General features: G+C 50.1%; 4 protein-coding genes across 4 annotated transcripts; all 4 read left to right on the plus strand.

Annotated features, from left to right (window-relative positions):
- LOC102176685 (keratin, type II cytoskeletal 75) lies at nucleotides 2671-12915 on the plus strand. Its single transcript, XM_018047720.1, has 9 exons — nucleotides 2671-3249; nucleotides 3784-3998; nucleotides 4947-5007; nucleotides 5355-5450; nucleotides 6248-6412; nucleotides 8358-8483; nucleotides 8624-8844; nucleotides 10386-10420; nucleotides 12255-12915. Exons 1-9 carry the CDS (start codon nucleotides 2764-2766, stop codon nucleotides 12476-12478), a joined length of 1629 nt encoding a protein of 542 aa, XP_017903209.1. The 5' UTR covers nucleotides 2671-2763; the 3' UTR covers nucleotides 12479-12915.
- LOC102182669 (keratin, type II cytoskeletal 5-like) lies at nucleotides 14393-26961 on the plus strand. The gene is made up of 9 exons (XM_018047724.1): nucleotides 14393-15068; nucleotides 16807-17015; nucleotides 19634-19694; nucleotides 20524-20619; nucleotides 22827-22991; nucleotides 23769-23894; nucleotides 24365-24585; nucleotides 25187-25221; nucleotides 26375-26961. Exons 1-9 carry the CDS (start codon nucleotides 14589-14591, stop codon nucleotides 26575-26577), a joined length of 1596 nt encoding a protein of 531 aa, XP_017903213.1. The 5' UTR covers nucleotides 14393-14588; the 3' UTR covers nucleotides 26578-26961.
- Nucleotides 30679-45384, plus strand: KRT82 (keratin 82). The gene is made up of 9 exons (XM_005679935.3): nucleotides 30679-31126; nucleotides 32820-33028; nucleotides 35572-35632; nucleotides 36177-36272; nucleotides 36642-36806; nucleotides 39307-39432; nucleotides 41203-41423; nucleotides 41630-41661; nucleotides 42612-45384. Exons 1-9 carry the CDS (start codon nucleotides 30722-30724, stop codon nucleotides 42839-42841), a joined length of 1545 nt encoding a protein of 514 aa, XP_005679992.2. The 5' UTR covers nucleotides 30679-30721; the 3' UTR covers nucleotides 42842-45384.
- On the plus strand, nucleotides 51341-59559 carry KRT84 (keratin 84). Its single transcript, XM_018047725.1, has 9 exons — nucleotides 51341-51920; nucleotides 53142-53350; nucleotides 53956-54016; nucleotides 54474-54569; nucleotides 55491-55655; nucleotides 55773-55898; nucleotides 56401-56621; nucleotides 57045-57076; nucleotides 58416-59559. Exons 1-9 carry the CDS (start codon nucleotides 51399-51401, stop codon nucleotides 58763-58765), a joined length of 1782 nt encoding a protein of 593 aa, XP_017903214.1. The 5' UTR covers nucleotides 51341-51398; the 3' UTR covers nucleotides 58766-59559.

Genomic DNA, 69202 nt, shown 5'->3' on the forward strand with positions numbered 1-69202 from the left:
AGGCTGGTGAGAATCTGCCAACCCACTGGCTGCACCTCTGAAAGGACCCCTGCATGGAGAGACCACAGAATGTGACTCTGCTTCTCTCTAGCTAGACAATGCTCATCTCTTTCATTTACCACATGGGGACTTGGCTTCTCATGCACAAAACGCAAACAGAATACATTTCAGCTCCTCTCTCCCTCTCCCATCCTTTAAAGCCACTGCAAGAGGCAAGAAGTCAGCAAGACAAAAGAAGATCTAATGATTTCTGTCTGACTCCACCTCCACCCTCCATGGGGAGATGAGATGCAGAAGAAAGAGAACCAGGAGCTTTCTTATCAATTGAGATTTATGGAGGTTGGAGACACAGTCAACAAGACCAGCAGGGATGCTATCAACTGCCCCCTTATAACTGCTTTTGCAGTTATAAAACTGAATCACTTTGCTATACATCTGAAACACTGTAAATCAACTCTACTCCAATTTTTAAAGCATGAAAAAAAACTACTTATACTGCATCCCATAGGGTTTGAGTCAGCTTATTTTCATTTTCATTCAACTCTAGGAATTTTTTGATTTCCTCTTTAATTTTTTCCATGATCCATTGATCGCTTTTTGTTTAGTGACATATTGCTTAGCCTCCACATGTTTATGCTCATAGCACTATTTCCAAGTGCCAAGATATGAAAGCAATCTAAGTGTACATCAACAGATTAATGAATAAAGATGTGGAAGATAAAGAATATATATATACACACACAATGGAATACTACTCATCCATAAAGAAGAACAAAATTCTACCATTTGCAGCAATATTTATGGACTTGGAGGACATTATGCTAAAGTAAAATAAGTCAGACAGAGAAAGACAAATACCATATGATACCACTTATATGTGGAATATTAAAAACTCAACAAACCAGTGGCTATTAAAACAAAAAAAAAGAAACAGATTCACACATACAGAAGACAAACCAGTGATTACCAGTGGGAAGGGGCAATATAGCTGTTGGGAAGTGGGAGGTACAAACTATTGAGTGTAAGATAGGCTACAAGGATGTGTTGTACAACATGAGGAATACAGCCAATATTTTGTCATAACTGCAAATGCAAAGTAACATTTTAAAATTGTATAAAAGTTTTCAATTTAAAAAAAAATGTTAAGACTAACGGGGGAATATAAACAAGTCCTCTATTCAGTGTAGCCATGGGACTTTCTGATGAAGGATTAAAGGGTCAGGATCCTTGGCCAACAACAGGAGGAGTGGCTGGTCAAGGAGACTTCTGGGATGCTGCTGCTGCTGCTGCTGCTGCTGCTGCTGCTAAGTCGCTTCAGTTCTGTCCAACTCTGTGCGACCCCATAGACAGCAGCCCACCAGGCTCCCCCATCCCTGGGATTCTCCAGGCAAGAACACTGGAGTGGGTTGCCATTTCCTTCTCCAATGCATGAAAGGGAAAACTGAAAATGAAGTCGCTCAGTCATGTCTGACTCTTCGTGACCCCATAGACTGCAGCCTGCCAGGCTCTTTCATCCATGGGATTTTCCAGGCAAGAGAGTACTGGAGTGGGGTTGCCATTGCCTTCTCCACTTCTGGGATGAGACGGCTTCAAACAGAGACAAGAGGCAGTGTTTTACGGAGCATCACCGTTTCATAAGTTCCTCAGTGTGTCTTAATTTAGTCTTCCCAACAGAACCATAAGCCTGTTAATAAAGAAAAAAGAATGTGCATTGTGCTGCTTTCAAATACTGAGTACTTGTCTCAGGATGGGCACCTTGCTGGCACTTCCTCCACAAACGTGATTATATCAGGAGGGAAGACTCTGTTGAGTTGGCTCAGCATCTGCATGTCCTTGGCATTGCAAAATCCGTTTTCCCATGAATAGTCATCACAAACCCCACTTTACAGACACGCAAATTGAGGCCCAGAGATGTTTCATGACTGGCCCCATGTCTCACCTTTAGTAAGTGGCAGGGCTGGGATTCAAACCCATCTTCCCATTCTCGCAGCTTCTCTCCATGTAGGCAGAGGACCTGACCTTAATGGTCACGTTACACTGGAGTGGACAGGACATACGTGCTCACACGAACACACTCACTCACACCCCAGAACGTTGGTGTGACCCGCACAATACTGATGGCAGCTTCAGAGTTAAGCAAAGGGACCATCAAAATGGGATGGATTCCTGAGAAAGATGGGTGGAGAGCAGGATTTTCAAGATCTGGACGGACAGCTTGGGCCAGGGTTGGGGTTGGGAGTGGGGGCTCTGAGAGTTAATAGCTGAGAAAGAGTTCAGGAGTAAGACGCACACCTAAGGGGTAGGAAGGAACAGGCAACAGTGAACCATGGTCACTGGGGCTGACACAAGATGTTTGCACAGGAGGGAGTTGGTCCCAGGCCTAAGAGAGCGGTTTGGAAATGAGGCAGTGTTTTCTGAGTCCATTTTAAAATGCATGATTAGGACATGACTGAAGGCAATTAACGTGCTTCTCATTCATCTGCTGATCAAGTTGCAACTGGAAAGGAGTTTCCATGTGGGGGAGGGATGCCAGGGAACAAGCGCGTGGCTTTTACGCCTTTTTCGGAGGGGAGCCGAGTGTGGGCTCAGGGTTGGTGGATGCCGAGAAAATGCCATCAGAGGCCTGCAGGAGCGTGCTCCGCCCCCCCTCCCAGAGCCCATAAAAGCCCAGGGGGCCAGGGCACCCCAGACGCCCTGTCTTCTCCATCCCCCTCCACACGTACCCACAGCAGGAGCGCTCCTCATCAGCCTCTCCCAGACACCATGTCCAGACAGTCCACTATCACCTTCCAGACCGGCAGCCGCAGGGGTTTCAGCACAGCCTCAGCCACCAGCCCAGCCACCGGCCGCTCTCGCTTCAGCTCCGTGTCCGTGACCCACTCCCCGGGGGGCAGTGGAGGACTGGGAAGGATCAGCGGCTTCGGCAGCCGCAGCCTCTACAACCTGGGGGGAACCAAGTGGGTCTCCATCAGTGGGTGTGGCAGCAACTTCCGAAGTGGCTTTGGTGGCAGGGCAAGCAGCGGGTTTGGGGTCAGCAGTGGATTCGGCTATGGGGGTGGAATTGGAGTGGGCCACGCGGGCTGGGGCTTCTCCGTCTGTCCCCCTGGAGGCATCCAAGAGGTCACCGTCAACCAGAGTCTCCTGACTCCCCTCAACCTGCAAATCGACCCCAACATCCAACGGGTGCGGAAAGAGGAGCGGGAGCAGATCAAGACCCTCAATAACAAGTTCGCCTCCTTCATTGACAAGGTGAGTTGGGAGCTGCATCTGGTCCACAGGGTTGGGTGCCAGGAACTCTTGGGGAGGCCAAGTTCAGACAGCAGCCATGGCCCAACAGCTTCCCTGCAGGAAAGCACATTCACTCAGCAAGCATCCCTCAGGGGCAGACGTATTTGCAGGTGGGGCCAGCTTGCCCCACAGGACTTGTGGGTATTTCCCTTTATCCTCCTTGGGAGCCATGCTGGCTGGTTCAGTCAACACAGAGGGAAATGTGAAGTTCTCAAGTTCCCTGAGAAAGCCAACCTAACCCAGAGCAGGGCTGGTAGAGACACTCTAAGAATGGCGGCTCCGCATCAAGACGCCACTGCCCTAGTTCTCTGGAGCCCCAGAGAATGTCGGGGTAGCTTGATGGGCTTTTCCTTTTCGACAGGGGTTGTCACTTATATCATTGGCAGAAGGGTATCAGGTGAAAAGTACTTTTCCTCTCTTCTATATCCGTTGGGGTGGTGTCTGGCTCTGCCTCCCCAGTTTCTCCAGAATTTCTTCTCTTCTTCTCCCATCCAGGTGCGGTTCTTGGAGCAGCAGAACAAGGTCCTGGAGACCAAATGGAGCCTCCTGCAGGAGCAGGGTACCAAGACTGTGAGGCAGAGCCTGGAGCCCTTCTTCGAAGCCTACATCACCGACCTCCGGCGGCAGTTGGACAGCATCACCACCGAGCGAGGCAGGCTGGATGCTGAACTGAGAACCATGCAGGATGTCGTGGAGGATTTCAAAGTCAGGTGAGAGTGAGAGACCCTTCTGATCACATGCAGTCATCCCCAAACTCCTCTTGATGAGGGCCAGAGGAGAGCAAAGGAGCAGATGCCCATGTCAGAGAGGTTTGGACCTGTAGTCATCATCTCATGAGAAGAAGAGAGCAAGGTATGGAGTAACAAAGGGACTCTCATCTCATGCGTCACTACCAACAAGAAGCTGACTCTTCAATGTGTCCATGACTGCAAAGGGACATCTGTGTCATCTAACAAAACATTCTAGCTCTGAAAGCGATATACTACTTTACAGTCAGTTTATTATTTAACTACACTGAACATGGGCTCTATTATTGAGATGCCTGCATTGCCAAGGTGTACCCTAGAGTATGAACCAGGCAATCTGATCCTCCTGAGGGAGTCAATTTTGACTTGCCATCACCCAGGCTGCAACAGGTGAGGTATCCAACAGAAAGATGGTCCTCCCCAACCCCTTAGGTGGCTCACCCTTGGTTTCTATTTTAAAGCAACACCTACTTACTAAAAAAAAAAACAAAAAAAAAAAAAAAACAAAAAAAACACTATTTAAATGGCTGCCCTGAGGTTCAGTGAAAATATACCAAAAATTGACTGAAGCAGTGTCCTGAACAAAGTTTATCTCACAGTTCCAGCAGGCACTTAAGACAGCAAAAAGTTTTTCAAGATTGAAATTGTGCATCTTTACGAGGATGGAGTTGCATAAATATGTTTTACTATTCCTGTCAGCTCCATGCCCACCTTCCAGTCTTACAAAAGCAAAAAAGGAAAAAGAAACTGGCAGAAGAAATTATTCTCCTTTTACAGGGGGAGAAACAGAGGTTAAGTGAATCACCTGAAGTCACACAAAGGTCTCTTGCTACACAAGTAGTCCACCTCAGCCTGAGAAGAGTTCAATCAAACCCTCACTCACCGCTCGCCCCCTCTCCTCTGTGCTTACAGGTATGAGGATGAAATTAACAAGCGCACAGCTGCTGAGAATGAGTTTGTGGCTCTAAAGAAGGTGGGTGGAAAAGTCTCTCAAAGGAGAAGATTCAAAACTGAATCTGAGAGTATGGGGTGACAGACCCTTGGGCCACCCAAGAAAAGTGATTTCAGCCCTTAGGATATCTAGAGAGCTCAAACCGGCCAAGACCCTCCCTCCATGTTTATAGCCCCAGTGACCTTGTTTTCTGTTAGCCCAGGAGACTCAAGCCACAATTCCCATCAATTACCCAGCCCCAGCCCCAAACCCCAGATACAGAGTTTGCTAAAATCCAAACTAGAAGGGCCAGGGAGTCCACCCAGCTTCTTTTGGGCTTGTTGCCTGGGGCCAGGGTCTCAGAGGAGCATCTTGGGCTGTCTTTTCAGGATGTGGATGCTGCCTACTTGAACAAGGTGGACCTGGAAGCCAAGGCCAACTCGCTGACCGATGAGATCAACTTCCTCCAGATGCTCTTTGAGGCAGTAAGATCCTGCATGTGTATTTGTTCCTCCTATGTCCAAAGCCTGGCAAGAAAAGGATGTGGCAGAATGTTATCCATATAGTGTCTCCCTGGGATAGAGGGTTGGAGAGGTCATGGAGATTGGGAAGAATTGCTTAAAGTCCTGCCACATTTAACCCCACCCCAGCTCTGAGTCTTCTCCCTGCAATCCCATGGCCGAGCAAGGAGCAAATGTCGATTCCTAAACTCCCATGTCACTGGGTAACATTCCCAAGGAATCAAGACCCATCTCTCTCTTTCCTGTCTCAGAGAAGTTCAGAAGGCAAGCTGCCCCTCAGCCCGTTGGTCAGGGTGCTTCCTGGCCCCTGAAGATGCCTCTTTCTGGGCATCTCCACTCTGATGGCAGACACCTGGGCCTGTGGAAGGGGACAGAGGGGTAGAGAGCAATGAAGTCACACTGTGTGTGGGGGGAGGGGTCCTAAAAATCACCCCATCCTGAAGAAACCTTTCATGCTGGCATATGAGTCACATATGTCATATTCAACGTGATCTAATTTGGATTCAGAGAACACTTGCTCATCCTTCATATTCAGAGAAAAAGCACAGAGGGGAGCCTTGAGAATGGATACTGGGGACACACTCCCATTCCACTGATCTATGACCCAGAAATTCCTCAAGGGTCGGCTGGCATAGCAAGAGCTGGGCACTCCCTGCTGGGGATGCCAAAGAAGGATTCCTGACTTAGATGGGTGGTCAATTGCGTAATTTCAAGACTCCTTCTTTTATTGCGCGGTGACGCTGAGTTAACTGGCTCTGCAGGAATTGTGTCAGATGCAGACGCGGGTCAGCGACACGTCCGTGGTCCTGTCCATGGACAACAACCGCAGCCTGGACCTGGACAGCATCATTGCTGAGGTCAAAGCTCAGTACGAGGAGATCGCCAACCGCAGCCGGGCGGAGGCTGAGTCCTGGTACCAGACCAAGGTGAGCACGGGCACCTCCGTGATAGGCTGCAGATCTAGTGTTCTCTGAAGCCTCAAATCATTGTTTAACTACTAGCCATAAGCCTCAGGAGTCATGCAAGCATTCCCGTTTCTTTCAACTTGGCAGAAGTGTCTAGGTGGCTATGAAAACTCAGCTTGAAATGGATGTGGAAATCCCAATACACACATATGCTGATAAGCGGTCGGGCAATGCTGGATGCTCAGAAGGACAGCCACAGTCCCCCCACCACTTACCAACTGACAGGGGGCTGGATGAGACTCAAACAACCAAGAAATGCTCATAAAGCTGTTTCCAACAGGCTTGTTTATTTACAGAACTCCTACTGTATGCCAAGCAGAATTATAAAGTTGTAAATGAACAAAATACAAAAGGAGTCCAAGGTCTGGGAGGCCATGAGATGAATGAACAGTCATAGAAGGGGAAAAGCATTAATAAAACACTTCCAAGAAGTGGTGGGCTTTAGTCTGTTTTGGAAGTGGCGGGGAACAAAAGATTGCCAAGGAGCAGGGAGGGCCTGAAAGGCTGAGCAAGCAGTCCTGTGGGGCTAGGGGGCAGAAATGAACACTTTGCCAAACAAGAGAGCTTGCCCTGGGAAGAGGGAGGTTGGCATGACCACAGAGAACTATTGTCCGAAGGTGCAGATGGCCAGAAGGTTTGGGTTTGGAGGGGTGTAGCAGCCTGAATGTTCCAACCCATGAGACCAGTTATCGGCCAAATGCAGATGATTTTCCAGGGCAGCTGCTCACCTACAACCTGGCTCTCATCCCTTGCCTTGGTCTTTGCACTGCCTTAGTCACTGCCACTGGAAGTGGTAGAAAAGAAGCAGGTGTCAGGTGCCAGGGCTACAAGAGTGGATGTGGCTCCTTGGCAGTGAGTGGAGGTGGGATGCACTTAACTCCAAGTGGGGTGGTTGCAATGTGCATTGTTGGCGAAGACTGTTGTTGCTTTTAACCATGTGTGTCCAGAAACGAAGAAGCTGAACCATTCAGCACTTTTGAAATCGGACAGATCTTCGCTCAGGCAGGGGCTCTTCTTCCACTGGGCAAGGTGTGAGTTTCCTCCAGTCTGCTGGAGGACACAGGGTGCATTTATTTCTCCTAAATGATGATGTCCTAGACCCACACCATTAGACAGAGAGCAATCTAAGATGGAGGATTCTGTTACGAAGTCTTCAGAACGGGGTCCTCTATAGCCTGAGCTCCTTCCAATGGTGTTTGCAGTGCCTCTGTTTCCCCAGCACTGGCATCAGGAGGGCCGCCAAACTTCATGGTCGCAGTTGGTCTTTGACGTCTGCCCCATGACCAAGAACTCCCCAAGGACAGTGTCAAATCATCCCTCACTCCTCGCGCTCTGCATGCTCTGGGGGCTTCACGTACAGGCTGTTTCCCTTGTCTGGAATATTCTACCCTGAGCTGGTCAAGCCTTCCCAGCCTTCAGTGCCTGGTGTGAATATCTCCATCTCTAGAGGGACGTCCCTGTCCATTCCCTACCCCATCCCTCACTTCCATATCTAAGTCAGATTCCTTTATCACAGCCCCATAGGACTTAGTTTACTTCCTAAGGGACAGTCAGCTCAATTTGAAGCTATAAATTCAATAATATGCAGGCTGGTAAGGAAAGGAATAAACCAGGAGCCTTACTGATAACTGCTGGTATCAAATGCCAGCCTGGTTCAATTATTTGCCATCTCAAAAAAAAAAAAAAAAAAGAAACTGTAGGCAGGAGTCTGATTATTCTCTTCATGATATTCCCAGAGCCCAGGACATGCCTGGTGAGAAGATGTGGTCAAGAAACAAGCAAGGGGATGGGTGAATGATGAGTGCATGGATGGGCTTGCTCAGAGCACTGAGGGCCAGGCTGGGCATGCAGGTAGTGCTCAGGCCAGGGTTTGAAGGAGTGACTGACTCTGCTCTGGTTCTGTCAGTATGAGGAGCTGCAGGTCACAGCCGGCCGGCACGGCGATGATCTCCGCAACACCAAACAAGAGATCTCCGAGACAAATCGGATGATCCAGAGGCTGAGAGCCGAGATCGACAACATCAAGAAGCAGGTACATTCTGGCAGGACCCAGAGCTCCCCGCACACTTATGTCTTCCGCGTCATTCTGCCTCACTTACAGGGCTCTTCCCAAGAAGCACCAGATTTCCAGGGGTTATCAGTAAGGTTCATGGCTTCCTCCTTTCCTTACAGTGTGCCAGCCTGCAAACAGCCATTGCCGATGCAGAACAGCGCGGGGAGCTGGCCCTCAAGGATGCACGGGCCAAACTGGTGGACCTGGAGGAGGCCCTGCAAAAGTCCAAGCAGGACATGGCCCGGCTGCTGCGCGAGTACCAAGAGCTCATGAACATCAAACTGGCCCTGGATGTGGAGATTGCCACCTACAGGAAGCTGCTGGAGGGCGAGGAGTGCAGGTGAGGGCAGATCACCCATCCCAGCAGCCTGGGCATTCCTAGGGGCTCAGGTTGGACATGACTGAAGGGGACTTTGCATGCATGCATGCGCGCAGGTTGATACAGGCCCTTCCTTGCCTGGAAAGGGGAGCAAAATGCTGGTAGAACTGGACTCTGACAAAGAGTTCAGGTGCAGTTTCTTTCCAGGGAAATCATAATCAGCAATTCCTAATTTGAGGTGCAACTGCTTTTAGCACCCAATAGAAATCTAGAAGCTGATTGGATCTAGGTAAAATCAACTCAAAGGAGAAATTTGGTCACACAGTGCATCTGGATATGTAGTATGAAAGACTCTGAATTGAGAATAAATTGTCCTAGGATTTGGGCCAACAGGTCTACCACTAACTAGCTACATGCTGCTGCTGCTGGTAAGTTGCTTCAGTCATGTCCAGCTCTGTGTGACCCCCTAGACAGCAGCCCAACAGGCTCCCCCATCCCTGGGATTCTCCAGGCAAGAGTACTGGAGTGGCTTGCCATTGCCTTCTCAGAACTAGCTACATAAGCTTAGGAAATTCAGCATCCTCCTCCCACCAATGCTCCCCACCCCCGCTTTCTATGTCTTTAATGATGGAATAAAGAGGCCAGGTCACATGATCCCCAAAGCCCACTGGGGGCTTTGGACTCTGCCAGTACCAGTTGTATGACCAGCTGTGTGATTTCTCCAGTCCTCATCTGTAAAATGGGACAACCAGAGTTTCCATCTTCTATGTTATTAAGAGGGCTAAAGTGAGGGACTACCAGCGAAGCTCTCAGAACAATGGATGGGACACGGCAAATGGTCAGCTCCCTCTCATTTCAGTGGCCAAAGATGCGGGCTTTGGAGTCAAATTAATTTGACCTCATTTGTGATCATGATCGAGTTAGTTAACCTCTCTGATCTTCAATTTCCCCATCGGTAAAACCGAGATTGTAATACCTACTTAGAGGTTGTTGAGAGAATTAAGTGGCATAATGTGGGTAATAGGTAGGTAGCCCTTTCAAGGGCTAGGTCTGCATTTATAATGAATGCCACTTCTGTCCTCAAGATGCTAAAGCAAAACTACTCTAGTTGCTACAACAAGGCTAGACCGATGATTGCTATTGTTACACTTATGACTCAGACTCCTCTCCACACCTGTAATAACCTTGGTACCTGACAATAGGCCCTTGTTGACAGAGCAATCTTCTTGTTCTATGACAGCCCTGCCTTTCCAGCTGACGCTAACATATGATTCGCTTTAATTTTAATTTTCTTAAGGTGTTTATCTCGTTTACACCAAAAATTCTGAGATTACAGATTTGACTCTATGAACCCCAACTCTGCATTAGTTCATTCATTAGATTATTATTATTATTATTTTTAATACTAATGGTATTTAAATAATTTCAACCTCCATTACTCCTGCAATAAAAATAATTGAAGGCTTTCTCAGTGAATTTAAAACAATTGCACAAATGTCATTTCAAAAGACCACAAGCTGCTGGACACCACAGTAACCTTCCTTCTCCCTCCTCCCCATCAGGCTGAGTGGAGAGGGCGTTTCTCCAGTTAATGTCTGTGAGTATGACATCCTCTCGTGTCATCTGGAGTGTATGTGGCTGGGGACTGGGGAGAGGGTGGGCATGTCAGAGGGTGCCAGGGATGTATGGGGCATTGGAGGGGAGCCCACCAATGGGAGGTTCATTTTGAGAAGCTTTGAGATTCTATGTTTCTATTAGGAGAGACCTTCGAGAGGACACCACAAGGGGAGTAATGGGAAGTTTGCTCTCATCCTTCTACATGGGTTGCAGGATCCTCAGGCCACACCTTCCCTTGCCCAGACTGGATCACGCTAGAGAGATACTGACTGCTCTCAAGCATTAGAGACAGCCTTCATGCTGGGCACTAGGGCATTGCCGGTTGGGCAGCCTCTTCCAGAACAGTCTGGGAGAAGCCCCACTGCTCGGCTTAACTCTGTGGAGTATAACACAGAAAGATACCAAGGATTTCAAGGCAGTGAGAGTTCTAGGAGGCCTGGCAGTTGGTGCCGCTCCCCAGAAGCAGGAGAGGCATTCATTAACAAGCTTGCACAGCCTGCACTGGTAAGCACAGAAGTCACCATTTACAGAGCTCAGTGCTGGCATCGTGAGGCCAAGAGACAATTCTTACACCTTACACTCTGCAAGTGAGTTCAGTTTTCTTGACATGAGAGTCACCTTAGCAATTGATAATATTAAGCAATGACTCTGAACCACCCAGAGGTCCTCCTTCCCTAAGGTCCTTGTCCAGTGGCCCCAGAGACCCTCAAAGCTAATTTGGGGACTGGCTGGCATGACCTCTAAAGTTTCCTTTCTTGAAAGCACCTAAAGTCTGTGCTTATTTACTAAGGTTGCCATAACATAGTACCACAAACTGGGTGGTGAGAAACAACAGAAATACGCTGTCTCATGGTTCTGGAGGCTAGAGATTACAAACGGAGGTGTCAGCAGGGCCATGTGTCCCTAAAACCTGTAGGGAGGACCCTCCTTGCCTCTTCCTGGCTTCTGGTGGTAGCTTTCCAGCCTTGGTGTTCCTTGCCTCACTCCAGCCTCTGTCTCTATGAGACACACAGGCCATTTCCCTGTGTGTCTGTCTTCAACTGAACATCTTCCCTCTTCTTAAAAGGATGCTAGTCATAATGGACCAGGGCCCACCTTAATGATTTTATCTTAACCTGATTACATCTACAAGGTCCTATGTCCAAGTAAAGACACTTTACAGTTATTCTACACATTTTGGGGAGCATACAATTCATCCAATAACAGAGTCTATATTTTATTTCAGCTTTCCTTCAGAAGGGCCCAAAGTAAGGTACTAGATGTTTAAGATGATGGGTGGTTTGAAAGTTAGGGAGGGAGCAGTTCGGGAGGAGAAAAGGGACAGAGTTAGCCAGCCAGTGGGTCATCTGTCACTTGGTCTATCGAGAATATTCCAGCCCTGCCTTGAAATTCAGAGAGTGTGGACTGGAGGACACAAAGGGAAACGTATCCACAACCAGCTGTGAGCTTCCAGAAGGAAGGGAGACACCAGGGCCAGGGGGAGGTGGGGATAGAACAGCAGGGGAATCAAAGGGAAGGCAGGTGGGTACAAGAGCTCCCCAGAGGACGGGCATCCCAGTGAGTTCTGGAAGGAGAAGAGAGGCACCAAGTAGCAGAGGAGAGGCAGGAAGCCATTCAGACTGGGAGGACATCTGGCGCTGTGGGGCAGGTGGGACTAGACTGAGACACGGGACAGCAAGCTCACAAAGTGGGCAGAAAACTGGAAAGAGGCAAACCACCCATCCCCACCCCATGGATTTCGGGGAGCTGTCCACGATGCCCCAGGTGCTTCTCTCCTGCCCTTGGTTCTGACTGCGTCTCCTCTCTTCCGGCAGCTGTGGTCACCTCCACCATCTCCAGTGGCTACGGAGGTGGCAGCAGTATTGGCAGTGGAAGCCTGGGCCTCGGCGGGGGCAGCGGTCACTCCTCTACCAGTGGTGGGCACAGCTTGGGCGGCTCCAGCTTCAGCAACAGCAGCAGCCGGGGCCTCGGGGGCAGCGGCTCCAGCATCAAGTTTGTCTCCACCATGTCCTCCAGCCGGAAGAGCTACAAGCACTAAGCGCAGTCACCCTGCTCCCTCACCCCTGCGCTGAAGCCAGCTCCGCCCACTCGCCTGGCGTGTCTGCACTCGTCCCTGCTCACCTAGGTGCTCTTCCTCGTCTCCCCTCCTCGAGGTCCACCTGTGCTGCCAGGAAGCCTGGCATCCTGTCTGAATCCCATTCCCCAGCCTAAGCCTCCCCCAGCCCCCAGACTGCTCCTAGTACCACTCTGTGCCAAACCCGCTCTCTTTCCAATTTCACTGTCAGATTGTCTTTCACAGACTCCCCATCAGCTCTGCCTCCCTCCTCCCTTCCTCCAGATGCAGTCTGTATCTCCCAGGCCATCTCAGTGTCAGCCCACCTGTCTCACGATGCTTACGAGCTGCCTGCTGGACAAGAGTGAAGCCTCTCTCTCTTTCCTCCCAGGATCATGTCTATTAAATGCATGTATAATGTGTCTGGTGTCCAGCCCTCTATTTGGAATGGTGATGGAGCACAGAGTGATCCTTCTCCCCGTCCAAACCTCCTCTCAGTGTGGGGTCCTGGCGCAGGGAGGGCTCAGCGCATCTGACCTCCCTCCTTTTCCCTCAGAGCTAAGAAGACTGAGCTGAGAAGATGGGAGGGGCAGGAGGGCCAAGCACTGGCCAGATTCCCTCCCTCCCTCCTTCTGCCCACCTCCCCCCTCCTCCCGTCAGGATGCCTTCTTTGAGAAGCCCAAGACCCTGGGCGGAAGCTCTGCTCAGACTCCCCACTCTGTATGTCAGGCAGGGCAATGCCATCCACTCCCAAACCAGACTGAGTTCTGAGGACACTGACGTACTGTGGGCAGCCCAGCCCTCTGCCAGCAAAGGGCTGATTGTTTCCTGACAACTTCCAACTTGCAGATGTGAGCAGGAAAATAACAGGTCAGGAGAAGAGTTAAAAGTCAGCCCTGGGGGCAATGCTTTCAGCCAACAGAAGGGCCACTTAGGCCATAATTGCAGGAAGCTCCCACATCCCTGAGTTTACAGGCTCTGGACACCTCCCATCAGACCTCAGCCCCTGGCATCACCCAGAGTTGGGGCAGCCCGAGTGGGCTTGGAGGGATTGGGTCAGTGCTCAGGACCACACCAATGGGCTCTGGGAACCAGGGATCTCAAACACAGCTGTCCAGGGTGAAAGAGCAAGAAGTTAAATGGAAGGGAAGGAAGGGGCCATGAACTAGGATGAGAAAAGATGAGTGTAAAACCAGGGGCTAACATTTGGAAGGTTTGGAGGGAGAGGATGGAAGGAAGGAGAGAAATGACACTGAGAATATGTCCCTGGCCCTCAGGGTGACCACAGGATGAGCCGCTGGGGTGAGGGGTAGAGGGCACAGGAATGTGGAGTGAAATCCTGAATTTGCTCCTTCCCTCAAACAAGCCACCTCGCCATCTGCTAGTGAAGCAGAGCCGGTGACCTGCAGTTGGACTGCTGGGTCCTAAGTCTCTGAACTACTCTACACCTCAACTGTTTCATGTGCAAAACAAGAATAATAAGAGCTGCCCCTTCCTGCTCTGTGAAGTTTGAATGAGAAACATGTGTAAAGCACTACTTATAATTGCTGCTCCATAAATATTGGCAATTATTATTCTTGTTGTCCAACCTCACAATGAGAATCAAATAACTTAATGCTTATAACTGACCCGCATATGGTCTGGCACAGATGAAATCCTCAATAAAAAAAATTTTCCCTCATAAGTGACCATGATGGGAAGACTGTAATCAAGTGTATGGTTTCAGAGTCCAAGACTCAAGAAAAGGGGAGGAGAAGGAAAGCCATGGGAATATCTGCAGCATGTGGCTGAGAACATGGGATGATTTGCGGGGAGGGGGGGGGGCTTGGGACCAGGCCTGCCCCAGGTCCCAGTTCCCAGGCCTGGTCCTGCCCTGGGTGGGGTGCTCCCTGTGATGATGAGCGGTGCAGAAAGATGGGTCGTGTCCAGACATACCATTAAGATGAACTCAACAGAGTGGTCTTTGATCTTCTCTGGCCAAGCCCAGTTCTCGAAAGGGATAAAAGTCAAGGAGAGTTGTGGAGAGCTAGACTTGGAAGGCTGCTCATCCCTGTGACAGTTTCACTCCTCCGACCCGCTGACACCAGCTCCCACCATGACCCAACGATCCTCTATCACCATCAAGTCAGGGGGCTCTCGGAACTTCAGCGCTTCCTCAGCCAACCTCCTCTCAGGCTGCAGGCCTAGCTTCAGTTCCATCTCCATGGTCCAGAGTGGGAAGAGCTTTGGGGGTGGCTTTGGAGGAGGCTTTGGAACCAGGAGCCTCCACAGCCTTGGGGGTAACAAGAGAATCTCCATCAGCAGTGGCTACCGCTCCAACCGGACCAGCTTTGGGGGTGCTGGCTATGGGTTGGGTCTGGGGGGCATAGGGTACAGAGTGGGAGGAGTTGGCAGTGGCTATGGATTTGGAGGTGGGATGATGTCTGGCGCTGGAGGTATCCATGAGGTCACCGTCAACCAGAGCCTCCTGACCCCCCTTCACCTGGAGATCGATCCATCCCTCCAGCGGGTACGGAAGGAGGAGAAGGAGCAGATCAAGACCCTCAACAACAAGTTCGCCTCCTTCATTGACAAGGTGAGAGGGTCATGGGGTTCCCGCCAGGAGAGCAGGTGGCACCCAGGAGTATCTCAGCTTTCTGTTCTTCTCTGAGGTCCTGGGGGCCAGGGGTGTGGAGGAAGTGGTTTTCCATGAGATTAGAAAAATGTTCATCTTTGGGCACCAGACCTGTCTGACCCACTGCGAGAATATTGTTCTCTTGATGGATAGCCATGAACTTGGCTTAAAATTAGACAGCAAAAGGAATTGGTTCAGAGGCAGAGGATCAAGAAATGGAAGGTTACAAGTTCACCTCACAGGCTGAGGTCATTTTTCCCTGCCAGTCAACTGGGGCAAGTCCTTGGCAGCCTCACTATTGATTTGATTGGCAAGGGAGGCACTCAGGGCTTCAGACTTTCCTTTTGGTGAGAGGACAGTCGTGACATCAGCCCTGAGTCTCCCCTGCTGTTGGCCTGGAACCCTAAGGGTTTCCCCAGTTCCAGTGTGCAGTACTACCAGATCACATTGGAGCTAACTGCTTCCATCTGGGAAAAACCAGCTCAAAAATCTAGATCTTTCAGGCTCCGATCCTGGAGTCTGAAAGAAAGAGGGCTAAACTGAGGGGCAACCAGCTCCTATCATCAGCTCTCCTGCTGGGAGAATCCCCAACTTCTCAGGCCTCAGTTGGGTTGAACAGATGGACTCCAAAGTCCTCTTGCAGGTCTAACAGGCTATGAAATGCCTCATCATGTGGACTCAGACCTTTGAATGTATAAACGTAACCACAGGGACCGCTGAAGCCTTTATCACCCATGTCCTCCGCTTGATGTCATGTTTGTACCAACAGATGTGAGATTTCCAGGAGCCCGGTTTTGAGGGGAAAGATGTGGGCCCTGCATTTCCACAGTTCATCTGGCGGGGTCTTGGGGAATGAGGGCATGTGGCTGGGGAGGACTTGGAGCCAGGACAACGGAAGAGAAAGCGGGAGTGGGATGCATTTGTTAAAGACCCTCCGTAGGCACACTGCCAATTCCAAAGTCTTGGAGGCTCTGTTCCTTCATTCTCTGAGGCTGTGTGTCACTCCAGCTGCTCCCAACAGAAGGACTAGTTTAGAGAAAAAGGTTTTACATGTTCCCAAGGCTGTCTCCCAGCCTGAGGAGCAGTTGAGTGCAATTCAGGAAAACCAGATTAGTAGCACAAGATCACAGGAACCTGAGGTCTGAGAGAATAGAGACAAGAAGAGGCTTGTCCAAGGCCACACAGCTCATGAGGGACATGGCTGAAATTGTATCCAGATCCCCCTAAGGTGACTCCAGAGTGATCTACTCCAGCATTTCTGGATTGTGGTGGCAACTGAGTCCAGATTCTAGATCTAGAGAAATCATGTTGAAAGCAAATGGGTGAACTTTCTGCCAAGAACCTCTTGCCCATTTACTGGGAACCAAAGTAACGTGGTGGAGTGTTCTTTTCTTCAGCTACCACACATCAGCATGGTTTGATGTATTCAGATGGTTTCCTGGCACTCTGGCCCTCCTGCCTATTCTCACCACCAAAACCAGCCACTAGCCAGTCTCCCAGCCCCATCGCACCAACATGGGCTTGGCTATTTACATCCCAGGTTCCTGCCAGCTTGAGAACAAGGAGCCCAGCCTGCCACCTGGACTCTGAGATCTTGCAGGGCTCCCCCCTGCACTGTCGGGGGGCCCGAATCCCAGAGCCCTCTGGAGGCAACAGCTGTAAAGACATGCTCATGGGTTCTCACCTCTGGCGGCTGCAGGTGCGGTTCCTGGAGCAGCAGAACAAGGTCCTGGAGACAAAATGGAGCCTCCTGCAGGAGCATAAAGCGACCCGGGCCAACCTCGAGCCCATGTTTGAAGGCTACATCAACAACCTGAGGCGGCAGCTGGACAGCCTGGGGGGAGAGCGCTCGAGGCTGGAGGTGGAGCTGAAGAGCATGCAGGAAGTGGTGGAGGACTTCAAGAACAAGTGAGTGGTAGCTCGGCCCTGAGGCTCCGGGGGAGGCGCTCGGCTCTCCTGAAGTGCCCGAGCCAGTGGGGAATAGGGCACACACTCAGGACACAGAGGTGGACCCAGGAAAAGAACTGGGGCTCTTAGGGACTTCCCTAGGGGTCCAGTGGTTAAGCCTACATGCTCTCAATGCAGAGGGCAGGGGTTCGACCCCTGACTGGGAAACTAAGATCTTGCATGCCACACGTGCGCTGTGCAGCCAAAAAAAAAAAAAAGAATGTTGAGGTTTGGGGGAGGGGCTGGGCTTAGAAATGATAACTCATATGGGCACACAGAGCATGATACATACAACCCTGAAAACTCTGGAGATGAGGAAAGTGAGGCTCTGAGATAGCAAATGACCCATTCAGGGTTATAAAAGTAGCAACGCATTAGTGATGAACCGAACCCATAGAATCTCATGCTCACGTTTGTTCACCTCAATCTGATTGCTGATTTAAACAACGTTCACATATCCACCCCAACCCTGGCCAAGGCTGTTGTATGAAGAACAAGGAGGTGTAACTACTGCCTTTTCCCTGGAACCACACACACACCCTGCTAAACATAATGGTGTGCTCATATCTAAAGATACAAATAATTTCCTATTTCTACGGTTTTAATTTAGTTTTAATGTTTGTTCTTGGGCCAAACCAGTTTTTGTTACCATTTGTATAAGGTCCTGAGAGCCCAGATTTTAGAGTTGCTCTAACATGTTAACCACAAGCCACATGGGAAAATTTAAATTAAAATTAAAATCAATTTAAAATTCAGGCCCTCAAGGACACTAGCCACATTTCAAATGCTCAGTCACCGTATATGATTAATGGGTCCCATAATACAGGCAGGTATAGAGCATTTCTATCAATGGGAAAGTTCTGCTGAACAGTGCTAGAGAACCTAGTCAGATTGACAATCATTTTTCTTTAAGATTAAAAAAATATTTATTTATTTATTTGGCTACATCAGGTCTTAGTTGAGGCATGTGGGATCTAGTTCCCCAGCCAGGGACTGAACCTGGATCCCTCCACACTGGGAGTGTAGAATCTTAGCCACTAGACACTAGCGAAATCCTCAGATTTACAATCTTGGCTTAATCATTTACTGACTCAATATCTAAAGAACGCAAAACTCTCTAAGTCCTAGTTCTTTAGTCTGTTAAAGGGGATATTAATAGTACCCACTTCATAGGGAGACTGAGAATATTAAAGCACCACTTGCTTGTAAAATACTCAATAGGGTATCTAGTGCCTGGTACATAGTTAGCTGTTAACACGTGTTAGCTATTTTCATTATATTGATGATTAAGTATAATGCATGTAGTGATGCGAACATAGACAAGAGAAACAAGTGCTGACAGATAATTTATAATATCATGCAAATATGGGATAACAGTATTTCAATCCAAGAAGGCTTCCAGGAGGAAGAGACAGAAAACTCAAGGGTGCGAAGAAAAAATGCACATTGGAGGTATATGGGGGATCTGTTGGAGAGTGTGCTGCTGGTTAGAGGACAGCAGTGTTCCTGTGGTAGGTGTCTAAGAGGCCTGTGCAGGGCCACTTGAGGCTTTCCCTCTGGCCAGAGGGACTGTGAGCTGGGAAACAGAGAAAGACAATTACATGGAGTTGGGTGAAGCAAAGATGACCATGTTTAATGAAAAGACAGTTTTGGGAAAGAATAAGAAAAATCAGATTCGTTTTCCCAAAGAACTTGGAAGAAGGCACAGTACTGAAGATTCTGTAGACAAAAGGTGCAATAGAAAAGTGAGGGAGATTCTAGTGGTATCCATCCTGCGGGTTCGTATATAGCCAACAACAAGCTGACTCGTGGATGGGAAAGAGCCTCTGAGAGGTTAGGGGACCTGCCCTGGGTTATTCAGCCAACAGGGAAAAGGGATGAAGCCCCCTCCACAGCTCAGCCATCCCAAGCCTCTGAGAAGGTGGGATTGGCTGATGCTTAAGAGGTGGGGTGGGGAATGTTACCTAGAGCAGACTTGAGGCTTCCTTCCCAGAGATCAGTGGGGTGGGGGGCGCTAGGGAGAGTGGGGTTGCTGCTCAGGGGCAAATTGAAGATGAGAAAACTTGGTGGAGGGGAGAAAAGGGAGGTATCTTATTAGCCTAAAGACTCTGCTTCCCAGGCAGCGGGTCAGCAGCTGAGAACAGAACAGTGAGGCAATATGAGGGTGCCATTGGGTGCAGGCGCCGGCCTGGCCCAGACTGCCCCCCTCTACTGATCTCTGTCCCTCCTCTTGGCTTAGGCGAGGCCGTGGGGTAAAAGGAAGCATCGCACCCCTTCACGGGACCTCTGAGAATACAGCTGTGAGGAAGACCTCAGAAAGAATGAGGGGCAGTTCTGTTTTGTGTTGTTTCAAGTCTGGGTTTTGTTTGGACAGGGGTGGTTGTGTGATGGATTTGGGGTTGGGTAACATGAGGTACCTGGGTGACTGAACTAAACTGAACTGAACATGTATAATAGGAGAGCAACACTTCAGCAGCGTGTTTTCCAAGTCTGCTCTGGATTCCCACCTACACCCCTACACTGGACCTCACTCCTAGAAGCCCCGCTCTGAACATCCACCCACTTCCTTCTCCCCGCAGGTACGAAGAGGAAATCAACAGGCGCACAGCAGCTGAGAACGAGTTTGTGGTGCTCAAGAAGGTGAGGAGACAGGGGTGCCCTGATCTGACTCCGGGCCCAGGGAGCCCCTCCCAGGAGTGACAGCTGCCACGTCAGTCTGCGGCCCTGTATACGAGGCTTTATTTAATTTGCATAACCAATCTTGGAAGCACGTTTTACTTTAGAAGTGAGAAAACTCAGGTGCGTGGAGGTTAAATAAGTTGCCCCAGGTTACCCAGATAACCAGAAGTGAGTCAGGATCCAGGACACCCAAGTCCGAGCTATAAATCTTAACACCAGTCCCCTCCCCAACGTGGATCTTATGCAGGGAAAGGAGAAGCAAAATGAGCCCTGTGCTGAGCTGAGTCTGTGAGACCTCAAGTCAGGCTCAGGAATGGGCATAGGACGGCGCCCAGTTCCAGAAACTGTGAACCTTTCTGCTCAGTGTGGATGGGCAGAAGGAGGGGAGATCCAGCCCTGAAGCTAATCTGGAGAGGGAGGAAGAGCGGGAGCAGCAATGTGGGAAGGGGAGGAAGGGACAGAGTGCAAGGAAGGGGATGCCTCAGGGAGAAGGTGAGGCCACAGGCAGTGGAGGCCCAAGGGCCCAGGATGATTCAGGCTGTCCTCACTGCATGGAGGTGACATGCAAGGTTTCTCCACGTAGCACCAGCTGATGAGCAGATGGGCGATCCCCAAGAACCTGGTCCACACGGAGTTTGGATCCCCCTGTAAGTTCTACTCTATCTGTAGCCTGGGAGAGAGAAATGCTCTTGTCCCTGGGAACTGAAGTCCTCCAGCTTAACTCACAGACAGAGGGGCCGGCTAACCCAGGAAGGGTGGGACTCGGAGTGACTGCATGTTCTGTGCCCAGGATGTGGATGCTGCCTACATGAACAAAGTGGAACTGGAGGCCAAGGTGGAAGCCTTAATGGACGAGATCAACTTCCTGAGGTCTTTCTACGAAGCGGTAAGCAGGGCCGGGGGCTCCCCCAGAAGGGCTGGAGGCTGGGGGCCGCGGCTGAGCACAGAGGCTGCTGGCCCCTTCCCTGGTCACCCCTCTGCTCCTCACCCCATGCCTGAGTTGGAATTGATGCAGTAGATGTTGCTTCCCCTACCAAGGGAGAATGTGAGTTTTCCCAGGGCAGCTGGTGGATCAGATAATGTGAGAAATTCAAGAATGTTCTGTTGGTCAGACAAAAGAGCTGCCTGTGAGCGAATTACTTGTGATTTCCATAGAATGATCTGAGCAACCCAGCTCACCCAGCCCAGTTCAGATTTACCTGTTACTTTTCCCATGGCAACTGCAGGATGATGTAATTATGCAGATCAAGTGGCAACTAGTGAGCCCTCAGGTGCTTCTAGAAGCACACAAAATATTGAACTGGCTCCCCTGAAGAGGCGTTTTGCTATGTGCCTCTATAAGCCCAACGCAGAGCTCAAGGCTGCAAGACACAGCGCTGGGCAAACACAATCAAGGCCCTAAGTTCTTGGAGCTTCCCGGAGATGGGTAGCATGGAGAGAATCAAATAACTACCCTATTTGAGGGGGGATGGAGAAATAGACAACAGGGAGCAGTGGCAGGCAGATGGTGGGTGATAACTTGAAGGAACTGAGGATCCAGAAATGCCAGAAGGAGGCCCATGTGAGTGGTGTAGAATGAGTGAGTGCGGAGCAGCCGAGATGAGGTTAGTGATGTGGAGGTGGGGATGCAGGGGGCTGTGTGCGTCGCAGGTAGGCCTGGTAACAACAGGTAATCCGCTCATGGGGTTGCATGTGTGTGATGCCCAACACAATCTGGTCATGTTTCAGGAGCAGGAACATGGACTCTGGGTCTTCAAGTGGCTTCAATGACCACCCACTTGGGGGCAAAAAAAAACCCCATCATTTTCTTTGCTTATTCACTTCAATGCTGAGAACCAGAGTGATGTTGGCTCCCAATGCTGAGCAGCAATCCTGCGGGCTGAAACTCCCCTAGCTAGGTCAGCTATCAGGAAAAACAATTTTGGAAACGTAAATTACAACCTAACAGCAACAAAAGAATAACTACTTGAATCAGGAAATATGTGAACCAATTGTTAATAAAGAAAGGAATTAACAATTAATTAACAATTGATATTGTTGCTTAGATTTGGGCTTTGGATCAGTGATGCTTAAATTGTACAGCTCATTAGAATCTCGTAAAGATCTTGTGAGAGCACCAATTGTGATTCAGTATGGTGATACTGCTAGTCTGAGGATCACATTTTGGGAAACACTGTTTTAGATGATTCTGTAAAGTCATCATTAACAAATTACTTATGGATTTTCTGCTTCAAAACACATCTTATACAAGTGTTAGTTGTTCTGTCATGTCTGACTCTTTGCAACTCTGTAGCCATAGCCCACCAGGCTCCTCTGTCCATGGAATTCTCCAGGCAAGAATACTGGAGTGGATAGCCATTCCCTTCTCCAGAGGATGTTCCCAACCCAGGGATCGAACCCAGGTCTCCTGCCTTTCAGGAGGATTCTTTACCATCTGAGTCACCAGGGAAGCCCCGTATAAACGTGAATGTATTTAACGCTCACAGAAATCATGGGAGGCAGCAGTAGGACTAGACCTTCTGAGGCTCAGAGATGCCATCTAACCTGCTTGGCAGATCCTAGGCTTGAATTTTTCAGGTCTTTCTACTGTTTCCAGGGGGTTTCCGTTTCCCTTCCCCGGGGAGCAGGGAGGAGCAAGTTTAGGAAATGGGGCTGGAACAGCACAGCTTTCCAGCTCTTTCTGACTCAGCTTTCTTTCCCAAGATAATTGCTTTATTTGGAATGAAAGGTTGCATTTTCTCAGAATATGAGACATTGCAGAACTGACAGGTCATAACAAGGTGTGTGCCCTTGACAGTGGGAGTGACTTCTGGAGAACCTTGGCTACAGCTCCCTGAGCTGCTGCTCCTTCTGTGCAGAGAGAGAGCAGGTGTTAACCTGGTGACCCGCCTACTGTCCCCCCAGCCCTTTATGTTCAGCCCTGTGGTGCAAGGGAGGCCCTCAGTGCCAGGGTCTGTTCTGGGGTGCTGGGCACAGTCTCCCAACACACATGCATGCGTGCACACATGCACACACAATACACATGCAGGTACACGCACACGTAAGCACACAAACACACCCAACTTCAGCTTTCCCATGTGGACCTCCTCGCAGGAGCTGGCTCAGCTTCATGCCCAGATCTCTGAGACTTCCGTGGTCTTGTCCATGGACAACAACCGCAAGCTAGACCTGGACAGCATCATCTCTGAGGTCAAGGCCCAATATGAGGACATCGCCAACCGCAGCCGGGCCGAGGCTGAGTCCTGGTACCAGATCAAGGTGAGGTGTCAAGGTCAATTTCATGAAACAGTCTCAGAGAACTGACATTTCAAAGGCAGATTTGATAAAAGCCTTGTCCTCCCAGTCTGGCGGACTTGGAGAGATCTGAATTCAGCTTGGGGCTCACTCTGTCGGAGCACTCCTCAGGCAGCATCGTCAGGACCTGGGGGAACAGCCAGACAAAGGCAAGAGGTGGTCAGTCCTACCCCGAGAAGGATGAACACCCCTCTGATGCCTTGTAGAGGAGAGGCCAGGGACAGCTGGACAGTACTGGCCGCTAGTACTAGCAGGCGCAAGACAGGGAGGGTGGGAGCAAGAGGTAGGTTTAGCTTCCTGCATCTAGAGATGAAAGGTAGAAATAGCTGGGGCTGAGAGGCTGAGCAAAGGCTGGTTAGGGGTTACGCAATGACATTTTCCAGATTAGAGCTGAGGAGTCTCTGGGGATACAAGACCTGGTGCCAGGAAAAAACAAATATGAATGAGCTTTAAAATTAGAAAGTGACAAGCACCCCCGAATGATGCTGAGTTTGTGGGGGTGAGACACCTGACTATGAAGACAAAGGACCAAAGCTGGGGTATAGGAAGGTCCACCTGTGGAGTGTACTTTGGATATGGAGAGTGAGGGGCAGAGCCAAGAGACAGTGCAATGGATTTGATGGAGACAGCTGCGTGCAAAGGGAGGTGCCTCTAAGCGTTGCCTCAGAAGCCCTGTTGGGCCCTGGGAAGCCACCACCTTCTGGCCTCACCGCCCCTTCTCCTCCCTCTCCTGACCCCCAGTACGAGGAGCTGCAGCGGTCTGCCGGCCGGCACGGGGAAGACCTCCGCTCCACCAGGATGGAGATCTCTGAGTTGAACCGAGTGATACAGAGGCTGCGCTCTGAGATTGAAAATGTGAAGAAGCAGGTAGGGCTGAGGAACCATTGGCCATCTCATCCATTCCCCGAGGAGGATGATGCATGCAGAGAGCCCATGCAGAGAGTTCTCCCCAGATGAATGATCGTCCAGTAATATAAAATTGTAGTCTTCTGCCCCTACCAGGGAAGCCAGGACCTTCTTTCTGAGATCTGTCCAACATCAGTTCCTCTTGGAAAGATGCTGTCCTCTGGAGGCATACATGGCAAAACTGATTCACTTTTTACTTACCCACAATTCAGAGAAATTGAACGGGACCCTGAAAACCATTTCTCCATTTTAAGTCACAAAGTATCCAAGGAGAACATAGATTAATCTTATTTTTAAAGATGATGATACTCCATCCAACCTCCTTTGCATGAAATCCATTTCAGGAAATCCTTCCACATTTTTAACCTAAAGCCCGTATCTTCCATCCTTCCTTGTGGACAATTTCATAAATTCCTGTGTCCTCCTGGCAGTGTGCCACGCTCCAGGCTGCCATTGCCGACGCTGAGCAGCGTGGGGAGCTGGCCCTTAAGGATGCCAAGCACAAGCTGGCCGAGCTGGAGGAGGCCCTGCAGAAGGCCAAGCAGGACATGGCGCGGCAGCTGCGTGAGTACCAGGAGCTGATGAACGTCAAGCTGGCCCTGGACATCGAGATCGCCACCTACAGGAAGCTGCTGGAGGGCGAGGAGTGCAGGTGGGCAAGCTCCTCCTCCTGCCGTGGTTCAGATAGATGCCACTGGAGCACTGTAGCAACGCCGCAGCAGCCAAGATCCCCACAGTGTGAGGCCCCAAACAGAAATGCTCAGAATAGAAACGGACCTAAAACTCAGTGATCTCCTGCGGCGTCCTGAAGTCGTTCCCTGAGCTCCGATGGGACCCAGAGCAGGGGCCAGGATAGAAGGTGTCAGGAGGAGGTGGTCCGTGACTACCTGGAAGGCCATCGGCAGGGTCGTTTCTGCCCAGGCCCTGTGATCAATGAGGCCACACTCAGGACAAGGCGAGGCTCGGGGGCTCTGTTTGCCCAGAGAGGCCTACCATCTGACTGTCCCTCCCAACATAGTGAGCACGAGTTTGTCTCCCCATTTCACCATATATTTGGATTTGATCTCTCTTCTAATGTCCCCTCTCAGAGTCACACTAGCTTCCTACAGCTAATAGGATGATTAAAAGTCTTGTTCAGCACAATGCCGAGAGCACAGCCAGCCCTCTGTGCTGATAGATTTAAATACAAAGAACCCAGGGTTCTCTAACTTCTCAGCAAATGAAATATGTCTTTCTCTCCCCTCCTGCAACAGACTCACCGGAGAAGGTGTCGGGCCCGTGAATATCTGTGAGTAAATGTCTTGGGATGACAGAGAAGTGGGAGACAAAACAGAAGCTAACAGCATCATTTTTGGTGAACAGACAGTGAATGAGCAGGGGCAGGGATATCATTAAGATTCTCTGAGATGCTCTGTGGAGACCCCTTTCTTCTTTGGCCCTTCCTCCCAGTGGGGTCAAGAGAGGTTCCTGGTGGAGGCATAAACCCACTCCACCCAAATCCCTGAGGACCTCAGTTATGGGACAGGACTACTCACAAAGCAACGGCTCTCTCATCCGAACACCTGATTTCTCAGCTAGATCTGGCAGAAATTCAAACTAACAAGAGGCTATTAAAAAGCTGAAGACCTGTGTTGAAAATTGAAGCAAATTAACTGAACAAGAAAGCAGAGAGGTTTGCCCTCAGGTCCCAGGAAGGAAGCCAGGGAGATTCATTCTGCAGAAGGACCCAGCAGGCTCCAGCGGCATCCACGGAGTGTGGAGTACTGGGCATGGGATGGAGAGTTCCCTGGGGCCCCCGTGGGTCCGGCCCTGGGAGGGAGGCTGGAAAACAAGGATGAGAGAGAGCTGGAAACTAGTGAGTTAAAGGAACAGGGATGCCTCTCCTGGAGAACCAGACACTGAGAGGGGAGGTTGAAGAGGCATCTTCAAACGTTCCACAGGATGTGGGGAGCTGCTCTCCAAGGCAGGGAGCTTCCCATTGCAGAAGGGATTTGAGCAGAAACAAAAGGATCGCCTCTCAGGGAGGCAGTAGAGGGGATTCCTGTCTGGGGAAGGCTCACCTGTACAGCCGTCAGGAGAGCCTGTGATGCCCACCTCCTGCTCACCCAGTGGGAAAGCCCCAGCTAGAGAGGAGGGACAAACACGGCTCAGGGGCCCAAGCCTCGCTTTCCGGCAGGTGTGACCTTGGGCCTGCCACTTGGTGTCTTTGCACCTGTTCCTTCCCCTGAAAAATAGGGGTATCATAGTAAGGGCAGCCTCTCAGGCCTGTCAAAGAAACCTCTGTGGTCACAGCTGGGCAAGCTATGAAAATTGCCATGTCCTGTGTTCACTGAGGCAGCAGGAGGGACCGTGGGGCTCCCCGGGGAGCCTGTGGGAGGGAGGCGCCTGGGCATAAGACCCAGGGGCGAGGCTGCCAGTGTGCCTGTGCCTTCTCTCCACAGCCGTGGTCTCCTCCTCCGGGGGCTCGGGCTACAGCGGGGGCGGCGGCCTCTGCATGACCGGGGGCGGCTATGGCTTTGGCAGCAGCGGCTTCAGCAGCGGCGGCGGTAGCTTCAGCTCCACCAGTGGCCGCGGCATGAGCGGCACCAGCTCCAGCGTGCGCATCATCTCCAAGACCTCGTCCAGCAAGAGTTACAGGAGCTAAAGGGCCCCTGCCCCACTGCCTCCCCTCTAAGGCCCCTGGCCCCCAGGCCTAAGACCCACCGCTTTGCTGACCCCCATGCACTGAATCACAAGAGGCACCGGGAGCAGGGAAGTAGCCTGTGAGTCCCTAGCTCGCCTGTTCATCCCTCTGCCTCCAAATGGGTTCCCGCAAAGGTACCCCACTTGCTCCTCATCCCAGATCCCTGGCAGCCACAGTCCTTTCTGGGGTTGCTTAGAGCTGATCCTGGTGTCCCCAGAGATGCTGAGTGCAGTCCAGGCCTGTATTTCCCACCATAGACAGAATACTTCTCCTGCTTCTGGTGCCTGCCTATCCCCTCAAATTGCTTCAATAAAAATGTCACCAAGCTCTCTAGGTCTTGACTGAGTCTGTGTCCTATCCCACACTCAGAGGACGACCTCAGAAATGGAGTTCTCTGGGAGCAGGTTCTATCCACCTGCAGGGCTTACTCCAGGGCAGAATGAGAATCCCCTCCCCTAGACATCGTGCAACAGGACCTCCACTCGCCTCTGCCTCTTGCCATTTCCCAGAGTCTCTCATTACACCCTTACCTCCCCAAGCCCCAGTCTTCCCTCGCCAGTGCTCCAGGACCCAAGCCAAGACAAAGCAAAAGGCACCAGTGTGAAGTGTCACAGTTAGACTAAGAACTGCCAAGCACAAAAATGTTTGAGTTCAGTCTCCTAATCCAGAGGTGAGGAAGCCAAGAAACAGAGAGGATACAATGCGTATTAACAGTAGATCCTTGAGTCCTAACCCAGGCTCCTCCCCACGAGAGCAGTAGAGCGCAGTGACATCAGAAGTGCTGGGATTGGATCCTCGCCCATCCCAGCCTGTCTGTGTGTCTTGGGAGTTTTACTCCACCACTCGGCTCCTCACTTTCCTTGTCCATAAAATAGAAACTATATCATGGTTATCATAAGAATTCAATGGGATAATGGATGTAGAGCTCAGTTTGGTTCCAACACATAGTAGGCGCCCAGTAAATGATGTTACTATTATTGTTGTTGACTTGATTTTAACCTAGCAAAAGGTCGCAGTGTGGAAGGGAAAGACAAGTTGGCTACAGTGGCTTCACTGATGGGACTAATGGAAAGAAGGCATTTCAGGCATCAACAAAGAGCTGTGTCCGAGGTGCTGGGGAGAAAGCCTGTAACCTGCTTCCACCTGAACAATTCCTGAGGGCAATGACCCTTCCCAGAAATGTCCTCAGGTCAGAGCATCCATCCTTGGGAGGCTCAGGATGGGGAGGGCAGAGACAGGGAAAGGAGCCCTGACCTAGTGACTGACATCAGTACATACTTGGGGGGCCTGTTGGAGGATGGAGGGAACAAAACATGCCCACCTAACTGAGAAGGTATCTTGAAGCCAAAAAAGACAAGGGAAGCAGCTCCATATCATCAACGGATAAGTTTATTACAGGGTAACTTACTCACACGGTAAGATCTGGCTGACAACAACACAGAAGCTTTCGCAACTGCACTCTACACCACCAAGTGGCCACAGGGATAATGTTATATTTAACTTGGGATTCAGGGGTAGCTGCTTGAAACAGGACATGTAATACTAAGTCAAGGTTTATGAATAGGTTACTAGCCTTGTCAGGGAAGGTTGTTATCATTGCTTGAGGATCAACAGAGCATAGGGCCACCTGGCCTTAATGATTATTAAGCAATATCTATTAACCACAAAGCCCCTGATGGCAAAGAAGTGATTTACCACACAGTATGGTCCTAGGTTAGGTCAGGGAAAGGACAGGAGGAACTGTAAGGGTCAAGATGCCGTCAGTTATGCTAACAGCCATCTGGGGCCCAAAGAGTCTTAGGGAGGCCATCCCTTCCTCTCCCCTCATCAAGCACAAGGAACCCCCTTTTGAGTCTCCTGAAGCCTCCTTTGGACTAACCAGGCCCCTGGAGACAAGAGTCTGTGTCTGGAGCCTTCTATCTCAGGAGCCCTAGAGGGATGAGGGGTGGGTAGCTGATTCAGAGTCAGGACCCCACCTGGCCTGAGAAGGCCAGGGCCCAGCCTGCTTAAGGAAGCTTCTCTCATGCCCAAAGCCTCCCTCCCTCTTCTAGGGAGGTTCTAGGACCACTTGGGAGCCCATGGGGGTACTTGGGTCTGAAGCATCTGCAGAAAAACATGGAAACCACTTTGGGGAAATAGAGTATCCTCAATTACATCTAATTTGGCCTCTAATCCCAGAGCAGTGAAAGTGAAAGTGGCTCAGTCATGTCCGACTCTTTGTGACCCAGGCCAGAATACTGGAGTGGGTAGCCTATCCCTTCTCCAGGGGATCTTCCCAACCCAGGGATCGAACCCAGGTCTCCACATGAACATCTACCAGGAAGCAAGATCTTCCCCGACCCCAGGAATCGAATCAAAGTCCTGCATTGCAGGCAGATTCTTTACCAACTGAGAGATCAGGAAAGCCCATCCCAGAGCAGCCAGGTAGATAATTCATACCCTTTGCCCCACCCCCACAAAAGGGCCAAAAGTCCCAACTCTAACTTTCCTTGAGGCCAAGCAACTGAATAAACCAACATATAGGGCAGGCCAAAAAGTTCCTTTGGTTTTTAAGTAAAAATATTAATAAAGAACACATTTTCTGTTTTCACCAAGAACTTTACTAAACAGCATATTTTGTTCCATTACCTTCTGCAGTTTTTCAGGCAACATCATAATTTCATCTTCCCAAAACTTTTTATCTTTTTAAGCAAAGACCTGTCCCAGATGTCTTTTACATTCTTCCGGGGAATTGACATTTTTTTCCATTAAAAGAATTCTGTAGCGATCGACATAAATGGAAATCTGAAGGTGTAATGGCTGGTGAATACAACAGGTGAATCAGAACTTCCTGTCCAAGCTGTAACAGTCTTTGCCTGGTCATCAAGAAACATATGGTCTTGCACTACCCTGATGAAAGATTTTGTGTTTTCTCTGGACTGACTCTGGATGCTCTTCACTGAGTGCTGCCTTCAGCTTGTCTAACTGGGAGCAGCACATGTTGGAATTAATCATTTGGTTTTCCAGAGGGAGCTCATAACAGAGGACTCCCATCCAATCCCACCATATATACATCATTATCTTCTTTGATGGAGACTGGCCTTCGGTGTGGTTGGTGGTGGCTCGTTTCTCTTGGCCCACAATCTCTCCCATTTTACATTATTGCGCAGTGTCCACTTTTCATCACCCATCACAATTTGTTTTGAAAAGGAACATTTTCCTTACATTTCAGTAGAGAATCACATGCAGAAATATGGTCAAAAAGGTTTTTTCACTTAACTTGTATGGAACCCAAACATCAAAGCAACGAATATAACCAAGCCAGTACAAATGATTTTCAACCTTGATCTGGTTACTTTGAGTATGTCAACTATCTCCTGCATGACGTAATGCTGATTTTTCTCAATTAATGTCTCGATTTGATCACTATCAACTTCAACTGGTCTACCTGGCCATGGAGCACCATTCAGTGAGAAGTCTCCAGAATGAAACTTCACAAACCACCTTTGCCATGTTCAGTCAGCACAGCCCCTCCTCCATACACTACACAAGTCTTTTCGTGCAGTTCAGTTGCGAATTTACCTTTCTTGAAAAAATAATGCGTAATTTGCAGAAAATACTGCTTCTTCCTTCTATCTTCAATATTGAAATGGCTACACAAAAATTCACTAGTTTTGGTAAGCTTTTTTAACACACGCTGATATGACAGCTGTCACAATACAATTGAACAAAATTGTTTCAAATGAAGTTAAAGACAACTAAGTGCTACCAGAGCCATCTTATAGAAAAACGCCAAGCAAACTTTTGGGCCGACCCAATATCTGTCTGGTTGGCCCCTTTCATCACCGCTGCAAGCAAGGAAGAGGACAAATAGGATTTTTACGGGTCCAACCTGCATGGACAATTGGCTCCTACCCTTTGCTCTCTGCTACCCTAATTATCCACCTCGGTACTTAGCAGCTGCCAATATGCCAAGCTCATAAACCTGATTTCATGGTGATTTGGGGTTCGGCCCAGCTCGGCCCTCCATCCTTGACCAGATAAAAGGGTGGAGGCTGAGCTCACCTGATAACTCCTGCCTCTGTCCTCCCGCCAGGGCGCCGTCTCTCTGCCTCTCACACCCACCATGTCGTGCCGCTCCTTCCAGCAGGGCTTCAGATGTGGCGGCCGGAGCTTCAGCTCCTGCTCAGCTGTCCTCCCCCGGGTGGTCACTCACTATGCAGTGAGCCAGGGGCCATGCCGGACTGGGGGCAGTGGGAGCTTCCGTGCCCTGAGCTGTCTCGGCTCCCGGAGCCTGTGCAACGTGGGTTTCGGGCGGCCCCGGGTGGCCTCCAGGTGTGGCCTGCCTGGCTTTGGGTATCGAGCAGGCACCGCTTGTGGGTCTTCTGCCTGCATTGCCCCTGTAACCATCAATGAGAGCCTGCTCGTCCCACTCGAGCTGGAGGTCGATCCAACTGTCCAGAGGGTGAAGAGGGATGAGAAGGAGCAGATCAAGTGCCTCAATAACCGCTTTGCATCCTTCATCAACAAGGTAGGAGGTGGGTGCCAGGGTGCAAGGCCATGGGAGACAGACAGCACCTTGAGGCTGTCGCAGGAGCCACAACCTGGGGCTGCTGGGTGGCTGCTCCATGACCCCTAGTCGCTGATAGCTGGTTGGATCAGGCTCAGCAGTGGACATTTCTGCTTGTCTGTCTTTTTTTATAATATGTTATCTTTCTCTCTGGGTATTATCTGATAAACTCACCAAGAGGGCCTGAGGTCAGACTATAAGAGGAACTCCTTAGTATCTTAACTATAAGATACTGAATGGGGCAATCAGAGGCAGAGACCTGCCCTTTCTGATGAGGCTTTAATGAAAGAGCTTCCTTCCGATGACATGAACTGGGGTGAGACCCTTGGCACTGTGACCCTGGAATTTGCCATCAGCTTAGGTCTGTGATGAAGAGAAGGTGGGGCAGTCAGAGCTCGGGACCCAAAGTGGCCATGAGCAAGCATCACATCTTTCAGCCCCCAAGTCACGGCTCTGAAAGCCTTGAGAGAAGCATCTTCAGCCCCCAAGTCACGGCTCTGAAAGCCTTGAGAGAAGGGTGACGTGCTGCCTTTGGAAGACGGTGAACTGGCCGGTCACCTCGGCTGCTTCTGGGCCTGCCCCTATATCCCAGGGAAGCGCTTGGGATCAGGATACACACCGAGGGCTAAGCTGGTGTTCCTGGTGATCCCAAGTTTAGGTCAGAGTCCTGGGCTGGCAGTCAGGAGACCTGGACCCTGACTCGCAGCCCCAGGAAAGCGGGCAGAGATGGAAGGAGAATTAAAGGCAGTAATACTCACAAAAGTGTTCCCAAAAGGAACTTGTTCTAGTAAATGGAAAATGTTAAACTTGCAGTTTTATTTTGAAAGCTCATTAAGCTCTGCTTGTAAACTCATTCCAACACTATGAGCCCTGATCATCAGCTGCATCACATCTCCATCTGGGAGGCTGGGGGCCTTCTGCTGACCAAGCCTTTGACCAGAAGGAAGATGATGTGACTTCCTCTATCGTTTTCTTGATAGACGGTGCACAAGGTGCAAAATCCCAGGGTGAGGACTGGAGACAGTGTGTGCCCAGCCAGTGACTAGCTTAGCTGGGTGACCAGAGCCAGCTCACTCAGTGTCTCTTAACCTCGATCTCCAAGCCACGGAAATGAAGGGGAGGCCAGCAGCTCTCCGCGTTACTGTGGCAGGGACATGGTTTGCACTTGGCCATGTAGGATAGGGATGGGCCAGAGTAGCAATGAGTGCTAGGACCGAACTTTGAGCTTTATTCCCTGAGCACCCCTGGGCTGTAATTAAAGAAACCCCAATTTCCAGTAGCCTCGCCAGCTTCCATTAGCATGAAGATGTACAAAGCTCTCCCCATGCAATCCTAAGCACGAGTTTGAGGCAGCAAAACAAGCTTGAGGGGCTGGGTGGCTCGGCCCAGGTTACAAGGCTGGCGGCAGGCGGGCAGGGCTGGAAGGAGGAACCACCCCAGGCCTCTTGAGGCAGCCCTGTTTCCACCACAACACAACCCCTGGTGGAAGCTGGGCGTCCCCTAAGCCACCCCAGGCAGGAGAGACAGAGACACAGCAGTGATGTGATGGAGGTCGCAGCAAAGACGGATTCCACTGCCTGCAGCAGCACTTGCTCTCGCCAGCTGTGGTCCCCAGGGTCCCTGCCGCCCCGTGACATCCTATTCTTGGCTGCAGGTCCGGTTCCTGGAACAGAAAAACAAGCTGCTGGAGACCAAGTGGAACTTCATGCAGCAGCAGAGGTGCTGCTCGAGCAACATCGAGCCCCTTTTCGAGGGCTACATCTCCACCCTTCGGAGGCAGCTGGACTTGTTGACTGGGGACCGAGACCAGCTGGAGTCAGAGTTCTGCTGCCTCCAAGACACGCTGGAGGGCTACAAGAAAAAGTGAGTCTGCCCCACTGCTACCCAGCCGGGCACCTAGGGCAAGTGACATAAGCAAGCTGGGCACTGGGTTTCCCCACCTATAAAATGGGAAGTTGAAAATGTAGACCTTTAGGGGGTTCCACAGTCAGGTGGGATAGCGTAGGCAGAGCATCCTTACTATGCATTAGGCACATCGTACAAGCTCTGAGATTTTAGATGTGTATCCATCCCCCTTCCCACCACACTCGACCTTTCTTCATGTAAAACAAGTTTTCTCCTGCTGTTCCCAGGGCTCCAGGGCTCTGCCTCATACCTGTTGGGCCTCATCTTCCGTCAATCCCTTGACAGATCTTGAACACTTTTTAGCCTCCAAACAGATTCCCAAGCCCTCCTTCCTGCCAGCTTGGACTCCTGCAGTTCCTTCTTCCTGATAAGTCCCACCTCAGCATTTCTTTGTAACATCCTGGCTAATATATTCTACCTCGCATCTTCCTGGTCCAACTTGAAATCATCACCTGCAAGAATTCACAGATTCAGTGATTCTTTCAAGAAGCTGAGGCCCAGATAAATTGCCTCGTGGTCCTGGGTGAGCCTCTCGTGTTGGTGGGAGAGGGTTGAGAGAAACACGTCTCCAAAGACAGTGTGAATACACTAGGAACGAGGGTTCAGTAGAGTGGAGCCATGCTGGGGACACACACATACCCACATGTCTAGTCCAGGTCGGATGCTGTGCTGGGCAGTTTGGGTTTGATAAAGTTGGGAAAATCTGGCTCTTTCCCTCTAGATGGCCTGGTAGAGTCAGCAAGATACCCCAGTATGCACACCAACAGCTACAGCATGGTACAAGGCAGGAGGGAAGAGGAAGCCCAAGAGAGTGAGAGAGCAGAAGCAGCCCAGGAAGGCTTCCCAGGGGAGGTGTCAGTTTGCTCAAGGCCTTGAAGGATATGTTTCATTCCAGTTGCTTCTTCTAAAAGAGAAGTTCAGAGTAGACCACAGAAAAGGAGATGAGACAGAAGCAGGTGACAAGGAAGGACCAGAGTGTGCAAGTGAGAGGGGACGACTCAAGCAGACTGTAGGCAAGATGTGGCATGGCTGAGGGTGTGGCGGGATCAGCCCTCTCAGCAGGAGCGATGCCTTTCTTCATGGATACAAGGTGATCAGGAGACATATTTCGCAGCTCAGGATTAGGACTTTGAATTGTAAAAGTGGGGCTGTTGGAGAAGGATGAGGCCAAGTGGTATTTTAACACCAATAGCAAACACACAGTACCCTGTTCCAGGTACTGACCTGGTATTCAGCAGACATTAACTTGTGTGGTGTTTGTAATTGTGAGACAGGACCAGTGATATTCTCATTGTACAGGTGATGAAACTGAGGCCAAGAAAGGCCAAGCCACTTACCCAAAGTCACATGACAAGTGCAGGACAGAGTGGGATTGAAACCTAGGCAGCAGGCTCAGCATCCAGCGCCTGTGCAGCAGCTGAGTTCTGTAAGAAAACGGAAGCTCAGGCGTCAGGAAGCACAGAGAAGCTTTTAATGGACTGATGTCGCTCATCAAACTGAGTCATTCCAACCAGACTAAACCCTTGACCCTGATTCTGTTGCCTTGGGGTATAGTGAGTGGGCGAAGAGCTCCCTGGAGCCTAGAGGAAATAAGCCGGCTCTCTCTGAGGATCTGGTAAAGTGGGTAATTGCTACCTCTGCAAGTGAGCTGCAGGTAGAGGCCAGGCTCAGCGCTCTTCTGGTGAGGAGGAGCACGGGGTCAGCTGGGCTTGCAGTGGCCGCAGCCAACTCTCAGAACAACTCAGAAAAGACAGCTGCGGGACTTCCCTGGTGGCCCAGTGGCTAGGACTCCATGCTCCCAGTGCAGGGGACCTAGGTTCAATCCCTGGTCGGGAAACTAGATTCCACATGCTGCAACCAAAAGATACCGCATGCTGCCACTATGACCTGGCGCAGCCAAATAAATAAATAAATATTTTTTCAAAAAGAAAAGACAGGTGTGCCAGCAACAGGCAGCCAGCTCTTCACCATTTTCCCAGAGGAAATGACTGGATGAAGTAAGCTTCCTCAGCAGCAAGATAGAATAACGGTAGCTTTAAGAAGGACTTCCCAGGGACTTCCCTGGTGATCCAGTGGCTAAGACTCCATGTCCCAATGCAGGGGGCTTGGGTTCGACCCCTGGTCAGGGAACTAAATCCCCATATGATGTAACTAAGGACCCACATATTGCAATTAACATCCAGCACAGCCAGTAAACAATTTTTTTTAATTAAAAAAAAAAGGACTTCCCAGAGAATGATTCATTACAGGAAAAGGCTACCAGGCATTGGGGTGGAACATAAACTTACAAAGTGGCTAATAAGAGGCTATGATTAAAAAAAATCTGTGTTGAATGGCTGAAGGGGCCAGAGGTGAGCAGAGACAGGACCAGACCTGGTGCCTCTGCAGGGCATTGAATCTGTGACTTGTCCCCAGAGGCTCCTACTCTCAGGCCCCATGCCCACACCCTTCCAAATCCCACCAGCATGACTAAAACACTTTCCCCCTGCCCCTTCCGCCAGATATGAGGAGGAGCTCTCCCTGCGGCCCAGTGCTGAGAACGAGTTTGTTGCCTTGAAGAAGGTGAGGAATGGTGGCCCATGGAGGGAGAAGGCGCTCTGAGCTGGCCTAGCGGGCCTGGGGACACTCAACCCCTGGACCGGGCCTGCAGCCAGCCCGCCTTGCTGACCCTGGTACCAGCCCCACTGACCCCCAGGGAGAGAAAGGCCAGCCTCCAGCCCCAGAAGGGCAGTGACTGACGCCTCCCGTGCTAAGTGTTGTATTTACATCTGTCCAACAAGGCGGAGATGTGGCAAATGAATCCCCAGAGATGAAAACCGTCCTGCCGACCCCTCACATGGACAGCTATGTGTTTTGTTGCCCAGGGTCCATAGGAGCTCTGAGGAATGGACTCCCATCTCCTTTAATCCCATTCCCTTCAGATCCTTCCCCATTGGGATGCCAGGCCCAGGCATGAGTTCCTTGGTTTTGTCACCCTCTTCACTTCCATGTGGGCCTAAGTAAGGAAACTGGGTCCCACACCTGTCACCTGCTACCAGCTTGCCTGGGAGGTGGCGCAGCTGGCAGAGGGGTGGCCCCAGGTTATGACTCACTTTCCTGGCTGCAGGATGTGGACACGGCCTTCCTGATAAATTCTGACCTGGAGATCAATGTGGAAGCTCTGATCCACGAGCTCGACTTCCTGAAAACCCTGTATACCGAGGTACCTGCAGCCATGCTGCCAACAGGCGGTCGGCCAGGGGACAGTTCTGGAAGGATGATGGGCGGGGAAAGCTCCTGCCCTGAGGGTCCATTGGTGGCTTAAAAGTGGGCAAGTGAAGAAGGCATTGTGGAACTGGGTCTCAGGCAGAGAGACTCCCAGAAGTTAGAGGGCCCACACCTTGGCTCTTAGGTCTTGGCGCACCTGGAGGGTGGGGGCTGGAGCAGATCTGTGACTGAAGGCTGGGACGGCCAGGCAAATCTGCCATGGGAATGTCAGGGCTGGGTCTCCTCTTTTCTCCCCATCTCCCTCGCCAACTTTATCCTCAAAGAGCTCACCCATTCTCACCTGGGCTCCCCACTACCCTGCCAGGAGACAAACCTTCTCCAGTCTCAGATCTCAGAGACCTCAGTCACTGTGAAGATGGACAATAGCCGGGAGCTGGACACGGATGGGATCATTGCCCAGATCAAGGCCCAGTACGACGAAATTGCCAACCGCAGCAAAGCCGAAGCAGAGGCCTGGTACCAGAGCCGGGTGAGTCTTGGGCAGGGCCTGGGAGACCCAGAACCACTCTCCTCCAGGAATCAGGAGAGAAAATGTGAGCCATGCCACGCCAGCCTCTGTTGTTTCAACCAAGCCTCAGGCCAGGTCCCCATGAGTGTGAGAGAGACCCACAGACAGCCCAGACCTGTTCATCAGAGCTCCCCAGCTTTACACACTTGTAGACTCACAGGAAGTGCTTCCTTAGGTAGCATTCAGGGAATACTAATTGGCAGTGATGGCAAAGAGGTCTCAGAGTTTCCGGGTGTGGGAGGAGGCTAATGGCATGGAATGGTTACTAATGGTGGAGCAGAAACTGTGATTAAGGTGGCCCCAGACTTAGGTAATTAGGGGCTTGCTGGGAGGGCAGCTGTGCCCCCAAGGGCAATCTGACTTTGCAGATACTATCATCTCAGTCTCACCTACCCCATCTATGAAAGGTACCATCATTCATTCGTTCACCCACTCATTTATTCACTCGTTTCTTGCACCTTCATCACGTGCCAAGCAGCATTCCAGATGCTGGAGATCCAACAGGAAGCAGAACAAACAATAATCGCTGCCTCTGTGTCACTTTCATTTTCCAGAGGCAGGGGCAGGACAGGCAAACAGGACATATAAACACAGCGGATGTGTGTTAGATGGACATGTGCTATGGAAAAAAATAAATCAGGGTGAAGCGCAGGGAGTGTGGGGGAATTTGGTTTCTAAATGGGTGGCCAGGGAAGGAGGGCCTCACTGAGGTGTGTGGAACCACGAGGATACTAAGAGTCAGACCATTCCCATCCTCGAGGAAGTCACAGTCCATGGGAGAGAGAGGTGTAAACAGCCAGAAGCATACGAGGTAGCATGACGCGGCCACCAAGGTCGAGCCGCATGCCCAGGGCGCAGCATGATGACGCCGGAAGTGACAAACTGTGTATGGAAAGACAGGAGCACTGGCCTTTGATCTGGGTCTTGGAAGCCAAGTATGATTTCCATAAGCAGAGCTTGGGGTAAGCGTGTCTGGCTGAGAGCCAGCAGGAGCAGGCCAAGAAGCATGAAGGGGAGGTGTCCCCAGTGGGAAGCACCAGGAAGGATATGGGGCTGGAGACACAGCTAGATCACAGCAATCGGCAGAGCTTCCCTGAAGGCTTTAGACATTTTTCTGAAGGCCGTGAATACCAATTTTCAGGAAATGTCCCAAGAAGTGCTCTGTCCTTTTTCTGCAGATCCATGGTGATCAAGGTATCAAACCCCAGCCTGGGGTCAGCTCCCCGTAAGTCAGTCTGTGGCTCATCCACAGCCAGGGCTCGCTCCGGCGGGCCCCTCCTCTGATTGCTCTCCTGGGCCACCCATCAGGCCTTAAGGAAAACAATCTTAATTACCCATCCTTCTAAGTTAGAATCAGAATGATAACTCTATTATTTATCAATTTTACTTGGCTGTGAAGATCAAAAATTTTAAATAATAATGGTTAAAACTAATTTGGTTTTTTATTTTTTTCTCAAATAACTTGAAGTACAAAAATAGACTGCCATAGATGACCCCAAGTTACCCTCAGAAACACAGGCTCCTTCGAGCTTGCTGTTCTGCCATTCTGTTAAGAACGTTAATCCTCATGGTCCCCTCATGCCCTAAGATGGCTGCAATACCACCAGTCTCACATGTCCACTCCAAGCAGAAGGAAGAAGAGGGGCTAAAGGAACATGGCAGGTGAATCATCGCTGACTTTATACAGCTTTCCTAGAAGCCCCCACCCTGCAACAGTCTACACTTCATTGAAGAGAGAGCTGAGAAATATTCTTCTGTCTGGGGTTCTGAGGAAAAGAAGTGTGGATAGTGATTAGGCAACTACCGGTTTTTTCACGATAACCAAAGAGAGTGACTTATGCTTATCTTGTTTTGCATAGAAAATGCATTACATGCAGAAAACATATAGTTGGCTAATTTTTAAAAATCTATTGATGTAATCTATAATTCACTACTAAGAAATTAGCTTTTATGTGCAGAGGTTTAAAAAAAAAAAGTGTTAAGCCAAGATAGGAAGTACCATTGAATTTTGTTTTCAATTTTTTTGAGGGAGAACATGCAAATATATCTATCCTGAGGGGGCAGGTGTTCTGCATTCTCTGTTGTTGGTCTGTTAGGTACCCCAGGGTGAGGGCAGAAATCCCCTCCAAGGTCCAGAGCACAGATGGAGCAAAAGGGAGGGATATTCCAGGGCAGAGAGAAAAGGATGAGACACAGAACCCATGAAACAGAGAGGAAGGGTGCTTGGAGCTTAGGGGAGAATTTAATAAGCTTGAAGGTTCAGGGCTGGGAGGTGAGAAGGGAATGAGAAACAGTCCAGAAAAGGACCAGAAGTGGGAAAAGGCTGGGGAAACATAACAAGTATAAGAATCCAGAGTACCCAGTGCAGGAAGTCAGGAGAGCAGAGCCTGGGGACAGTGGGAATGAGGGCTGAGAGGGACCACAGTGTGGGTGCCCAGGTTCTGACCTCCCTGTCCGGCAGTATGAGGAGCTTCAGCTGACAGCCGGGAATCACTGCGACAACCTCCGCGACCGCAAGAACGAGATCCTGGAAATAAACAAGTTGATCCAGCGGCTGCAGCAAGACATTGAGAATGTCAAAGCCCAGGTGAGCCCATCACAGGCTGACCCGCCACCTGGTCCTGGTTGTACAGGGCAGGTTCATCCTCCCTGGGGGACCTGAGGAGGAGGGAATAAACTTGCACTGTTTCCCATGAGAGGGAGTGAGCCCTTTCTTCAGAAGAGCTGATCCACAGCTGGGTAAGCAGGGTCAGGCAATAGTGAGGTCCCCAACAGAGACCAGGCAGCCTACATTCATCAAGATGAAATAGCAAGAACACTTCATGAGGCGGGAGTATAGAAAAGACGTCCTCCACACCCGCTTCCAACCAAAGACTGTAATTCCATGATCCTCAAATTCAAGGTGACGCTGTAGAGTCCATAAAATCAGACCCACCCTCTCCTCCTAGGCTAGTGAAGACCAGGCAGATGCTTAAAATGTATAAACCCACAAAGTAATTGCTTGGCATAAGAGGAAACTCTCAGATCTCCCTGAAGTGTCATAGACAGGAGAACTGGCCTCCATCCCCTGGGGGAACCAGACGTCACAACTCTAGGCTGAAACCCACAGCAGACTTGAACCTGGCGCATAACCATGACCGCAGGAAGAACTCACTCTTCCTTCTGTGTCCCTCCTTCACTCTCACACAGTCACACTCACAACACTTCTGACACCAGATAGTGGGGAAGAGTGTTTCCACACCAACCAGCTCTGCAACACCACCTGGGTGTTCCACAGTTGATCTCACTTCTGACACTACCTACCTGGAGATAGCATCAGATCCCGTAGGTTAGGGGCTGCTCCCCCAAGTCCCACAAGACTGTTCAGATGCCAATCACACGTCCAGGCTGTGCTCCTGACCAGCTGGCTGTACATTGAAGGGTCCCATGACCATCCTCCTTGGATTCAATTAATTTGCTGGAGTGGCTCACAAAACTCAGGAAAATAGTTTACTTTTTCGGTTTATTATGGGCTTCCCAGCTGGCACAGTAGTAAAGAATCCATCTGTCAAGGCAGGAGACGCAGGAGATGTGGGTTCAGTCCCTGAGTCTTGAAGATCCCTAGGAGGAGGAAACGGCAACCCACTCCAGTATTCTTGCCTAGAAAATCCCCATGGATAGAGGAGCCTGGCAGGGTACAGTCCATGGGGTCACGAAGAGTCAGATATGCCTGAGCACCGATGCATGCACTGGTTTATTATAAAAGGATATGATAAGGAATACAAATGAATACCCATCTGGGAAGGATGCATAAAGTAAAGTGTGTGGGAGGGGCACAAGACTCTCATGCCCACTCCAGGTATGCCATTCTCCCCATACCTCCACCTGTTCAACAACCTGAAGGCTCTCTGAAGCCTCTACTATTGAAATTTTATGGAGGCTTCCTCACATCGGCATCATCATTTACCACCTCCATTCCCAGCTGCTCTCCCCTCTTAGGAGAATGGTGGGGTGGGCTGAAAATTCCCAGCTTCTAATCAAGGCTTGGTTTTTCTGGTGACCAGCCCCCACCCAGGAGCCCACCTAGAGTCACCTTATTTAAACAAAAGACACTGTCAATACTCAGAAAATTCTAAGGGGTTTTGGGACTCTGTGTCAGACACAGGGTCAAAGACCAAAGGTTAGGACAAAGGATGCTCTGGTGTGCTCATCACTTAAGAAACTACAAGGTTTGGAGGAGTTCTGTGCCAGGAACTGGGGGAAGAGACCAATATATGCTATTTTCAATGATCTCACAATGACCATGCTCTCTGTTCTTCTGAGAGTCAGCCCAGGGTCCCAGGGCCCCTGTAATACTTTTCTGTGCCCTCTCCCCCAGCGCTGCAAGCTGGAGGCCGCAGTGACCCAGGCGGAGCAGCAGGGCGAGGCGGCCCTCAATGATGCCAAGTGCAAGCTGGCAGGGCTGGAAGAGGCCCTGCAGAAGGCCAAGCAGGACATGGCCTGCCTGCTCAAGGAGTACCAGGAGGTGATGAACTCCAAGCTGGGCCTGGACATCGAGATCGCCACCTACCGGCGCCTGCTGGAAGGCGAGGAGCAGAGGTGGGTCAGGGACGTCTGTTCTGCCCTCTGCTTGCTGCTACAGCCACTGCCTGCCTCTTAGCCCATCCACAGGAAATCTGGGACAGCATGCTGTCTGCATCCCCTCCTCATTGGCAGGTCCACGGTGCGGGCAGGGGCAGGGGGTGCTGTGTTCTTCTCATTCTCTGATGCAGCTCTCTTGCATGTCCTTTCCCTCTCACCTCCAGGCTATGTGAAGGTGTTGGACCCGTGAATATCTGTGAGTACTGAGGACTCTGCAGGGGCTCTGGGATCTTGGGAACTGATCCACCCAAACATAGACCACACTGCCTCTGCTCAAACCTTAGCCTGCCTCCCTCGCCCTAAAGGAAAGAGCTCCTGGTGTATGGAGAGTTTCTCCCTCAGGGCTGCCCAGGCCTATGGGAGTCAGAAGCAGAAGCAGACACCCAGCGTGGTCTGCCAGGCACCATCTAGACAAGAGGATGTTTTCCTGGAGAAACGAGACTTGAAGCAGACAAATAGGGAGCTTCCCAGGTGGTGATAGGGATAAAGAACCTCCCTGCCAGGGCAGGAAACGCCTGAGACAAAGTTTCGATCCCTGGGTCAGGAAGATCCCCTGGGGGAGGGCATGGCAACCTACTCTAGTATTCTTGCCTGGAGAATTCCATGAGCGGAGGAGCCTGATGGACTACAGTCCACAGAGGCACAAAGAGTCAGACACGACTGAAGCAACTTAGCATGCATGCACACGTGCAGACAAATAGAAAGAGAGGGGAAAGCAGAAGACAGGGCTCTGGGGCAAGAGAAGGACACGTGGGGAACTGCTAAGCATTTTATGTGACTGGAATGGGAGACTTGGGCTTCCCCGGTGGCTCAGTGCTAAAGTATCTGCCTGCCAATGCAGGAAACACAAGTGACTCCTCACACAAGGCTTGATCGCTGGGTCAGGAAGGTCTCCTGGAGGAGGAAATGGCAACCCGCTCCAGTACTCTTGCCTGGAAAACCCCACGGACAGAGGAGCCTAGCAGGCTATAGTCATGGGGTCACAGAAGAGTTGGACACGACTGAGCAACTAAAGAACAATAGGAGAGTTGGAAGTTGGTAACTGGGACGGGGGTGTCCTTAGACACGACGACAGCAGGTGAGGGGCCGGCGGGGGCACGGGGCTTGGCCTAGCAGGGCCCTGAACAGCCCTTCCTGTTCCCACAGCTGTGAGCAGCTCCAAAGGTGCCATCCTGTACGAGCCATGTGTGGCCAGCACACCTGTGTACTGTCCAGGGAGCACCACTCTCCTCAAGAGCGGCGGGGGCTGCGGCATCGGGGGCACTGGTGAAATCTACATCCCCTGTGAGCCCCAGGGGCTCCTCGTCTATGGGAGCAGGCGGAGCTCCGCTGTGAAGCTAGGGGCTGGGGGCAGCGCCTCCTGCCACAAGTGTTAGTACAGCCCCCGGGGCTAGTGGCCCAGGGGACAGGGCCCAAGCTCCAGGCTGGGATGTAGTCCCCCACAACCAGGGCTCAAGACAAGGCTGTTCCAAGATCCCACCTTTCTCTACTGATCGAAGATTCCCCTTGGGTTTTCACTGGGAGCTGCCCCTCAGGTATCTTCGAGAGTCTCTTTTCACTTAGCTGTGTGCAGACCCTGAGCGAGGCCCTCGGGTGAGGGTAGGGTACAAAGGAAGAAAACACATCTCCCGTCTCCCTGGACTGCTGACAGTCAGGCTGTAGTGTGACCAAGAAAATGGCAATGGCCCCCTAACACTTCTCTTCCCCAGGAGGTCAAAGGGGCACATCACAGTTCTGCTTTGTGGGTCATCCCATGGAACTTGCCACACAAATTCTGCCTCTCCTCACCCCCAGACGTGTTCCTCCTCTCTTACCTTGGACTCTCATGAACCTGAGAAAAGTCAACTCCTTCTAGCTGCCACCTAATACACGCACTGTTGCAAATATCAAAAGGAGACACCCCAAAATCCCATCCCAAATTCCCAAGCCAAATGCCAGGATTTCAGGATCACGCGGAATCTGTCAACGCTGTTCTCGGCACACAGAATCAGGAGATGGTATTTGGGCAATAGACTTACCTGCTCAGCTGTGTTGAGCTGGCACTATAAAAATACATCTCTTTCCTGAGCTGATATTGGCAGCTGATGGCAAGGAAATGCCTAAAACAAAGGGGACAATCAAGAGCTGACATTATTCCTTCAATGGAATCAGTCATGCCCACGCCTTTTGTACATAGCCACCCCCTGCCAGCTCCCTCTCCCTTGAGTTCCTCTTGCTTTGGGTCTGATGTGAGCATGTTTTCCTGGCTACAGTGATAAGGAGCTGCCTCAGCAGGCTTGGAGGCTCTGCCTCAGGGGCTGTGAGGGAGGAGAAGGTGCTGAACTGACCTCACCTCCCCAGAGCACACCCCTCCCAATAGTGCTGCCTCCTGCCCACCCAGGGATCCACGTTTCTTCCATGAGCCTCTGGGCTTGTCTATTCCCAATAAACTGTTCCCAGGCTGCAGGAATCAGGACTGTTTGCCCCTGCTCTGAGGACAGTGAGGTTGAAGGGACACTGATGAACAGCTTTGGGGGGCCTGCGGGCCAGTTGGGAGCATTGGGAGTGGAAACAGAGGTTATTAAACAAACGGGGAAACTACATGTGAATGATTGGCAAGTGGCCTGTGGAGTAAGTGTGGAGCCATACAAATTACCCTTAAAGCCTGTGCATCATACCACAAGAGTTTACAAGTCACTTGCCATATTAAAAACCACGGTCTTATTCCCCACAGGCCTCCTCACCACGTGGTCCCCTGCATACACCCTAGAGAAAGCCCGTGGGGCCCCTTATATCATGTCTGTACTCACCTCCAGGCCTGGACTCTGCCTCCACAGCCTGGACTATGTGTACCACGTCTACCTTCGAAGCAGGACAGAGTCAGGCCTGGGGCTGACAGGGAAGCTGGGTAGCAGCCTGGCCAGGGAGGGGCATCCTCGAGGAGCCTCTCCCTCTCCACAGCCCCAAGACCTGGAGCTGAGACTTGGTGGCAGCAAGTCCACCCTCAGAGGGGCCCTGATACGCTCCATGTTGCTTCACTGACCCCTGTAACAATCCGCCCACCATAGATACCCCCCTGTGCTCCCGTGTCCTGAGCACTCCCTTACCACACAGCCCTGCCTCACGGGGCAGCTCTTCTGTGCCAAGCCCTGCTTTAGGAGCTGGTGATAGAGAGGTGACTATAACACCCTCGGAACCCTGGAGGGACTCGGCCCCAGAGAGGAGTCATAAGTAGTGACAGCCAGAGAGGATGGAAGTGACAAGAAAAAGCAACTGATGATTATACCGGGCAGAGGGGTCAGAGAGAGGTTCACGGAGAACAGTGCAAGGACAGGGTTTGAAGAGACAAGGGTTACTGATTTATGGGCGTCTTATTCCAAAGGACCTGTCCACTCAGTTTTCATTCACTCCATGTACTTATCAAGCACCTGCTGTGGGTCCGGCCACCCAGCGGCTGGTGTCACAGTGGTGAACAAGGCAGCCCCATTAGGGATGATAGGCGTGGCACCTACCTGTAGGGACAGAAGACATGGCACCTAGAGCCCACAGTAGGGACTGTAAACTCTGGAAAACAGTCGGCAATTCCTCAAGAGGTGAAACATTAGGGTGACCACGTGACCCAGCGACTCCACGCCTAGGTAGATACCCAAGAGAAACAAAAACACATACAGGACAAACGTCTGGACACCAAGGGAGGGGAGGGGAGGCAGGATGAATTGGGAGACTGGGACTGACGTACACACACTACTGGTACTATGTATGAAACAGATAGCTCATGAGAACCTGCTGCATGCAAGGAACTCTAGTCAACGCTCTGTGGTCACCTAAATAAGAACAAAATTTAAAAAAAGAGGAGATATATGTACACATTAGCTGATTTCTTTGTTCTGCAGTAGGATCTAACACAACACTGCAAAGCAACTATATGCCAATAAAAATTTTTTTTAAAATGTACACATGAAAACTCATCCATGAATGTTCACAGCAGCACTAGTCACAATCCCCATCAGGTGAAAGCAACCTGAATGCCCATCAATGGACTAATGGATGATCAAAATTTTGATCTATCCATACAATGGAATATTATTTGGCCATAAAAATGGAGTGAAGTACTAATGTGTGTAACAACATGGATGAACCTCAAAAACATAAGGTAAATAAAGAAATCAGACACAGAAACCAGATAGTCTGATTCCGTTCATACGAAATTCCAGATTAGGAAAACCTATAGAGACAGAAGGCAGGTTAGTGGTTGCCTAGGCCTGGAGGAAGGAGAGGATGGGGTAAGGGTGATGAAAATATTCTAAAGGTTTCTCTGGAGGTGATGAAAATATTCTAAAATGGACTATGGTGTTGGTTGCACTTATCTGGGAATATACTGAAACCATTGACTTGTACATTTTAAATGAGTGAATTATATGATCCATGAATTGTATCTTTAAAAAAAACTGTCTTTCAAAAATGGGGCCCTGGCTCCAATCCAGACCTCTGGGGCTTACAGCCTACCTGAGGGTACAGACTTAGACATGAAATTATAGAAGTCAGGCTTGTTGTGAAAGAGGACAGAACTGAGGCTCCCACCCTGGCCACGGGCCTCGGGTAGGTCCCCTGAGGAGGGGCAGGTAAGCTAGACCCCAAAAGCCAGCAAGACTGAGAGGAGGCAAGGAAGCCCGTGGTGGCAGGGTCAGGGGGGTGAGGTTCAAGGCTGAGGGATCAGCAACCCTGAGTCAGGGCACACGCAGAGTCAGACAGGTGAGAGCTGGTGACTTCAGGGATGCACATCCACACCCAGGAAAAGAGAAGAGATGGGACAACAAGGGCCTTACAGCTTCCATTCCCACTTGAAGCCCTGCCACCCTGGACCTGCCCTAGAGCCAGGAAGCTGCTTGCTGATTAAAAACCCAAAGCTCTGAAAACTACAGAGACACTCCAGTGTGGAGTTAGCAAAAAGAGAGATGACAATAGGCCACCTCTGTCCCACAGATGACTATCCACAGCCCAGGAAACACCCCAGTGGAGTAAAGGAGGAGAGAGGAAGATCCCTCCACCTTCACAGAGAGGTGGGCTCCGGCCCAGTGGCCATCCCTGCGGGAATTCCCATCCCAGGGTGGCCCTGTCCTGGACATGAGCTAGAGGCCAGGCGCCAGCATGCCCCTTCAGAGCACCCCCCAGGAGAGCCCCCTTAGTGCTGCGCAGTTGCGCCCTCCCTCTCCGCTTCCCCCCAGAGAGGAGGTGATGCCAGGCAGGCGGGATGAAAGTGCCTCCTGGTGGTGCGCCAGAATTTCACTCCATCAGCTGGGCCAACACCTCCCGAGCTTCTCCCAGGACCCGCCCTGCCCCAGGTGCAGGGATACAGGGAGGATCATTCCCCCTCCCTGCCTTCCAGCGGAAGGGAGAGATGTCCGCTGAAGCCAGAGCCTCCCTGCATTCCACTCCATCTCCGGAGTTCAAATCGCAGCCCTTCCCAGAGCGCCCCCACAAGGACAGGTGGGGAACAGCCCCAAGAGGCCTGGGTGGAGGACCTGAAACGAGGTTCCTTGGTTTTGTTTCTGTCTCCCCAGAATGTCTCCCATTTTCTTGTTCCTCTTACCCCCGGGAGACCCTTCCTTGCCCCACTGCCCTCTCCCTCAGTTGCGCTCTGCCCCACACTCTGAGTCCCCTGGGATCCCTTCCTCATCCTGGTCCCATCAGGGGTTCCAGGGAGACTCACTACTGCCACTTTCCTCCTGGGGCTTGGGCTGGGGGAAATGGCCACAGAAATGGAGCTGTAAGTGGAGGAGGGGACCTAGGATCACGGTGTCTGATAGACGGAAGAGGGTTGCACCCAGCTGGCTGGCATCCCCACACCTAGCTCGATGCCAGGCTCACATCAGCACCCAGTGAATGTTTTCTGACGTGAACTGACTTGCCTGCGTGCGAAGAGTTTCATTTCACCCTGAAACTGTGTGGGCAAGTGAGGAATTTGGGCTAAACCTGAAAAAAAAAAAAAAGAAAAGCCACCCTGCTTGAAGGGGTGGGGATAGGCTCAAGTAAGAGGGGTGCTTTGTCTCTCCTGAGAGGTGTTTAGATTCTATCTCAGCATCATTAACCTGACAGGACAGAGGGCTAGAGGGCCTCGGCTCCTTCCCAATGCCCCCTCCTTCTGCAGGGAGATTCCCAAGTCTCCCTTCCCACTGGGGCAGGTCTCGGCATGAACATGTCCCAGTGAGTGCCTCTCTCCAGTACAGACTTGTCCCCAGGCAGAATGGAAACACTCTGAAGGAGGCGGTGGCTTTAGAAAGTCGTCTCATCCTCTGGGATTTCCCTGTCACCCTCCTCCCCACCCACAGGTATGCACACGCACAGAGCAGCCAGGGTTCCCAGGCTCTGCCCAGCCAGCCAGCATGGCCCCCTCCCTCATCAGCAGTTCCCCCTCCTCCCAGGGCAATTAGCATCGAGGTGAGCCAGCATTCCATCCACACTAGCTCAGCCAGCAGATCTCAGGATTACATCCAGACCAACTCTCAACAGGAAGAAGAAACTGTCAGAGCAGCAAAAGCCCCAGCCCAAAGTTTCCAGGGCTACTCCTCCCCTCTCCCCACCTGCTACCCTTTGAAAATGGCTGAGGACTGTATTTTGCATCGTCTGGCGAAATAATGCCTCAGAACTATAAACTGCTAATGGTGACAGCTCATCTCAGAACAGGGGCCATGCATGACTGGTCTCAATTACCCCCAGCTGTTAGGGTTGAAGGAAGCTGAGACACGGGTCAGCCCCAGCAGTGGCTGGTGGGGCAATGATGCCATAACCACTGGCGGGAATGAGGTGGGGTGCTGGACCGCAACAGGAATGGCAGCTTACAGGTGAAGGGAGGCAAGAAAGGGGGAAAGAGGCAGCGATGAGAAGAAGGAGATGAAGAGAGGAGAGAGATGGATAACCACACGAGGCTCCACACAACGTACACCCCGCCCAAACATTTCCACATGTATCCTTCACGTACTGTGCGGTAGGTATAATTCCATGTTACAGATGAGGAAACTGAGGCTAGAGAGGTTAGACAACTTCCCCTGGTCATTTATGTATCAAGGAGGGCAAGTGTTTGCACAGTGATAATAAAATTTTACCCACTGTCCTCTCTCCCTTTTCCTCCTGCTTTTAATCTTTGCAGTGTCTGCATTTATTCAGCAAAAACACACAGCCTGCCTACCACGTGCCTCCACTCTCCTAAGGAGGGATGAAGAGGAGAAACACACACACACACACACACACACACACACACACACACACACACACACACACACAGAGTGCCTGCCTCCTGAAGCTTATATTACAGCCTGGGATGATGATGTTAAACAGCAAATCCTTGCAGGCAAGGACCTCAGATGGTGAGAACTCCTTAGGCGAGGAGGAAGCAGGGAGAGGAGATGGACAGCACGTGGAGGAGGGGAATTGAAAGAGAAGGGACCTATGAGCAAAGACCTGAAAGAGTTGAGGGACCCAGCCATGTGGCCATTTGAGAAAAAAAGATTTCTCAACACAAATAAAAAACAGTAAACATGAAAAGTGTCTGAGCAGGAGGTTTCCTACCTGTCTGATGGACATACAGGCAGACAGAGTGGGTGGAGCAGAGTGATTAAAGGACAGACAGATGGAAGGGAGGTCAAGGAAAGAGGAGGGCAGACTATGTAGAGTCCTGTATGGCATTTACTCTGGATGTTTGAACTTAGCAATGGCACAATCTGACATGTTTTGTTTTTAAAGGACCACGGTATTAAGGAAAGAGAGAGGGGGCAGAGGAGGAAGCAGGATGAGTAGCTGGAAGGATACTTCAATAGACCCTGTGAGGAGTGGTGAACTTGGACCAATATGGGAGCAATGGTGTGGTGAGAAGTAGTAAGGGTCCAGGTATATTTTGAAGGCAGGACTTGTCAACGGACTGAATGTGGGATATGGAAAAAGTTGATGAGCGAAGGATGGCTCCCAGGTTTTTGGCCTGAGCCGGTACAGAGATAGCAAGCCTGGCAAGTAGAATGTATTTCACACGAACAAGCATTCGGGAGAACAGTTTTGGACAGATCAACAGAGATGTTGATCAAAATATGTGTGGGGGGGCACAGAAGGGACATTTAAAGGGATGTTCAGGATAGAGATACACCTTGGGAGCCATCAACAGACAGATAGTATTTAAAGTCATGAGGCTGTATGATGTCACAAAGGGGACAAGTGTAGATAAAGACATGAACAGGTACAAGAGCTGAGCCCAAGGATGCCGTGGTGTGTGCAGGTCGGGGATATGAGGATAAACTGGTTGAGAAAAATGAAAAGAAGCAGTAAATAATATGTAAAGAAAATCAAGAGAATGTGGTGTCTGGAAACCAAAAAAGGAAATTATTTCAAGGAAAAGAGAATGATCAACTATGTCAAATTCTTCTAAATTAAATGATAATTTAATGGAGAATGGACCACTGAATTTAGCAACATGGAGGTTGCTGGCAGTCTTCACAAGAACTACTGTGTTATTATTATTTTCTGCTTCTCCCTTTGAGACATGCACCTGATACCTGGATCTATGGAGTACAGTGACAAACTAGAAACAGACGGAAATGTCCTCAACTTGATAAAAAATTTCTATATGCAGAAAACCTACAACTAACATTGTACTTAACTGTGAGAAACTTGAAGCTTTTCCACCAAAATCAGGAATAAGGCAAAGATGCCCTCTCTCACCACTGCTTTTCAACATCATACTGGATATCCTAGCTAATACAGTAAGACAAGAAAAAGAAATAAAAGGTATAGAGACCAGAAGGAAGGAAATAGTGAAGACTTGAGATGGATGGCTCTAGGCAAAAGCTCATATTCCCCTCCAATGTATTGATAGAATCCCAAGTAAGCATCCAATCAAGCACAAGTTCCCCCAGACAGAGATAAGCAGGACAAATCATGCCACTTTCTAGAACAGAAAAGGTCAACATTTGTCTCTCCATCTATAATGCAAGGAAGCTACATAGGTAAGACTGCAGATATCCCTAATGTGTATTTTAGAGGTTCAAAATCATGTGGTTAACTTTCCACATAGATACATGGCCAAATCATTGGCATGTTTTGGCCTCAAATTATGTCACAAAACTGTTGGTTGGTAGAAGTCTTCAAGAAAATCTCTCCACGCCAGCAGGAATACAGAGACCACCTGTTTTATCTCTATACCCTTGGCACCAAGCACATTACCTGAGATAGAGTATCTGGTAATTCCTGAATGAATGAATGAATGTCCTTTGAGAGTCTCAAATCAGACATGTATTACATTAACCCAAATGAGCTTCACTGATGATTCAATTCTTATGTGAACAGTCAAATCAGATTACAGAGGATAGACGAAACACTGCAAAAGGTTTTTGGACTGTTTAATCCATCTACAGGGATGCAGTAAATTGTATTCTCACCATATCATTTCTTTCTTGGAGCTATGAAGACCCTGCCCCTCTTCTATACACTCATCTATTTAGGGATTATCTGTGTAGCTGCATTCCTTGCAAGCCTCTTGCTGGAGTTGTTACCATTCTAACTTTCTGGTGGTTAGCCACACTTGCAATGGAAAGTCTATTGGATTTAAGACCAAAGAAAATTAATGTCCCCATAATGGCAATTATGGTGGACCTGCGGGAAAAATAGGACAATAATGTTTATGTGTTTATGTGTTTTTAATGTTTATAGGTTTGATGTTATGGCCCTGATTCTGAGGGGAATAGGTGTGTCTGAGATTAGTTCACTGTGAAGGTTACAGGCATGGAGAGTTTCTGCTAACTACCCAAGCTCATAAATGCTTCCAAGTGGCTTTTTTCACTTTTATGGGACCAATCCTCAGATCCCCACACACATAAAAGGGGTGAGAGGGATCCACTAGTCCCAGAGGACTCCCAGCCCCAGCTCTCCCCGCTCTGCAGTCGCCACTCTGCTCTTGCCCAGGACACCATCATGTCTTGCCGCTCCTACAGAGTCAGCTCTGGTCGCTGTGTGGGCAACTTCAGCTCTTGCTCAGCAGTGACCCCTCAGAACCTGAACCGCTTCCGGGTCAGCTCTGTCTCCTGCAGGAGTGGGCCCAGCTTCCGGGGTCTTAGCAGCTTTGGCAGTCGGAGCGTCACCAGCTTTGGATCGTGCTCACCCCGGATAGCAGCTGTGTGCCCTCGACCCACCTACTATGGAGTTGGCTTCGGTGATGGGAGTGGTGCTGGTCTAGGGTTTGGGGCTGGCAGTTGTGTTGGCCTGGGGTTTAGGGCCAGAAGTGGTCTCGGCTATGGCTTCTGTAGCCCTGGCTTTGGCTACCGAGTTGGAGGAATTGGAGGACCAGCAGCCCCATCCATCACAGCAGTGACTGTTAACCAGAGCCTGCTGACCCCGCTCAACCTGGAGATTGACCCCAATGCCCAGAGAGTGAAGAGGGATGAAAAGGAGCAAATCAAGACCCTCAACAACAAATTTGCCTCCTTCATCGACAAGGTACTTGAGATAGCTCAGCCTCTGGGTCTGGGATGATGAGAGCTAAATGCACTGGGGTGTACTTTCACTCAGGAAGAACTGATCTAGACCCAGGACACAGATCTTGACCCCACATCCTTTGGGATCAACCAAAGGCATGCAGTATGATTTCTGGGTCGCTCTTCTGCAGAGCAAGGGTGAGCCTGAGGAAGCACTATATGGAGGGAGAGATTGACAGTGGTGGTGGAATATCCAGCCACTGACTGGATGCCTAAAGGGATCTGAACAACCTAGTCATTTAGAAATATCTTCCAAACAGGTTAGAAACATGAACACCTCCACCAGGTGTTGGCTAGGACAGGTTTAAAAGATTTTGTCCTTTGATATCCTCATGCTCTCTTTGAAGTTTTCATGGTTTCTGAGGATGAGTGGCCACACCTGTTCAGGCTTAAAGAAATGGAGAATAGAGTTGAGTAATTTGTACAAAATTTATACAAAACAAGGAATTCATATCCCTCCCCGCAAGGGGGATATCCAGATTCAGCCAAGTCACCTAGATTGAGGGAAACAGTAGGGAATGATCACTGGTGGTCACTGATTTTCGGGTTGATGAGAGGAACAAAGAGATGGAACTGACATCCCAGAAGCGGGGATTCATGTCTCCATGAAGTGGGGATTCTCTGATTGTGCCTGAGACTGTAAACTCACCTCTGTGAGCTTCATTTCATGTGAAATGAGGGGTTGGAGCAAATGGTCTCTACATTCTCCTCCAGCTCGGTAAGTCTCAGTTGATGGAATATCTGGGGTGATGAGTATGACCTACGACCTGAGAGTTCCCACCTCCTAAAGCCGCATCCCAGCCCAAACGTACTTGACTCTGTTCTTCATTCCCTGCCAGAGATAACTGACATTGGTTTTCAGATGTAGGCCAACTCGGCTCAGGTAGAATCGCTTTCTGCATTCCCGGTGAGTTGGCCCTCCCCTCTCTCAGAGTGTTAAAGGGGAAATGGTTGAAGATTTTGGTTTCAAAGCTTCTGTTTGTAGCTCAGCCTGGCTGAGTGTGAGGAAGAGTCCCAGACCTGCTCTGCCAGATTCTTCTGAGTTAGAACGACTGAAAGTCAAACAAAAAAGGGAACAGTGGTCACCACGAGGTTGTCACCTCTGACCATCTGAGCAACTAGTCCACACACGGGTGATCATATTGAACACTCAATTGCCATGTATTTGCCTCTGTGGATTTAGGTGCGGTTCCTAGAACAGCAGAATAAGCTCCTAGAGACGAAGTGGAGCTTCCTCCAAGAGCAGAAATGTGCCAAGAGCAACCTGGAGCCCCTCTTCGAGAACTACATCACCAACCTACGCAGGCAGCTGGATGTAGTGAGCAGTGATCGGGCCCGGTTGGAGGCTGAGAGGAACAACATGCAGGATGTCCTTGAGGGTTTCAAGAAGAAGTGAGTGGCATCTGGACCATATGGACCAAGGACGGGCATAGGGCTGGTCCCCCAGTGCAGCAGCCAAGCTCAGATGGGAGCCCCTGGAAGGATCAGAGTTGAATGCTGGTTTCAATTCCCAGCCTGGAGACAGGGGCAGGGCAGTGATATGTACAGGAGGGTGAGGCCCCCTGCAGGTCCTGAGGAATAGAGACCTGGGATTGGGCATAATCTGTCCCTAATCCTGCCTGGGCACATGGGTGAGTTGACCGCAGAAAAAAGGAAACCCTTGGTTCTGTAAACAATGCCCAGGTCCAGCCACAAGCAGGATGCTACTTCCTCTAAGGTCAAGTGCAGTGACCCTAAGGCATTTCCAGCAGAGAACCACAGCCAAGCTTCAGATTTTCAAGCCCTGCACCCAATTTGAGAAAGGAAAAGGGATTTGGAGAAACCAAGGGTCTAAAAGGTCCTAAAGATGGGGCAGAGTGGAGAACATGAGGATGGCAAGAGGGAGCCAGGCTCCTGGCTGGGGCAAGAGAGGTCATAAAAGGTGATAGCTGGTGAGCTGGGAGTAATCAGCTCTCAGTTCAGGGAGAGAACGCATCCTCTTCATCTTTATCACTCAGGTATGAAGAGGAAGTGGGTCTTCGGGCCAGTGCTGAGAATGAGTTCGTGGCTCTGAAGAAGGTAAGGAGAACAACAGGCCCAGGCAGACTTCCCCTCCAGACATGCAAATGTTTTCCACATCCCAGCACGCTGCCCGGGCAGCACTGTGAATACTCACACACAGTGGACCCCCTAAGGTCACAACTGCTTCCCTTCGAAGTTCTGATTTGGTCTCCAATGACTTAGGGTCTTCATGAGAGGAGAGGTTTGAAGAGATGACATTTTAGGAGTCTTGGATTATCCAGATTCTTCTTGCCTCTAAATGAGCATCGAGAAAGGTCCAGCATCCCTGGGGGTTTTACGTTGTCCAAGGGAGAACAAGAGTCATTAAGCTGTATTTCCACCCCACGACTCTCCCACCTGTCCCACTTGGCCTGCCCCTGTGGAGATTGGTCTGATCTTCCCACCCATCTGCCAAGGTGGGGAGGCCAAACAGTACACAGATAATGAGCATTTTATTCTTCTCTCTTTGATGCAGGATGTGGATACAGCGTTCTTAAGCAAGGCCGATCTAGAGGCCAATGTGGACACCCTAACTCAGGAAATCGACTTCCTGAAAATGCTGTACACGGCGGTAAGGGCTCATCCCCTCAGAGCCATCCAAGGAGATCACTGTGTGGCCTGGACTCCCTGGGGGATTCACTGGACTAGTGTATTTGCTAATATTTGGTATCATGCATCTTTCTTCCCGTCAAATCTATATTCCCTTAATGCTGATAAACAGACAAGTGGAGAAGGTAAGGGGAGCCTGACTCAGGTCTATGAGTCAACTCCTTGTTGGCCAATCTACTGATGGCCAGGAAAGTTTTGGGTCTAGGCATGTCACTTCCTATCTTCTGATGAGAAGAGTCTGGAAAACTGACTTGCTGGGAGATGTAACATGTGTTACCTAATTAGTCAAATGAACTAGCTATCTTTTGCTTCATAAGGTCTTTTTGGTCTGGGATAGATCTAATTTCAGAACTGAATGTCTGGCTCTGAGTAGAAAGGCTGAAGGAATCTCCCTTTGGGGCCATAGCCTTGCAGACCAGTTCTCAGCCCTCTCCCATCCCCACTGCCAAGTCTCTTAAGGACCTGAGGTATAGGAACTCCTGGATCATCATTCTAAAATGTTGTCAGCTCTCAGTGATCCACGACTGGCACCGTCACTGTGTGGCTAAACCAAAGAAAAGTTTAAGCTTTATCATGGTTCTTACTCCCCTCCACAAATCCCTAGGCCTCCCCCAGTTTTACTAGTCACTTAAACAAGTTAGGGTGTTGAAGGGATGTCTCCTAGTATACGACAAGGGTTTAAAGTCAAGCTGAAGCAGTTTGGAGTCACCTCCTCTTCTTTGCCCTCAGTTTGCATGATCTGCTCTGTTGCTTTGCCCTGAAGAAATAAGCAATGCTCTGTCTCCTGACTCCGAGTCCTGGGGACCCTGGGACAAAGCCCCGGCCACTGATGGGACCCACTGATGGGAGTCAGTCCATCTGTCTCACTTATCGTCCAACACAGGAAATCCAGTTACTACAGTCACACATCTCAGAGACATCAGTCATTGTGAAGATGGACAACAGCCGGGACCTGAATGTTGACGGGATCATCGCCGATATCAAAGCCCAGTATGAAGAAATCGCCAGACGCAGTCGGGCTGATGCAGAGGCCTGGTACCAGACCAAGGTGGGCAGGAGGGTGCTGGGGAAGGGGTGCAGGCAGCCCTGGGATGACAAAGATGACAAAGTGGGTTGTGATCTTGACCCAATCTTCTAATCATCCCTTTCTTCCACCAACCCCTAGTATGAGGAGATGCGAGTGACAGCTGGCCAGCACTGTGACAACCTGCGCAACACTCGGGATGAGATCAATGAGCTGAACCGGCTGATCCAGAGGCTGAAGGCAGAAATTGAGCATGCCAAGGCTCAGGTGGGCAAAGGAAAAAGAAAGCCCCCTAAGGAAGACAGGCAGAGCCCCAAGCTTTGGGGAGCCCAAGGTGGATAATGTGGGAGAGGCAACTGGGACCCAGAAACAGAGGGATGGGAAGAATTAGTCCAGGAAGACTTCCTGGAGGAGGAAAATGTGGAAGGAAAGAAGAGACTCTCTTAATCTCCGAAAATATAGAAGGAAAGCTCTTGGGCTCACTTAAAGGGGCAAGCAAGGCAAAAAGAATGGCTTTATTCTCTGGACCCCCTGGGTCTTAAAAGCAACAGAAATCAGTAAGTGCAAAATCAGTGAGGATGAAAATGGAAGAAAAGCAATGTTCCACTCCCTGGCGACATCAAACGACAGGATGACAAGCCCCTCCATGGGCTCCATTCCTGGCTTGGAACCAGGCTGTGTCCCCACAGACAGGGGGCAGTGTTTCTAGCCCAACCTGAGGATCCCCTAGTCCCTGCCAGAGCTCATCTGCAAACTGCCCTCCCCACAGCGCTGCAAGCTGGAGGCCGCCGTGGCTGAGGCTGAGCAGCAGGGAGAAGCTGCCCTCAATGATGCCAAATGCAAGCTGGCAGAGCTGGAGGGTGCGCTGCAGCAAGCCAAGCAGGATATGGCGCGGCAGCTGAAGGAGTACCAGGAGCTCATGAATGTCAAGCTGGCCCTGGACATCGAGATCGCTACCTACAGGCGCCTGCTCGAAGGCGAGGAGATCCGGTGAGTGCTCTCAGTGCAGCAATTGGAGGTCAGACTTCTGGCTTCTAGAAAGTCTAAGTGGGGGAAGGAACCAGGAACAATTTTTCCTACAAACCTCGTTGGATTGCCCTTGGCAGGGGTTTAGAAGATGGCTCTATTTCTTGTGCCTCTAAGTGCAAGCTTGTAGACAGACTGCATCAAATCATAGAGAGCTCTGCTTGACTGGTTAGCTTGTTTAAAAAAAGAAAAAGAAGACATTCTCTCAAATATTTTGCTTCAATAGTTTTGGAGGGTTTAGGGACATTAAGTTTTGAAAACTCCCCGGATGCTTATGCAGACATGGGTGAGAACCACTGTCCACACAGCCAAAAAAGCCCTTGCATAGCAGGGAGGTTTTCGGAGAACAACATGGTTGTGAACTGACTTGTTTCTTTCTCTTTTCAGGATCTGTGAAGGTGTTGGACCAGTAGACATAGGTAAGACCCTTCAGTCTCTTCTTCTTCATACGTGTCTCTCCTAGGACCCTTCAAATTTCCTTTGAACTCAAGCCCACATTGAGGTCAAGAGCCCATGGCTGGACTGGCCATGACAGCCAGGGGAGCAGGGATCATCCGGCCCTTGGACTGAGAACATCCTTAGCTGACCTGGGTCTTAAGGCGTCCCCAGAGCCTGCCTCCCCAGAGCTAAGCAATCAGTCACAAAGGTTTGCAGAACCTGCTAGGTGGGAGAGGGCTCAAGAAGTCAGCCTTTTTGCCAACAGTGACCTTGTCCTTCAAGGGCAAAGACCAAGGAAGGAATGGAAAGGCTTGTGCCAGGAAGTTCCCTCCTCTGCTGATGCCAGGGAATGGGACAAGGCTGAATGCAAGTCCCCTTGCAGCTGCTGCCAAAGCACTGGTTGTGCCCAAAGTACACAGGACCTGTGCTGGACACTGCAGGGAGGGACACAAAGAAGACAAGACCCAGACCCAGCGCTCCAGATTTATAATATTCTTGAGATGAGTCCTATCCACTGTCAACCTAATGCTCAAAGCCCCAGGGGGAGAAGGGCCTGGGCAACTCCCTTTTACTCAAAAAGAAAAAAATACGTGACTTGCCAGCAGTCACAAAGATAGTCAGGGGCACAGCTGGAATTCAAACCAAGACTTCTGATCCAAGAGTGCAAATATACACAGCTGTATATGCTAAACTGGATGGGTCACTGATGGCAGGAAGGATTCTGGTGAGAGGAGAAGGCAGAAAGGGGGGCCCTCCACCAATGGGGGTTGAGTTAAGTAAGCTTAATCAGACTAGAGACCTGGGTCATGGAGGTGTGTCCAGTGGAGACTAGAGGGCTAGAGAGCACAGCCATTTAGTGCGTCAGGAGGAACTGAAAACGGGCCCTCTTTAGGGGTGGGCAATGTGGGGATTGCCAAGTGGCAAGATGTAACTGGAAGAAGCCCTGTGGCTTTATTGTGGAGGCGACTGGAAAATTCAGCTCACCAGCACCCTCACACAACCCAACCAGACTTTGGCCGTATATAAATAACAGTGGACTTAGCTGTATGCCAACACCTGGGAAACTGGCTGAACTCTTTCATTTTAGTCCAGACGTTTCATTTTAGTCACTTTAGTGACTCCACTAAAGTCAAAGTCCATTTGGACTTCAGTGAAGTCACAACCTTTGAGTCACCCAGGCAAAAGGACGGAAAAGTGGGTATTGACTACGTAGATAGCAGGAATCCCTGGGACCCAGGCCACTTCTGCCTGTCCTCTCCCCTCCCGCAAAGGGAGCGTGGAGGGTGAGGCAGCCTCGCTGAGGGTTTCTTCCTCCTGCAGCGGTGAGTAGCTCCCAGGGTGGCCTGGTGTGTGGGCCCGAGTCCCTGTTCAGCAGCTCCAGCCTCTGCCGTGGCGGGGTCACCGTCTCCGGAATCAGCAGCAGCAGCAACATCCGGTCCAGCGGCTTCTGCAGCTCCAGCGTGGGCGGGGCCCGGGTCGTGGGCGGCGGGGACCTGCTGGGCGTCGGCTGCCGAGGGGGCTCGGTGCTGGTGGGCGAAGCCTGCGCTCCCAGCGTCCCCTGCCCGCTGCCCACTGAGGGCGGCTTCAGCAGCTGCAGCGGCGGCCGCAGCAGCCGCAGCTCCACCGTCCGCTTCGTGTCCACCACCACCTCCCACCGGACCAAGTGCTGAGAGCAAGCGCTGGCCAGCCACCGCTCTCAGAAGAACCATCTCCACGCCTTCTGCTTCTGTCCCCAAGGTGCCCTGAGTCAGGCTGGAGGGCGCTCTAGGTACCCCTCCTGCCGGGAAGCCACAGGCTGCTCTGTCTGGTGTCTGTCCTTTGGGAGAACTTTTTTTACATCTCCTAGTCGCTCCATCCACAGGCCCCAAAGGACTGGCTTTCTCCCTGACTCCCAGTTTCCTAACTTTGGGTCACTCCTCACCACCCAGACCAACAGCCTAAAGAAAGTACAAAAACCAATATGTTGGGGGAGAAATGGACCAGTTCAATGCCAGAAAGGATGTGCCTCGGCACCATCACCATCCCAACTTTGGATAACTTCAAGAATGGAGAGCTGGCTGTCCACAGAGCAGGGGTCCTCAGCCCACCAGCCTCTGCTTACCTCTCCTAACTTTCCCTGGCAGAAGGTTCTTTCCTCCTCTTTCTAACCCAGAAGGAGCCACGATCTTCAGTGGCCCAAGGGATCCCTGAGTCCCCAGAGATGGTTCTTCTCCAAGTGGCATCGGTCCTGGCTGCTTCTCTTCCTGGGGTGTTGGTTTAACCCCGGCATGCAAGTCCACGAGGTGGATGGGTGCTGGTGGAGAGGCGGGCCCTGCAACACTCCATGCCCCTGCTGGTGGTGTGAGGGAAGTCCAGCCTTCCACTGCAAGAGGGTTTATGTCTGAAAGCTCCAAGGAGGCCTGGGCTGGGGTGGGTGCCTGTTTGTACTGCTCTTTGTGTTGCTGGAATTTCAATAAACTTGCAAGCTAACATGTCTAGGACTCTGGCCTCTCTTTACCAGTCATGCTGGGGGTGGGGGATCTTGCCTCCTAGATTCCACAAGCTCATTCCCCTGGGGACTTGCTAAGAGGCTGTGTCCTGGGACAGAGGACGTACTAAGAAAAGAGCCCTCAGGCCCCTCCCTGGAGGGGCACATAGTTCAGCAAGGGAGATGAGACATACCGCAAAAGCTCTGAAAAAGAATGCCAAGCAGCCCACTTCTCTCCATGTGTTGCCCTCCACCCTCCTCCCACCAAGGCAAACCCTTCCATTTGTTCCCTAGGTCCCACCCCATCCCCAGTTCCTCTGGGATCATTGTAGGGGCCAAGAGACCCAGCCATGTTGTTAGAGAGTTGAAACTTTCAATCCACCCTCCCTGACCTCCAGGAAAGGGAGCGGGGTTGGAGGTTGAATCAATCAATCATGATTTATGTAATGAAGCCTCCATAAAAACTCCAAAAGGACTGGGGGTTCCAAGAGTTTCCAGGTTGATGAACATGTGGAGATATGGGGGGGTGGGCGGTGTGTGCCTGGTGAGAACATGGAAGCCCCCAGACCCTTTCCCCACACCTTGCCCTATGCATCTCTCCCATCTGACTCTTCTTGAGTTTTATCCTTCCATAATAAACTGGCAATCTATTAAGTAAAATGTTTCTCTGAGCTCTGTGAGCCACTCTAGCAAAGTAATCAAACCCAAGGAGAGGTTTTGAAACTTTCAATCTATAGCCAGTTGGTCAGAAGTCTGGGCGATAACCTGGGTTTGCAACTAGCATCTAAAGCGGAATTGGGGTGGGCAGTCTTGTAGGACTGAACCCTTGACCTGTGGAATCTGATGCTGTCTCCAGGTAGATGTGTCAGAATTGAGTTGAATTGTGGGACACCCAGCTGCTTATTGGTACAAGAAACCCCATGTGCATGTGTGTGTGTGTACACACGTGCACACACATTGGAACTGTGACTAGAACTCTTAGTGTGTGTCTTGTGCAACAGCAGAGGATCCCACACCATAGTAAGTCCCCACACTTGGTTTAATGACTATTCTCATCATCATTAAATTCTTAATAGTTTTAACAAGGGGTTCTGCATTTTTATTTTACATTAAGCCCCATAAACTGTATAGCCAGTCCTACCCGAATAGCTATATTTCTACTAAGGGAACTGAATGTGCAGTTTAAAATCTTCCTACAAAGAAAACTTCAGCCCCAAATACCTTCACTGGTGCATTTTACCAAACATTTAAGGAAAAATTCAGAGTCTTCCAGAAAACATAAGAGGAGGGAAATTTTCCCAATTCCTTTCATGAGACCAGCATTACCCTAATACCAAAATCAGCCAAAGACATAATAAGAAAAAAAAAAAACTACAAATCAATACATGTTATGAAACTTCATGTAAAAAATAAAATATTAGTAAATTGAATACAGCAACAAAGAAAAGGATAACACATCATGACAAGTAGAGTTTATCCTAAGAATGTAAGGCTGGTTCAACTTTCAAAAGCCTAATGTAATTAATGTAATTTATGATACCAACAGACTGAAAAGTGGGACTTCCCTGGCGCTCTAGTGATTAGGGATCCATCTGCCAGTGCAGGGGATGTGGCTTCGAGCCTTGGCCCAGGAACCAGGACCCCACATGCCACAGGGCAACCAAGCCCATGAGCTGCAACTACTGAAGCCCGCACACGAGAGAGCATGCTCTGCAACAAGAGAAACCCCCGAAACGAGAAGCCCGCACGCTGCTGCTAGACAGTAGCCCACGTCCGCCGCAGCTAGAGAAAGCCTGCACAGCAGCAAAGACCCCGCGCAGCAAAAAGAAAACAGACTGAAAAGGAAGAAACACAGCAACAAAGACCCCGTGCAGCCAAGAAAAAAACAGACTGAAAAGAAGAACCATGATTACCCTAATAGACACACAAAAAAATTTGACAAAATTCAACATCTAGTCGCAATTAAAAAAAAAAATAACAGTAAACTAGGAATAGATGAGGACTTCAGTAATCTAAATAGCATCTACTAAATTAATTCATCAACAAAGTAACATCCCATAGCTAACAATTTACTTAGTGGTGAAAGTCTGAATGATGTCTTCCCTAAGACTGGGAAAAGATAAGGGTATCTGCTCACATCATATTTAGTCAGTATGACACAAGCTGGCCTAGCCAATGAACTAAGGCAAGAAGAAGAAATAAAAGTCATATAAAAAAGGGGGGGGGGAGTCAAATGGGTTGGGTAGGAAGAAATAAAACTCTTTCTATTTTTGGAAGACATTATTTTCTGCGTAGAGAATTCCAAGGAATTTCTCTTTTTTAAAAACCTGCTAGAACTAATAAGTGAGTTTAGTAAGATTAAGGGATGTGAGCTCAATATACAAAAACTAATTGCATTTCTATAGTCTAGCAAAAACAGAAACATTTTAAGTACCACTTATAATAGCACCCAAACAGAGAAATACCTAAGCATAAAGCTTTAAAAAGGATCAATATGCTAAAACCTACAAAACAATAATGAAAGAAATCAGAAGACAAGTAAATGGAGCTATATCCTATGTTCCTGAATCATAAGACTCAATATTGTTAAGACATTGATTCTCCCACAAAGATGACACAAGGTTCAATCAAACTTGTGAACTCTGGTTTGTGCAAACCCCAGTTCAGATCCCAGGTTCTCTACTTAATAGCTGTGTGGCCAAAAGTAATAACAGGCAAGAATGATACTTAATATAGATTGAATTGAGCAGGGTTTCTAGTGTGTTTTGTGTTTTAACTTACTTGATTCTTTCAACAATCTTATCCAGTAGGCACCTTAATAACTGCACTTTAGACAAAATCAAGGCCCAGTGGTCAAAGCAAAGGCATTCTGAGTGCAGAACCCACACTCATCACCACCATGCTGTTCAATCTGTCGTTTATTCTGTCTCTTGCCTCATCTATAAAATAGGAAAATAGCTTCTATATCAAAAAGTTGTCGTGGAGATTACACACAATGGCATAACTACAGTGCTTAGCACATAGCCTGGTACATGGTGGTGCACAATAAATGGTTGCTATTGTTTTGATGGTGATGGTGGTGGTAGGTCTAGTTTTACTGCTAATGGAGAAGAGCTGTGTTCAGCAGCTCAGTCACCCCATTACCAAACACGGGTGGATGCCCAAGGGTCAGCAGATTGTTGCCAGTGTTTGCACGCAAAGCCCTCAGCCCTGAGCTGCAGGCAGGCGTGCCGCTCCCCAGCCTTTCCTGCTCCTGCAACCTGGACTGGGCTTCTGCCTGGCTACCTGTGGGGTGTTGCTGCCCTCTGCTGGCTACCAACTTCCCTGGCGGCACTGCACAGGGCCTTTTCAAAGCATTCCCAGGGCAGAGTATTGTGGAGAGAGAGAAGGAAGCCTTCTTTTTCTCCTTTTTGTTATTAATTTCCTCACACTTATTTTTTAAATTAAAGCATAGTTGGTTTACAATATCGTCTTGGTTTCAGGTATGCTGCTGCTGCTGCTGCTAAGTCGCTTCAGTCGTGTCCGACTCTGCGCGACCACATAGACAGCAGCCTACAAGGCTCCTCTGTCCCTAGGATTCTCCAGGCAAGAACACTGGAGTGGGTTGCCATTTCCTTCTCCAATGGTCTCAGGTATACGGCACAGCAATTTGTGTATGTGTGTGTGTGTGTGTGTATGTATGTATATACATACATATATATGGCTTCCCAGGCAGCTCAGTTGGTAAAGAATCTGCCTGCAATACAGGACACCTGGATTCAATTCCTGGGTCAGGAAAATCCTCTGGAGAAGGGAATGGACACCCACTCCAGTATTCTTGCCTGCAGAATTCCATGGACAGAAGAGCCTGGTAGGCTACAAGTCTATGGGGCTGCAGAGTCAGACACAACTAAGCGTTCACACACACACACACACCACATAATATAGATAGACAGATAGGTAGATTCTTTTTCAGAGTCTTTTTCCTTATCAATTCAGTTCAGTTCAGTCGGTCAGTCATGTCTAACTCCTTGCAACCCCATGGACTGCAGCACACCAGGCTTCCCTGTCCATCACCAACTCCCAGAGCTTGCTCAAACTCATGCTCATCAAGTCAGTGATGCCATCTATCTCATCCTCCGTCATCCTCTTCTCCTCTTGCTTTCAATCCTCCCCAGCATCAGGGTCTTCTCCAATGAGTCAGTTTTTCACATCAGGTAGACAGAGTGTTGGAGCTTCAGCTTCAGCATCAGTCCTTCCACTGGATATTCAGTATTGATTTCCTTTAGGATGGATTGGTTTGATTTCCTTGAAGTTCGGGGACTCTCAAGAGTCTGTCTTCTCCAACACCAAAGTTCAAAAGCATCAATTCTTCAGCGCTCAGCTTTCTTTATGGTCCACTCTCACATCCATACATGATTACTGGGAAAACCATAGCTTTGACAATACTGACCTTCATCGGCAAAGTAATCTCTCTGCTTTTTAATATGCTGTCTAGGTTGGTCATAGCTTTTCTTCCAAGGAGTAAGCATCTTTTAACTTCATGGATGCAGTCACCATCTGCAGTGATTTGGGAGCCCAAGAAAATAAAGTCTCTCACTGTTTTTATTGTTTCCCCATCTAAATGTTGAGTGTAGTTCCCTGTGTTATGAGAGGGAAGTCTTTTAAAAACAAATTTTTTCCTCCAAAATTGTGCTTAGGACACAAGCACTGCAACACTGAATAGCAACTTTAAGGAGAGGAATCCAGCCCTCATTCACCAGCCCACCACAGCGCTCTTTTCACCATTCTGTGTCTCTGTCGGTCTTGGTTCTCACAGATGCTCAGAAAACCACAACCCTGAAGCAGAAAAGAGCCATAGAACATTCTCAGTTCCATGGTTTTCATACCAAGTATGTTCCTTGGGGCTCAAGGGCCAGACCTTCACATCTGTGGCATTTTCTGCCAAGTACAAAATATTTAAAGTATCCAAAACATCTATTCATTTGCATATTCACTCAGTCCACAAATATTCATTGTGGACTTACTATATTCCCAACACTGTTCTAAGTGCTTGGGAACCCTCAGTGAACAAAAAGAGTGAAAATTCCTGCTTCCATAGAGTTTATTTTGGAGTGAGAGGAAACTGACAATAATCAAGAAATAGAATAAACAAGTCAATTACAGTATGTTACAAGGAGATCCAACCAGTTCATTCTGAAGGAGATCAGCCCTGGGATTTCTTTGGAAGGAATGATGCTAAAGCTGAAACTCCAGTACTTTGGCCACCTCATGCAAAGAGTTGACTCATTGGAAAAGACTCTGATGCTGGGAGGGATTGGGGGCAGGAGGAGAAGGGGATGACAGAGGATGAGATGGCTGGATGGCATCACTGACTCAATGGCCGTGAGTCTGAGTGAACTCTGGGAGTTGGTGATGGACAGGGAGGCCTGGTGTACTGCGATTCATGGGGTTGCAAAGAGTCGGACACGACTGAGCAACTGAACTGAACTGAACTGACAAGGTGTTAAGTGCTACAGAAAAAAGAAATTAGAGCCAGATAAGCTGGGTGGAGAATGCTCTAGAGGGAAAGGCAGGCTGCCATTTTTAAAAGAAATGCCAGAGAAACCTCTTTGAGAGGCTGTATCTGAGCAAAGACCCACAATGCAGAGGGCAACAGGGCAAGCCATGTAGCAGCGGGAAGAGCATTCAGGGAAGAAGGGCCAGTCAGTGCAAAGGCTCTGGGTCAGGCAGAGTGTGTGTGTGAGGAGCAGAGGGAGGCCAGAGTGGGTGCCCAGAACAAGGGGATGAGTTGAGAACTGTAATAACAAGGACAGGCAGTGCAGCATTAGATTTTTCTCTTTTTTTTTACTTTGAGTGAAATGGAGAATTATCTGGGCATTTGAGCAGAGGAGTGACACAGCTCAATGTCTTAAGGGGATCACTGAAGTAGAGGGGGCCAAAGCAAGCAAAGAGACCAGCATGTCCATCTTACCTGTTTTTATAACCAAATAGATAGAGAGATTTATATAGCTGCTTTCCTCCTAAGATTTAGAGAAATGATTCTACTGCTGAAGAAGGAGAGGAGAAGGAGGACGAGGAAGAGAAGAAGAGGGGAAAGGGATGCGGGGGAGGTAGAAGAGGACAGGGAGGAAGAGAAGAAAACTTCAAAACCGTTAATATGGTCCAGTTTTGAAATTCGAGGCTCTGTGTTTACTGAGCATCTGCTCTGACCCAAAGTAGCCATCAGGAAACTGTAAAGCCACCAGAGAAAGCTGCCTGCAGGAAGGCATGTGGACAGGGTTTGGGAGAAAAGCCTAGAGTTCCTAGCAGGGAAGCCCATCAGAGGAAAGATGGGGAGGTGCAAGGAGCAGCTTTGCCAGCTGGATGAAGGGCCCAGCCCCGGAGGTACTGGGGAGGGTCCGGCATCCATCCAATGCCTCCCTGTTGTTCTGGCCTCACTCCTCTCTCACAGAGGGTGTCTGAGTGACACCCAGATCTTGCAAAAGCCAGAGAAACTGTCCTAGGGCTAAAAGACCCTCCCAGAACTGTGTTCCACCACCAGGAGGTGGCATAGATCTGGACACATAATAAAAGTGTGGAGAAGACCAGCAGAGATGATGGGCAATGCCCAAGGTGGATTATCTGAGTGGGAAACTACCAAGGCCTTGCTCATTACAGCCATCAGGATCAAGCCCAGAGAATCCCACTATCCAAGAACAGTGAGATGGTCTCTGAGAACCCCGGCAGATACATATATAAGGGTCAACAGGCAGCTCTAGGACAAACAGGGTAAGATGAGAAGGTATCAGCACTCCTCTATCTTTGGATAAGTCAGGAAGCCCTCCTAGCAGCAAGGGAATTGTAAGCACAGGAAAGAGAGCAGAAGGGAAGGGAGATCGTGACTCCTGGTATGGAGAACAGCACATGTGTCTCCCAGCAAGCATCCAAGCTTAGATAATATGTGGGAGGAAGATGGAGCATCTGTGGCGGGTGTGAGTTTGAGCAGTGACGCCTCTGCAGAAAGCCCAGGAGACAGACTTCAAGAGTCGAGGAAGCTGCCAAGGACTCCCGGGTGGAGTAGAAAACCTCTCACCCAATTAGCCCTTGAAGACTTCCTGGAAGAAGTGGCCTCTCAGGAGCATTTTAAATTATGGGAGGGCCATGGGTTCTCAAATGGACATTCCTGATATTGGGTGTGAGTGCAGGAGGGGACAGAACTGAAGGGCTGATGAAAGCCAGCACCCAGGACAAAAGGGTGTGAAAGAGAGTAACTGCAGTTACCTGGGGAGCCCCAGGAAGGGTATTGGTGCACTGCTGTTGAGACAGAGGAGGAGAAATCACAACCTCCCTCCAACTAGTCTTCAAAAGCTTCCTGGAGGAAGTGGCCAGCTGTTCTGGGACATTTCAGGCAAAGGTGTGACAGGGGAGAAGGCCTGGAGATAGGGAAAGGGGTGGGGAAAACCAAAGGGCACATGTGGGTAGAAAGGCAGGAGAAGACCAGGCAAAGGAGGTCTGGCTCCCACCCCAGCACCCAGACAAGGATCTGGTCTCACTAAGCCAACTGCTTGGGGGACGGGTAGAGATGGGTGTGGGTCTATGGATTCTCTGCCCTCCCTGGGATAGAACCAGATGACAAAGGCCCAGGTCCAATCAGTTCAGTTCAGTCGCTCAGTTGTGTCCGACTCTTTGCAACCCCATGGACTGCAGTACTCCAGGCCTCCTTGTCCATCACCAACTCCCAGAGTTACCCAAACTCATCTCCATCGAGTTGGTGATACCATCCAACCATCTCATTCTCTGCCCTCCCCTTCTCTTCCCACCTTCAATCTTTCCCAGCATCAGGGTCTTTTCAGTGAGTCAGCTCCTCACATCAGGTGGCCAAAGTATTGGAGCTTCAGCTTCAACATCGGTCCTTCCAATGAACACCCATGACTGATCTCCTTTAGGATGGACTGGTTGGATCTCCTTGCAGGGACTTGCAAGAGTCTTCTCCAATACCACAGTTTAAAAGCATCAATTCTTCAGTGCTCAGCTTTCTTTATAGTCCAGCTCTCACATCCATACATGACCACAGGAAAAACCATAGCCTTGACTAGATGGACCTTTGTTGGCAAAGTAATGTCTCTGCTTTATATGCCATCTAGGTTGGTCATAGCTTTTCTTCCAAGGAGCAAGCGTCTTTTAATTTCATGGCTGCAATCACCATCTGCAGTGATTTTGGAGCCCCCCAAAATAAAGTCTGCCACTGTTTCCATTGTTTCCCCATGGGTCTACACAAACTCCCCAAGGTGTTATGCCAGACTGACCTGATCTGTGAGTTTCTCACTTGCCTGGGATGACCCTGAAACAGTCCCATAAGGACTCAGCCTCCCCCTCCAGCCCAGTCCCTTCAATCTAAAGCACCATGTGGATGGACTTCCTCAGCAGACCCACCAGCCCTGGGCTCTGCTGCCACCTGCCGTAATGCGGACTTCACCCAGCGCCCACAGGCGCAGCCCTGTACCCGGCAGGGCCTGCCCTCACTCCCAGCACACCCGCCCAGGGACTCTCACCCTTGTTCCGAGTGGTCCTGCTGGTCCTGAATGGGGCTCTTATTTCTGAAAGCAGTGTGGCATTGCCAGGTCTCCTGAGTCCCTGGTTCCCCTTTCCCATCCTCAGTGCCCAGGCCCAGTTTGAGGGGGAGGCATGCGTGTGTGTTTGTGTGTGTGTGTGTGTGTGTGTGTGCTGGGGGTATGGGATACCGCTGACACAGACATCTCCCTCTGGACCAAAGCTTCCACTCCCTCCTGCTGCCAAGAGGCAGAAATAGGTCTTCCATCCTCTTCAATAAGCTGAAGGAGAGCTGAGCTTACAGGAGGTGAGAAGCAGGTGAGGTTTAATGGGCTTTCCGGGCTGACAGAGCAGAGGACTCTCATCCTCCATCTCCCATGCTCGGCTCCAGCCCTCCTTCCCTTCAAAGGGCCCAAAACCCTCTTGGCCCCACCATGCCACTCCAGGTCTACACCGCCATCTGGCCAAGGCACGAGAATACATCCCTGGATCCAGGCCAGCAGGACCCCCACTTAAGGGGTGGCGGCTGGGAAACCATCCCCTCCTTGAGCCCTAGTGTAGCCTCCTCTATCCACCCCAGACTCCACCTCAAATTTTTACACTAGTGAAATCAGGTTAAAGAAAGCATTAAAAGCAGACTTGAAAGGATTATGAAATCATAAACGTGCAGAGGAAGTGAAGCTGGTGGGTGGGGCAAGGAGCAGGCCCACTCTCTGCTGAGTGAGAGGGTGCGGGGGCGGGCCAGCAGGGGCATTTCTGGTAGGAAACAAGAGTCCCTTTCCCTTACACAGATCCTTTTGGTCCCCAAAGTACATTCTTGTGTATTATCCATTTAATCCTCCCAACAACCCTGGAATATAAGAATGAATCCCGCATTACAGCCAAGGAAACAGAAGCTCAGAGAAGTTAAGAACGTCCCCAGAGCCACACAGCTAGAAAGTGTCCAAGTTGGCACTTAAACCAGGTCTTCCGATTTGGACTCCCTTGCCCAGGTTGCTAAATACCTGTTGCTTCACCATGGGTGACTACGATCTGAAGATTATTTGGTGCCAGCTGAGGCCACCTGCTCCTCGCTTTCCCAAGGCCTCTGCCCTACTAGGAAGGACAGGTGTGGGATGTGGAGATAGAA

The sequence above is a fragment of the Capra hircus genome, chromosome 5 (genome assembly GCF_001704415.2).
Source record: "Capra hircus breed San Clemente chromosome 5, ASM170441v1, whole genome shotgun sequence".
NCBI lineage: Eukaryota > Metazoa > Chordata > Mammalia > Artiodactyla > Bovidae > Capra > Capra hircus.

Bases quoted from the DNA above. Each gene is read 5' to 3' on its own strand.
- LOC102176685 (XM_018047720.1), top strand. From the start codon at position 2,764: ATGTCCAGACAGTCCACTATCACCTTCCAGACCGGCAGCCGCAGGGGT. The intron at 3,999-4,946 runs GTGAGAGTGAGA...CTGTGCTTACAG, and splicing joins GTGGAGGATTTCAAAGTCAG to GTATGAGGATGAAATTAACA. The intron at 10,421-12,254 runs GTGAGTATGACA...CTCTTCCGGCAG, and splicing joins CGTTTCTCCAGTTAATGTCT to CTGTGGTCACCTCCACCATC.
- LOC102182669 (XM_018047724.1), top strand. From the start codon at position 14,589: ATGACCCAACGATCCTCTATCACCATCAAGTCAGGGGGCTCTCGGAAC. The intron at 17,016-19,633 runs GTGAGTGGTAGC...TTCTCCCCGCAG, and splicing joins GTGGAGGACTTCAAGAACAA to GTACGAAGAGGAAATCAACA. The intron at 25,222-26,374 runs GTGAGTAAATGT...TTCTCTCCACAG, and splicing joins TGTCGGGCCCGTGAATATCT to CCGTGGTCTCCTCCTCCGGG.
- KRT82 (XM_005679935.3), top strand. From the start codon at position 30,722: ATGTCGTGCCGCTCCTTCCAGCAGGGCTTCAGATGTGGCGGCCGGAGC. The intron at 33,029-35,571 runs GTGAGTCTGCCC...CCCTTCCGCCAG, and splicing joins CTGGAGGGCTACAAGAAAAA to ATATGAGGAGGAGCTCTCCC. The intron at 41,424-41,629 runs GTGGGTCAGGGA...TCTCACCTCCAG, and splicing joins CTGGAAGGCGAGGAGCAGAG to GCTATGTGAAGGTGTTGGAC.
- KRT84 (XM_018047725.1), top strand. From the start codon at position 51,399: ATGTCTTGCCGCTCCTACAGAGTCAGCTCTGGTCGCTGTGTGGGCAAC. The intron at 51,921-53,141 runs GTACTTGAGATA...CTGTGGATTTAG, and splicing joins TTGCCTCCTTCATCGACAAG to GTGCGGTTCCTAGAACAGCA. The intron at 53,351-53,955 runs GTGAGTGGCATC...TTTATCACTCAG, and splicing joins CTTGAGGGTTTCAAGAAGAA to GTATGAAGAGGAAGTGGGTC.